The following is a 72,089-nucleotide window of genomic DNA, read 5'->3' as shown; positions in this document are numbered from 1 at the left end:
TGAGAGGCTAATTGAGTAGCTCAAAGTCACACAGCAAGTAAATGGCAGCGGGACTACTGCCTCCTTCAAGAGCAGTCCTTTTCCTGGGTGCCTGGGTGGCTCAGTCGGTGAAGCATCTGACTCTTGATTTTGGCTCAGGTCATGATCTCAGGGTCATGAGATCGAGCCACGCTGGGCATGGAGCCTGCTTAAGATTCTCTCTCACCCTCCTCCCTCCCCCCCCCACCCCTTGCACCCACGCAAGAGTGCACTCTCGTTCTCTAAAAAAGAAAGAAAAGAAAAAGAGCAGTCCTTTTCCATAACCTCCATTTCTTTTTAGCTATTTAATGAGATATCAGATGATCAGCAGTAGCCTCAGCTTCACCTCTTCACCTAACCCATCCTGCCTTCTTGTCACAGTGAGCCAGCTCTGTACAAATAACCCACTGTCAGAAATCTTGGACTATCCAGTTTTTCTTTTTAGTTAAAAACAAATATCCAGAGGTATGGAGAAGGTAGACTAAAAAGAAGGCAACTGCAGAAGACATTGAGGTTTAAAACAGAGCTGTTATCGTGCTGGGTAATTGCTTTGCATAGTTTTTTTTCTTTTTTTTTTTTAAGCAGAAATTATAGATCCATAATATGCTAATGAACATTCACACTCACAGCATGCACTGTAATGACTTTGGTGGAGAAGCACACAGCTCCCATTCGGTTCGGGACAGGCTGTCAAATGAGATCATAACTAGTTTCAAGCAGTCATAGATTAAATAATATCTGTCGCTTACTCTAAAACACACACGCGCGCGCACACACACCACTATCACCACCACCACTGTTAAAATAGCATTTTAAATTGCAATAAAATAGAAATAGAATCGGAGAGGAAAAGGATCTTTCGAGCAAATAGTGAAAATGAGCCAAAAAATCAAGCATTTTTAAAGGCTAAACAAAGCAAAGTAAATTAGGGATCTGATGGAAACTTCATTCTCGTCTGAGCTTACTGTCAGTGAAGAAAAACTGCAGTCCTATTAAACACAGGACGACCACCTTCACGCTTTGCCTAGACCACACGGCTTCTGTCCTCAGCGTGGATGGGCTGGAGTGTGGGTGTGCTTTCCATGGGTGTGAAGAGAGTACTCGGTGCAGCCCCTGCCACCGTCCGTCCACAGTAACAGAGCTGCCAGCATTGCAGATCTGAGCACATCAGACTTAAATAATTTACTAATAGTCTCCCCACATCCTTTTGCCAGCTGATGGGCGAAAATCCAGTGTCAGTAAGTGGCTGCTTATTTTTACATCCCTGTATCTGGTGAGTGACTTTATTTTTGCACAGCCATGGTTTTGGGCAATGCTGGCACTTCTCCGTTCCTCTGTTTTCTCTAAGAACTGAAATAGACTCGACTGCCTGTCATAATTTGAGTGTATATGGTTCGTGCCCTTCCTTAGGGTGAAGTCCATTCTATTCACCTGCTCCCCCTTATGAGGTCCTTCACGGAATGCCGAGATCAGACTCTCTCAGTCCCAAATATATACATTTTACTTATTTCTCCAATGTAAGGCAGCCTTATATCCAAGTGTGTATGGATGTACAAGCAAATGTACAGATGTGTCTTCATTTGGGTTCTTCCAGAAGCCAACCCTGAAATAAGGATTTGAGAGCTATTAGGGTATTTGGAACATTATCCGAGGAAACAGTAGTGAAGGGCAGCACCGATGGGTTGTGTTAATTCTCCTGTACTTTCATACTGCAGTGCAAGAAGGAAGACCTAAAGGGTGCCTGGGTGGCTCAGTTGGTTAAGCGACTGCCTTCGGCTCAGGTCATGATCCCGGAGTCCCGGGATCGAGTCCCGCGTCGGGCTCCCTGCTCAGCGGGGAGTCTGCTTCTCCCTCTGACCCTCCTCCCTCTCATGATCTCTGTCTCTCATTCTCTCTCTCGCAAATAAATAAAATCTTAAAAAAAAAAAAAAAAAAAAAAAAAAAAAAAACAAAAAAAAAAAAAAAAAAAAAGAAAAAAAAAAAAAAAGAAGGAAGACCTAGCTCCAGCTATCAAAAAAGTCATTGGGCAAAGAGAAGCAAAGTGTGGCATTTAGAAGTCAGGAATCCATGCATTGTATGGTAAAACCCTAGAGCATATAGTGGGACACCAGAATCATTTGCAAGAGGATAGATACACCCAAATGGAGTAAGAGTAGAATCCACATCATCAGGGTGCTATGAGGATGAAATGTATACATATGTGTAAACCACATTGGGTCTATGTATGATAAGTATTCAGTAGGCATTATGATGTTATACCTATAATAATTAAGATTGTGATACATATTTTACCTATTTGTTGTATATTCATTTTTATTCTCTTAGTAATCATTCATTTCTGTGTTTTTTATGTATTCCTTATCTATTCCAAAAGTAATTTTCATGACTTACAATAATATATAAAATGTAAAAAAATTAAAATGTAGAAAAGAGAAAGAGAGACATTTGGAATTATAGAATGGATCAGTGAAGATGAAAAACAGCTATCACAGTGACCTGCACATTTGTTGTGACTGGCTAGACAGTTGTTTACAAGCTAGTTAAAAGACAATGTAAAAACAGCAAGATTGCAAGCCAAAACTAGCTTCTTATTTAATCTGAGCAAAAATGCCAGTGTAAGAATTGAGAACCTCTTCTGAATTCAAGGGGCCTGGGTGTTTGAAAATCCAAGACAACATAAGGAAAATTTTGGCCACATTTTCCATAAAGTTCATATTCTGTTACCAGGAGTATAGAACCCATCAACATACGATATGTGTTTGCCATTTATACCGAGATGCAGCGTGTGCATAGTCATGTGAGGTTTCTCCTGCTTCTGAAATCCCGAATAACGTTAGCATGCAGAAGGTATGTCTGTTCTTACAGACCCCTACAGCCCATAGAAAGAAGAGGTAGGTTAGTGGTTCTCAAACTTTCTGGTTCATGACACCCTTAATGTTTAGTAATACTTCTGTGGGTGCTGAAGTCAAAATTAATACCTCACAATTCCATTTATTAAGTAGTTAGGAGTTAAGTCCAAGAAATTGGAAAAGTATTTATGTTCTAGCAATAAGATAACTGTTGAAAATACAGTTGGCCCTTGAACAATGCAGGGGTTGGGGCACTGACCCCCCCCCTCACAGTCGAAACCCTGTGTATAAATTTTGACTCCCCAAAAACTTGACTACTAATAGCCTGCTGTTGACCAGAAGCCTTACCAATACCATAAACAGTCTATTAACACAACATTTTGCAAGTTATATGTACTATATACTGTATTCTTACAATAAACTAAGACAGATAAAAGAAAATGTTATTAAGAAAATCATAAGGAGGGGTGCCTGGGTGGCTTAGTCGTTAGGCGTCTGCCTTTGGCTCGGGTCGTGATCCCGGGGTCCTGGGATCGAGCCCCGCATTGGGCTCCCTGCTCAGTGGGAAGCCTGCTTCTCCTTCTGCCCCTCCCCTCTGCTTGTGTTCCCTCTCTTGCTGTGTCTCTCTCTGTCAAATAAATAAATAAAACCTTTAAAAAAAGAAAATCATAAGGAAGAGAAGATAACATTTATAGTACTGGACTGTCCTTACGGAAAAAAATCTATGCACAAGTGGGCCTGCACAGTTCAAACCATGTTGTTCAAGGGTCAACTGTAATAATAATAATACACACAAATTTAAAGAAAAAATAATAGTTTATTTCTTAAATAAGACTGACAACGGGATGTGTTTTCTGTTGGACTCTGCATGCTAACCCTACTTCCAACACTTGGCATTCCTTCAACTGAAAATAATCTCTGGCCTCAGAGCCCATATTGTATAAAGCAGGTGAGAAGTGCCAGGGAATTAACATGTGCCAAGAGCACTCCCAGCCAACCAGTAGTAAGAGTCAGTGCATGGATACCCTAGCTCCCTTAGCCATAAAAGGCATAACTCTGAGGTGTTTGTATCTGTTCATCTCCCAGAGCTCCCCATTGGGAGTAAGCTCCAGTTACCCACAGTGGGAGTTTCCTTGATAATGTCCCCTTTTATTGGCTGCCTTCCCTTCTCTGTCTAACTTTCCTACCTCCTCCTTCTAGTATTGCCTGGAATTACCTCCTAAGCAATATGCTACTGTACTTGAACCCTTGTGTCAAGGTCTTCTCCTGGAGAAAATCAAGCTAAGACAAATGAAATAATGATTCATCAGCCTTACACCATATACTAGCTATTCTCATAAAGTTTCTCACTTCTTCCCTTTGCTCTTTATTCTAGATGCTAACTTGGAGTGTTATTTATGATAGGCACAGAGCTAATCATTATATTCTTATGGTGCCTAATCACACTACAGTTCATTCAGCTGAAATGCATCAAGCCACCAGGTTTTACACACTGTGTTCAGTGCTAGAAATACCAATATAAATCAATATAAATAAGACATATAATTTTTGCTTTCAGAAGTTCATAGTCTCGAGTAGAAAGATTTATCAACTGGTGACTATTAATATATAGTAAATACTTGAAAGCCCTCAATAAATAGTTCCTGTGTACCTGAATAAATAGGCATCCTTCTAGCTCCCATAATTTTCTTTACTTTTTTCATTGTGTTCTTTATTTCTTTATACAACATTGTCAGAAAAGAGCAAGAGCAGTGAGTACAGGTCATAAGTCACATGTTAGAACAAGTCCCCTTTGTCATGTCTGCAGTAAAAGGAGGGTCTATTTGGTCCATTTGTTTAGAATAATGCATTGTAAGACCAAGACTGTAAGTCTCACCTTGGTGAGACATATGGAAAAGAAAGCAGGAAAGAATTAACACAAATCCATCACCATTGCTAAGGAAAGAGCTTGAAATTGTCACTCATGGTGGGATAATAGCATCATGCTTTTTAGTGAAGGAGATAGATTTATGAAAAGAATCATGTGGAAATCTTCCCCTTCACCCAACTCATTAATAGTAAAGGTCCGTTGGGAATGTCCTCTTCAGCAGTCAGGGATCAGGAGGGTGCTACCTAGTTCATACGCATTAAATTCAGTAGTCCCTTGCCAGATTAGCCATGACTTTCCATACAGAATTAAGTTAAATAACTGGAGAGATGGATGGATACACATAGAGATATCTACTGAAGGATATAATGAACTCATAATTCCTTGCCCACCATCAACAACAACAGCAAAACATGAATCAAATTACTTTAAAATAATTAGGAGTTGTTTCCAGTTTAAATATATTTTCATCAAAGGTTTAGAGCCAGTGTTGTTAGCAGATTAGAAAGAAAACAATTCTACTTTCACACATGATGTCATAAAGTGATTTAGAATGTGAGCACCATCAAGCTAGTAATCACAATTTGAAGACGTTCGCCCTCGGGAGCTGGTGGAAGGAGGCAGCCACGGCGGCCGCCAGTCTGACGGTTTGAAGAGAATGCTATCTTTCCCCTGAACAATTTAGTACTCTGTTGGGCAGGTATAGCCTACAATTTATGCCCGCGGGGTTAAGTGTTGAAGGAAAAGAGATTTAAAACTCACCTGGGGGGTTCCTCAAATGAATCAACTGATAAGGGGATATTGTGTTTATATGGTTATGGTCGCCATGTCGCTGGGGCAGCCCTCTCTAAATGAGCGACATGAAAAACAAAACTCTTCCTTGCTCTCCCATTTCATTCCTTTTCAGACAAAAAGAAAATTGAGTCATCCACACCCATGTGCATGCGTGTGTGTATGCACACACGCATGCACACACACATGCACACGCACACACACATGCACACACATGCACACGCGCACACACACACACAGGCAAGAATATTTTAAACCCCTGTACAAAGTCAGACATGGTAACTTTGCCCCTGAAAATTTCCGCAGCCAGCCACTGGTTAAACAGGGAATCGACAGGGCGCCTGGGTGGCTCAGTTGGTTAAGCGACTATCTTCGGCTCAGGTCATGATCCTGGAGTCCCAGGATCGAGTCCCACATCAGGCTCCCTGCTCAGCGGGGGGTCTGCTTCCCCCTCTGCCCTCTTCCCTCTCGTGCTCTGTCTCTCATTCTCTCTCTCTCAAATAAATAAATAAATAAATCTTTAAAAAAAACCAGGGAATTGATAAGTGGAGATGAAATTTGTATTATAATATATTCAACTCCTGTGCCTGATTGCCAGGGACAAACGAACAGAGATCATTTTAGAAAAGTACACTTCAGGGACGCCTGGGTGGCTCAGTCCTTAAGCATCTGCCTTCCGCTCGGGTCATGATCCCGGGGTCCTGGAGTCGAGCCCCGCATCGGGCTCCCTGCTCTGCGGGAAGCCTGCTTCTCCCTCTCACACTCCCCCTGCTTGTGTTCCCTCTCTCACTGTCTCTCTCTCACTGTCAAATAAAATAAATTTAAAAAAAAAATCTAAAAAAAATAAAAAATAGAAATAGAAAAGTACACTTCATCTTTTTTCTTTATTATTTGTAATGAGCTTTTGGAAAATAACAAAGTAACTGTCCCTCTCACCCCTTTGTTAGATTCAGTATGAGGAACTCACAAACACTAGGAATTTCCGTTTTGTAGTGTTTTCTGATTGTATTTCTAAAAGGAAAGAGGCTTAGGGTTTTATATGTTTGTATTATTTAAGGGATTTTAAATGTGTGTGTTGAAGCACGGGGAAATAAATCCTCGGTTTAGCAAAACTCCCCTATTTTGAACTAACTAAAAGGGAAACCGCCTGAATTAATGACTGTGTTGGAGTCAGTGTCATCTTTTTCCCTCCTGAGTACCTTCAGTACCTCACACCAGGCTAATAAAATGTTGCCTAGAAGCAGTCATTAGAGAAACTACTAAATAAGAATGTAAATAAGAATGAGTCACAATTTGTAGTGTATCAATTGTTTTAAGGGAATATTCCAAAGCACCATTTACATAAACCAATTAAAGACAACCCCAACAAACTTGTTTACGTGATAAAATCAAGCCATGGGCTCCCATAACTAGAAAACTGATAGTCCAAAAGTTTGTAGACATTTACACAGTAAGCTTGCTACAAGTCTTGAGTCGTACCACATATCCACAATTCTGATAGTCACCCATTTTACTTACATTGGACAAAGAAAAGAAACACTGATGATTCTCCATAAACAGATACACACAGATACCCATCCTTTGTGGATGGTTAGCACAGAAGAAATAAAAACCTCATGCCTATTTTGCTCCTGCTATTTGGGGCCTGTAGGAATACCATGAAGGGTGAAAAGTAGAACATCTGGAAAAAAAAAAAAAAGAAATCAGCATACTGATCACAAATAAATGGCTGTTCTGGAACAAAAGAAAGCAAAATATGAACAACAAAAATAGTCTTTTTGGTCTCCCGGGAAATAATTTTAAATACATACTTGTTTTTAGGATGCAAAACTCATGTTATCAGAGATCAAACAAACAAACAAAAAACTGTTGCAATTATAGTTATGGTCAAATGCTGATGAATTGATTCAAGGTAGAGTAGAAATGAGAAGAGAATTAAGACAGCACCTTTAAAAACATGATTCTCCTAATCAAACTAGGAGACCAGACAGCAGGCAAATGCCAAGAAATAAGGGTCTGATGTCTGCCCTTTCCAGGACATTTGTGTTAAAGAGCAATGTAATTTTTAAAATGTGGGAGATAACAGTGCCCAGTCAATGAAAACAGTACATTTAGAGTATGTAATGAAGAATTTTCCTTGACAGGCAGGGATAGCAAACACTGTTGCTGGACTGATTCAGGATAATTTACCACCAATTCTGTAAAAGGTACTCTAAAAATCATAACAAAAAACAATCGTTCTTTGTTTTAGCTTCAGTCAGCCTCTGTTCATCAGTTATCAATAAGGAAAAGAAACGACTTATTTTTGTTATTAAGAAAACACTGAAATTTCCTCCACTGGTCCCTTCATCATTTTAATTTGAATTTCAGAGGCTCTTATACAGCATCTAAGCCAACATCAAAGATGCAGGAGGTGAAATGATTTCCTCATTCTCCTAAATATTTGGAGACCAGACTTCAACTAGAATGGGCTATCCTGACTCTATCTCTAAGACAGCTGAGGGGACTGAATGTTTCTTTGGTGCAGAGATAGAACAATAGCCAAGAAAGACATAGCAGCTCACATTTCCGTTTTTGTTTTTGTTTTGTTTTGTTTTCTCATCAGTGTCACGGAATCATCAACGATTAAGTGTCCTGGTACAAACTGCATGGCAATATTTTTACTAAAATAGGGAGAGTCTGAAGAAAGTGTATTTTAAGACTTTCAGTGTAGTTAGTCCTTGGCTTCTCTGCTAGGATGGTAAAGGAGAGTCAGGCTTCATTAATGTCAACTCTGACAGAATTGCTGGGGACATGGGGACTTCAGTTGTGGAGAGGTGGACTGAGTCTACCAATTCTTTTTAAACCAACATTTAACAAAGCTTTCTGAAAATATTACATATGGCATGTATCAACTTATGACATGTGGCCAATAACAACAGATGTAAATTTAACTTGGGAAATTAGATATGAAAGGCATACTAACTCATTAATAACTTGTATTATTGAACTCTAGAGACAATACACAAGTAATTAGGCATGACACAGTCAGAGGAGAGTTTTGACCACCAGCGCTGTCACCATCAAGGGTGCCGTGTAGGATTTTACAGGAGCGGGGGATTTGGAGGTGTACTTTTTGAATGTTCCCAGAGACTTGATACTGAAAAGAGCCTTATGGCATACATGTCAAGGTTACCTAGGAACAAAGACAGTGGTAGCCAGGAAGAGCTGCATTACTGTTGAGAGATATATTTTCATTGGAAAGGCAAGTCAACAGTGGATAAACAACATAAGGAGTAATAATGTCATCCCCTGGAATTGGTTATCATCAGTGGGCAACAGCCCAGCTGTGGAGGGGATGATAGAAGGAACAATTATAGTCCTTTCATCCAGAAGCCTGTATCCCACCTGAGACATCTACAAACAAAGGAGTCCATAAGAATACACACAGATAGAGTTACCAAAAATAATGTACTGAAGATAATGATCATTATCATTTAGAAGAGATATTTAGCATTAAAAAGAGAGGAGTCAAGAAAGGCTGTTAGAGGAATTACAATAAGGGCCTGGTCAATTGAATTTCAAGGTGAAAAAGGACAGAAGTGCATCTAAGTTGTAAGGTGTAGGTAGAAATGGCCACTCTTTCAAAGGGATTTTGAGTAATAAGACTGGACGGAAGCATTAGGTTCTGGACGGTGAACTTCTTGGTTGCCACACTGAAAATGACATTATTTTCTAGAACAGGGCTGCCCGATAGAACTTTGTGTGATGAGGGAACTGCCTGATATTTGCACTGTCCAATATCGTAGGCATATGTGGCTATGGGGCATTCGAAGTCTGGCTAGTGCAACTGAGAAACTGAATTTTAATTTTATTTAATTCTAATTAATTAAAATTTAAATTTAAGTAGCCGCATGAGGCTAGTGGTGTCAGTGTTAACAGCTTGGCTCTGGGGAGTAGGGAATCGCTGTAGGTTTTAAGCAGGGAATGACAAGATAAAAACCGTATTTTAGGTGAGTTAATTTGGCAGCAGTGTTTAGGAGAGTTAGGTGGAAAATGAGTAGTTCTCTTGAGATTGTACTGAATGTATAAATCAATCTGGAAGAATTGACATCTTTAAAATGTGAGTCTTCTAATCATGAACATGATGTGTTGCTACATTTATTTAGGTTTTCCAATTTTTAAACACCTCTGAACAGGTTTTATAAGCTTATAGCAACATAGTTCATAATAACAAAAATATGGAAACAACCCAAATGTTCATCGGAAATATAATGTCTAAGTAAAATCAGTGGTGTGTTCTATTGCCAGGAAAAGGAGAGAGCTATTACTCTGTGCAGCATTTTGAATATATTAGGTAAATGAAGTAAGACACAAAATGGTATACTTGGTATTACTCCACTCAGAAAAGATACAATAATAGGCAAAACAAAATTGTGTTATTTATATGAATTGTAAAATCATATAGAAAAGCAAAGAAATTATTTATTGCAAAAGTCAGGATAATGATTTCTTCTACATGGAAGGGATGCAGTTGCAACATGGTATATTTCTAGGATTATTGTTAACCTGGTTATTTCTCAAGCTGAGTGGTTTGTGTCGTCAAAGGTTATCCATATTTCGTTTATATGTTGAAAATCATAGGGTTTAAGAAAATTCGCTACTTGTTGGTTATAATTCGTCCTACTTGACAGTCTTTCATTATCTTATTTCACACTTGTGTAATTTCATATTGATGACAAATCTACTCTTATTGGCGAGTGCTAAAATTTCCGGTATTGATAAGATTCTGAAGTTAGGTGAGCTTGCTAAGGCAAGAGTAATGATAATCATAGAGCACCTGACAAGTGATTAGTAAAAGGGACCTCTCACCTCTCTACTCCAAAAATAATAATAATGACCATAAGACTTCAAAATAAGTACACCTATTTGACAAATATAAAAAGCAAAAAAAAAAAAAAAAAAAAAAAGAATGGTAACGTGAGTCAGTATCCAGGGTTCCCTGTATTTTATAAATTTCTAAAGAATATCATCCAAGTGAAACTAACATTGGATATGACAGCTGGATGGTTTAGAAAATAGCATAGGAAAGAAAAGAGAGATGAAGATTTTTAAGAGTTCTAAAATTTGATACAGTAATCTCAGGAGCAGCTAGAAGATTTAAAAGAGAAATCTTGCCTGCATTCTCTAAAGTTTTCCTATACTTCTTATTTAGTCACTCCCTGATTCCTTGAAGTGCTTTTCAGTGACAGAGAGAAGAGTGGAGGATTGTTTGGGGAGGACAAGATGCAGGGGGGCGGGCAGAGCATCTTGGGAGAGAGGAGGAGAGGATCCTGAAGAAAGGGAAAGACAGTTACTAGACCCAGCGATGGAAAGAAACTAAACATATTCTGAAATTCAGAGGCCTGAGCAAAGGAAACCACGGGGGAACTTCTCAGGACCTGAAAAGGGAATACGGCACCAAGAATCCAAAAGGCCTGCGTGCAGTCCCCTGACGTGTGGCGGAATTGCAGTGAGAGCTCACCCAGTAATTAATCCTAAATGCTGAGAAACGGGCACACCAGCAGTACGTGTCTTTGCTTTGTTCTAGATTCTGAATCTGAGTTTTTGTCAACAGCAGTGGCTTTCTCTTCTATCAGTAACACTCAGCACGCGTCTACCACATTTAACTCTTTTCTGTTGATATAGCTATGAATGTGTTACAGACATCTTTGTACAGTCAAAAACAAAAACAAAAAACCTTACCTTTATTTCAAATGATGTTTTCACAAGAATCCACACTGCCTCCTGATTAACTTCTCTACCACCATTAATCATTAATGGAAAAGTACAGTTGTACCTATAAGGACTTCATGGTGTAAAATTTAGGCACCAGAGTGGTAGAGACAGACCTCTTTTGAAAGCTTCTCCTCCCCGCCCCCCTTCCCCTAATGGATTTAACATCCTTAAATTGCAAAGGCAGGACAGATAGGTGATGTTTTGACAAAATGAGCTTGGTTGTTTGGAAGCAGCCCCCAAGGCAAAAGCTCTGAATTGGGGGCCTGATGTGGATTTCTCCATAATGCAGATAAAACTTCATGATATATTTAAATCCTTTTCCGCAAACATTTCCCTGATTTGTTGCCAAGCTGTCACTGAATTTAGTAATCCAGACAGATTACCATAGGGGTTCTATTTTTAGGGTCCTTCTGTTACTGTGGCAGTTGCAGCTGATCGGATTACAGCTATATCCTACCCATGTAAAATGCATTGATGCTTCAAGAGGAACCTGCACTCCACTCCTGTAATTACAATGTCAGACTCATCGCTGGATATTTCTCTCTGAATTTATTTTGTAGCTCCGTTGTGGCCAATCCATTATTAACTCATGAGATGGTGTGTTGTCTTTTAGTTTTGCTCTTTGCCTTTCAATACTAGCTCACTAGTGTGTGTGTGTGTGTGTGTGTGTGTGTGTGTGTGTGTGTGTTGGGGGGTGGGTGATGGAAAATGCATGCTGTGGATTATAGAGGACATATATAATTTCTCTGATTCTGAAGGCAGAAAAATATGCAACGTAGACATCACTCTCCTATAAACGACAATATCTCCATCTAGTGGTGAAAACGAGCATAATAATCATATTACCTTCACTGTCTGATGAGGAAAGAGGCATTTATGAATTTGTCTCAAAACATAATTTGTATTTTACCTACAGAATATAAAAATTTTCCTAAGAGAAATAGATGTTCACATAGCCAAACTGAACTCCTTCCTGCAGGCTTTGCAAGGGAAAAATAAGTCCATTTACTTCAGAGAAAGTTTGGCCTCCGAAGATGACTGCCTCTCAATGTTTAAGTGTGCGAGATTTGTCAATAATCTTTTTCATGATTTTTTTACGAGGCATTGGAAGGAAGACAGTTATAAAGTATAGTGAAATAACAAGTTGAATTAATTTCATTTGGATTTTTGTATTTGGTCTAAGAAGTAAATTTCCCAAGAAATTTCTCATCTCTCATAAAACTACCTTTTCTTAATTTCATAGTGTTTACACCCCTGTGAACTAGTATATATTATACACACATATTCAGGTAAATTACATTTTTTCCTTGAATGAATAAAGGCTAAAGAAGAATGTTGAGGTTTTCCTATTTCATAAATTACTGCAATCTCAATCCAAAAGTCCTTGCCATATAAAACCAGTAATTAAAGGCTGTCTTTCACAAATGCTCTTGATTATGTTCCTGCTTATTTGTTAATGCAAACTCGTGATTGTTTTTAATTAATTTTCCATCCCGTATCAAGTTATATAACTTGTAGTAACAAATGTATTTACGTAAGTATAAATATATAGTCATCAGGCAATGAAGACAAATGAAGACAAACACCGAATTTGCAGCAAAGCCCCACCAGGTGGCAGCACTCATGTGGGCATGTTCAAAATCCTGGTCCTTGGACTGAGAGTACTCAAATCTCCATTTTTTTGGTGTGCCACAAGAATTTAGTCTCTCCAGAAGGACTGAGTCCAGTAACCCAATACAAAAGAGTCCGACCTTTCAAGTCAGAATGCCAACTTATTAATGTAAAATTGAGGATAGTCCTTTCCTGAGACTGTAATATCAGAATACACAGAGAGAGAGATCATAGAGAGATAGGTATAGAAATAAATACAGATGTGTGGGCATATACACATGTCTATTTCCCAGTTCTGTGCTCTGAGCAGCCCTAAAAGCAATCACACCACAGTAGCTATGCACACCTAGTGACCAGATCCTGGTTCCGAAAATTATTCTCCCTTAATGGAGGTAGGGCTCTTCGGAGAAGTGAATGATTCCAGGGCTCCTGTAAGGAAGTACAAGATGACCTTGCAGCTTATTTTTGCTCAGAAAATATGGAAGTTCTCAGAATAGTCTGGACATGTCAAAATGACACAGAGGCCAGACCAAAGAGGCTCCCAGCGTTTAACCTCAGACAATATGCACATCAAAATAAATTATGATATTAATGGGTTATAAGATGTCAGAGTTACAAATGTCAGAGAGAAACTGAGGGACTATTCCAGAGTAAGGAAGATGAAAGAGACATGACAACTAAATGCAACATGTTGATCCTGGATTAAATCTTGGACCAGATATTTTGGGGGGGGTGGTAGTGGTGGCAGGTAGCTCTAAAAAGACATTATTGGGACAACTGTGAAACATAAGGTAGGTCTACAGATAGAAATGGGTAAATCCACCTGAAAATAAATGCATTTTTACTTCTGATGTTTTAAATCAAAAATTCTTATTACAAACCTATACATCTATTTCTTAATTTATGAACGTAAACCTAGCATTTTGTAATATAGAAAGGTGGTAAAATCCTATTGATGGATAATTAGAATAGAAAAAATGACTCAAAACTTGTGCAGGAGAAGGCTGAAAAACAGATGGGTACAATTTCTTTCTGTGGAATCACAAAGTGGCCAAGCACAACATTGGCAAAGATGGGGACAGTGAAGGGTCAGAGGCTGAGCTTCTGTATTTACAGCTGGCTGGGCTATATACCCCCAAATAATGGCCCAAAAGAAGAAGGTAATCAGGTGGATACACCCTTCTCCAGCTCCCTCTTGGGGTGCAATTGAGGGAGCGTGTCAGCGAGAGAGAAGGCTGAGAGATTGCAGGGTTGCAGTCCAGCTGGCTTCTTGGCCAACCCCAGAGACATGCACCTCTAGACCTCCTCTTATGAGCAGGAAATAAATCCTGACTTAAGCCATAATCCTTCAGCTTTTCTTTTATCTGGAGCCAAAATCATTCCAAAACCGACTGAACATTTAAATGTGCAAATGCAATCATTAGAAAAAATAAAAAATAATGATAAAATTAATGAATATTTGTAGGAGCAGGTGGGCCTGGGGAGGGTAAGAAAGATATCTTCATCTTTTGCAGGAGAGATGTTAAGACTTTCTAATGTTCATAAATTAAGAAATAGATGTATAGGTTTGTAATAAGAATTTTTGAGTTAAAACATCAGAAGTAAAAATACATTTTCAAGTGGATTTACCCATTTTCTCAGACAATACAAGAACAGATTAGGAAAAATTATGTAAATGATTTAAATGCCAACATTTTAAATAAAAACAGTACAAATCATATATGTTGGAAATATGAAATGAGATCTCATATAATGTGACATATCATTCTCTTAAAAGCATGTGAATATTTATTTGTGCAGATCAAAAAGTACATTAAAAAGTACATACCAAGATTCCAGGTATTTCTCGAGTCTCTGTTTTGCAGTTTGTTCTCAGGAATGGACAAAAGAAAGTCAAAATATTTTTCTTTTTTCTTTTTTCCTTCTATGCAGCTGAGAAGGAATAAAATGCTCCCAGTGTAAAGAAAATTTATTTAGTCCTTGGAGCAAAGTTTAAAGATCCCTGGAAAGATGTAATTATATAATTACCTGATTTCATATGCTGTCAATGCATGCTTTTTCCCTCTCTAACATTTCCATTTTCAGTACTCTCTTTTCATTTCTCCTCATTGTGTCAGGTACATTTCCTCAGTTTGATACTAATAGTCTTAACCATTTGAAAATCCCCGTTTAGAGTGTGACCTGACTTTGAGCAATCTGCAATAAACCCAGGGGTCTGTTGGCACAGCACCAAGGGCGAGAAGCAAAGAGTATTTAAAAGCAAGAATCATGCATCCAAGGACAGGGATGCTTTCTGCCAGATTGCTGTTTTCAAATTACTGAGTTCTAAATGAAGTTACGCATTCTTATTAATAATTTGCCATCTTAATAACCAGCAAAATGCTCCTGGATAGTCAACATAACTGGGATTTGTTTGTTTGTTTGTTTCTACCCCAGCATGGGCGGCAGTCAGGATCCTCACCACATTTCTGTTTCTTACCAGCACAGTAATGATGAGTCTGGTAAGACGCTGCCGTGCCTTATCCTGTCTCTCATAGATCCATTCACTTCTTCCAACAGGACCAAAATTCACGTTCAGATTAAAAGTGCAGATATGGTGAGCTTTGGTTCCCTGGAGGACATCCAAGCGTTCAACAAAGCTAGAACTCTGGGGAGTCAATGCTTACACATTAGATCGGACAGTCATCAAAATGTGAATGGAAGACAAAGACATATGTGTGGATGATATCATATGACCGTTGGTGAGCCAAGTATACCACCGTGGTTAATGTAGACCGAATGTGTCCTCCCGAAATCCATAGAGTGAAGCCTAATCCCCAAGTTGATGATATTAGGAGATGGGGCCTTTGGGATGTGCTTAGGTTTTAAGGGCCATGAATGAGCGCTCATGAATGAGATTTAGTGCTCTTACTGAAAGCGGCTGCAGAGAGATCCTTCACCCCTCTGCCATGGAAGCTTATGGGAAAAAGACAGCCAGTCGTCTCTGAACTGGGAAGAGGGTTCTCACCAGACACTGAATCTAGACTTCCCAGCCTCAGATCTGTGAGAAACAAATTTCTGTTGTGTCTAAGTCATCCAATTTGTGGTATTCCGTTAGAACAGCCTGAAAGGGCTAAGACAACCACTAACACCTCAAGCGTAGGCAAAGGAAGAGGAACCCATTAAAAAGGAGGAATGGAGAGGACCAGGAAGTCACAGAAGGAGGGGATACATAAAATAGCACATCAAACGCAGCAAAGGAGCCCAGGAAAATAAGTGCTGGCAATGGTTATTGCACTGATAAAGTCACCGTGGGTTGGCCAGGGTCATTTCAACAGAGTAGCCAGGAATCAAGGGGAGTGAGGAAGCAAAGCTTGTCACTGAGGTGAACTCTCTTAGGAAGTATGGACTTGGGAGGACAAGAATGACTTGTGCATTTCCTACAAATCTGCAGTGCAGTAATCAAACGCAGTGTACAACGGAATTAGAGAAAATGGGTAAGTTGGCTTTCTAATGCCTCACTTTGAATAAAAATAATAAATATAATACATAAAACCATTACTCTGTTTTTAGTACACATACAGCTTTTCTCCTTGTTGATCATTTTTATGCCTTTCTATTATTTTAAAAATGTTTTTCTATACTCCTGTCAGCAGTTATGTCTCTGGGCTAGATTGTAAACCGTAGGAGGAAATAGAACGTGCTGGTTCTGGTTCTTTTACGCTTCCTTAAGCAGTTCTTTGTATACATTTAGGAGGTTCTTTTACACTTCCTTCAGCGGTTCTTTGTATACACTTAGGAGGAAGTTCTTAAAGTTTATCACTAGATGGCGGTAAAGGTCAAAAGTTGAAGGAAACCAGGCCAGAAAACTTCCATGAGTAATAAATAATTTTGAAATAAATGATGAAGGTGCACATTTGAAATCAATATAAAAGTTATATTGTCAAATGCTATTGATAATATTTATCTGAAAATAATGCTGACACACTGTTGGTGCTTAAAAAGCAGATTCTCTTGGGGAAAGCAATGGAAATACGAAAGCCAAATGGTTAAAAAACACACCTTAGTAACGATGTGCCTGTTTGTATGACAGCTACACCCTCCACGACTCCTAGAGACAGACTTACCAGCTTTTTAGGCAATACGAGAATCATACCTAAAATATTAAAGTCCAATTCTGTGCCTTCTGTCAGAAAACATGCATTTCCCCAACAAGTAGAGTAGAGCAATTTCTTCACTTAGTATTTTATCATTCTTCATTCTAGCATTCTCTTCATTTTTCAGGAATAATTGGCTAATACAAAAAATAGAAAATAACATTAAGACAATGCATAATAATTCTCACTGTATTTTTTTTATTTAAAATAATTTTACAGTCTCTAATTTTTTTGCCAGCCTTTTATTTTAGAAAGTTATAGGATTCTTTGCTGTTTTTGAGCATATTTATCATTTGATTCTTTGCATAATGTGAATAGTGACCTTTGATGAGAAAGAATCACAAAAACATGATGGTTTAGTGAATAGCCTGGTGGATCGGATGTTCTTCCCCTCAGTCTGTTTTGATGTAATTTTTCACTAAACAGCCCCTGCGATGGTTCACCCGTTAATTCATTGAAGTGGGTAGCTTATGCTTACAGTGGTATCAGACACCAGGGGCGTATACTGAACGAGACAGTATTTCTGTTTTTATTTTGTATTGTCTTTTAAGGTGGAGAATCCTTGAATCTTTTCAATGAAAATAGGAAAGAACCAGTAAAGGGACAGATTTAAAATAACAAAAAAGCAATAATGAGTCCCATGAAGTATAATGCTTCCCTAGGAGATGCATTTATGTATCTGTTCTACATAATCCACCCAAACACAGAGAAACTAGGAAGCACAAGGGGCCAACTGTATCCACTTAAAAAAAAAACAAAAAAAACCCTTCATATAATAAATGATTTTACTTCAGTGTTCCTTTACATAAGAAGTAAAATTTGTAATTTTACATGAAAGTGGGGATTTTCTTGTTTGATATTTTGTTTCAGGAAAAAGATATAAAACTCACCCAAAACAAAATATCAATATTTACTTGTAAGTTTGTTTTTTTTTTTTTAAATCTTGGAAAAACTATCATACATGACTAGGTCCTAAACTTCACATGAGTCGTAGCTCAGATGTAGAGTCAATGTACGAACTCTTATTTTGTCTTCGGTTAATCAGGTCTTTCCCCGAAGTTCCCAAACTCTGGAAGAAAGAATGATCTTTGAATCCTCTCTAGTTAAGGACAGTGCCTCTGGGAACATATGGCCAGTCTCTCACATCCCAAGTTCACCTCCAGTGTTAGGTGTCCTCCAGGTAGACCAGAGACGTGAGCCAGCAAACAGAAAGGCCAGCGGACACTGAGCAGAGACCTCAGCCTTTTCCTCCACAATGACACCCTGCCATCGAGCATACTCCAGAACATCCTGGAGAGTAGCCGTGGGGAAGAAAAATGGAAGAAAAACAGAAACGAAGCTCTTTTTTTTCTGGACAGGTAGAGGAGTATCTAAAAGATGATTAAATCAGACCAAAATTCACACCAGGTGGCACTAAAAGTTCATGTTTCCCCTCCTTAAACTGAGTATGAGGGTTTCTGACGAAGAATAGATTATTTTTAGACAACATAAAAGAGTTACATTCTGGGTCGGCTTCATGAGTACACCACCTGTACAGTGGCCGAGGTTCAGAAATTGTCCCTTCAGAAGAGCCCCACACTTGGTTTAATGGTCTGCTCCTACCATCTTGAAATTGTTAAGCTTTGGATAAGGACCCTCACATTTTTATTTTGCCGCACAGCCATGCTTGGCTATATTTTCTCTGCTTCTTTATATTATGCTATGACTTCAATTTTTTAATCCCACTAGAGATAAGCGATGAAGTTGTTTTTTTGTTTGTTTGGTTTTTTTTTCCTTTTCCTTTTGAGAATTACTGTAGCAGTTGGTTTTTCTAGGACTAGAGGGAGAAGTTTCGTGTGTGCTTCTATGATGTTTTACTTCTATGGCAATAGATTTAGAAAGATTAAAGTAGAGGACTGAACGTGGAGGATATAAAAGGAAAATGCACAGGATAAAGATATTAAAGTATAAAAGTTGAGACAGTTGAAATCAATAACCGGTTTGCATTCTGACAACACGAACTTTCCAGTCGTTACAGTCTTTGTGAAAAATGGAATAGCAATAATTATTTCCAGTTAGAAGCAAGAGGCTATTTCCATTAGGTCCAAACAAAAACAGCCAGATGGGTTGTTTGGTAGATGACTCAGCCTGGGACTAAGCTTGAATTTCTGAGGATTCCTGTGGTAGGGCCTAAAACACACACACAGACACACACAGTGAACTTCTTGATGTGCACATATATTCAAGTCATTTTTGTTTCCTTTTCTCTCATACCTATTTTTTGCATTCTGCTCTGCTCCTTTTCACAGATACTTCCCCTACCTTTACATCGGATCCATGCGTGGTTCCATATTCAAAGAAAAAGATACTCAATAAGTAAGCTTTCCACTCCTTTAAAAGCTGACGCTATTGAATGTAATAATCTACAGTGACAGGAGAATATACAGGATATAATCCGCAACTAATTTACTCCATGAAACCATTTATTTTTGCAGTAGCTAGGAATGATCTGACATTTCTGATACTCTAGGTCATATTGTAACACACAGCCATAATAAAGGAAGGTTTTATTGGTAGAAACTCATTCCTAGCCCCTTCATACTAGCAGCTGTTACTATATATTAATATTTCCTGAGTTTTTTAAATGGTGCTAGAAGCTGATTATCTCACTTAATTTTCATCACAACTCATCATTACAGATGAGTAAACTGAGGCACAGAGAAGGTAAGAAACTTGGCCAAGCCCCACAGTCAGTGAGTGGTAGGACTGGGTTTTGCGTCAAGCAGCCTAATTCTTTTTTTTTTTTTTTTAAAGATTTTATTTATTTGACAGAGAGAGAGACAGCGAGAGCAGGAACACAAGCAGGGGGAGTGGGAGAGGGAGAAGCAGGCTTCCTGCCGAGCAGGGAGCCCGATGTGGGACTCGATCCCAGGACCCTGGGATCACGACCTGAGCTGAAGGCAGACGCTTAACGACTGAGGCAGCCAGGCGCCCAAGCAGCCTAATTCTTAGTTATGGTTGTGAAAACGCTGACTTGTGAGTCAAAAAGTAAACAGTGGTGACAATTGTAGGAAGGCGCGTTGTTTACACATCAACACTAAAGAAAGGATTTGGAAGATGGGTCAGTTTGGTTAGTGAGTCAATATCTAAGTTTCGACATGACTGCATTTTAGGTTTCCAGATACCAACAAGCTCTTCTTTTCCTATATTTCTGGCTCAGCCTGAAGGAGGTACGCAAACTCCAGGACAAGGATTTCTTTTCAGACCCTTCAATATTTTTTTTAAGTCATTTTAGTTTGAAGCTAAGAATGAGCTTCATCTAATTTAATCACCACAAGATTTATAGCAAGAGATGGATGGAAAATAAAAATTCATTCAATCGTATTGACTATTTGGCCTATCATTGCTAATCATCTTAGTGTTTGGAGGCACTGATTTTTTTTTTCACTTTCTCTCGGGTGGTTTAATGTTAGCTGTCCCTCCAATTTCTTATGCGCCTATTAAATGTCACTTGAACTCCATTAGGTCAATCCTTACAGCAACTCTGTAAGGCAGGTTTTAGTCCCAACAGTACTAGAAGTAGCAGTAGTAATGATAATCTTACTGATGAAGAAGAGTAGTTTAGAAAAGGTCGTTATTGGGCGCCTGGGTGGCTCAGTTGGTTGAGCGACTGCCTTTGGCTCAGGTCATGATCCTGGAGTCCCGGGATCGAGTCCTGCGTCGGGCTCCCTGCTCGGCAGGGAGTCTGCTTCTCCCTCTGACCCTCCTCCCTCTCATGCTCTCTGTCTCTCATTCTCTCTCTCTCAAATAAATAAATAAAATCAAAAAAAAAAAAAAGAAAGAAAGAAAAGGTCGTTATTATCCTCAGTCATTGAATAAGCGCTGGAGGTTTGGTTAGAACTCAGATCTCCCTGCTCCCAAGTCACTGCCCTCTGTACCACTCCACTCCCATGTGATAATGAACCCTTAGAAAGTATCCACATATGTCTTTTCTTCTCCCTTTTCTTTGCTAGCAATGTTCCATGATTTTCACAAAGGAAAAAAAAAGCATAATTAATCTCAACCCTCATTTACTAAGCGTGATCTTTTGAACTATAAAGTAGTTATGCCATAAATTGAACATGCCTAAGGAGAATCCCCACAAATATTTTTCCCAAGGTAAGGTTATCTAATTCTTGTATCACAGTGACCAGAATAGGAGACTCATGACTTTTTTTTTACGTTGTCAATCCCCATACGTTCCATCATTAGTTTTAGGTGAAGTGTTCCATGATTCATTGTTTGCGTATAACACCCAGTGCTCCATGCAGAACGTGCCCTCCTCAATACCCATCACCAGGCTAACCCATCCTCCCACCCCCCTCCCCTCTAGAACCCTCCGTTTGTTTCTCAGAGTCCATCGTCTCTCAGACTCATGACTTTTTTAAAGCAATGCCAATTTGTGAACTTCCATAGCCACTCCATGGACGATGTTGCAAGCAGCAGTCCACGGAAGGTCACGACATGCTATCCCCCTGCACATGGCGTATAACCTTTTTACAGCAATGGCTCTCGCAGTATCACTGTTCTTCCCCAAATCATCCAGGACCCTGCTACTTTCTCTTTAAGGGCAAAATGTAATTATCCTCCCCTTTGAATGTGGGCAGGATTGTGACTTGCTTAAAACTAAAATGGTGTGTCAGAAGTGACAGTGGGACTCCTGAGGCTAGGTTGTAGGAGGTGACGGAGCTTCTGCGTTGGTAGCCAGGACACTTCTGCTGGAGTCCCGAACTGCAGAGTCAGCGGGCTTACCTCCCCGAGGACACGATGCTGTAAGGAAGCTCAGTCTAGCCTACTGGGAGAAGACATACGTATTACCATATAAAAAGAGAGATGCCTGGCCAGCCCTTATTTTTCTAGCTCCAGGGAACTACAATTGTAGGAGATTGCTCTAGCCAAAACTGCCCAGCCAGGAAGAGAGAGGATTGGCAGTGACTCCCCACAGAGGTCTTGGTGACAGCAAAGTAAGAAGCATGCTATGCTTTTTTACTCCTGCTTCTCATCCCGTCACAGCTCCCAAGGTTCTTGCCTATTTCTAAACCTGGACTCCTGGTCTTCTACTCATTCTCAGTCCCTTACCCCAACACACCCATATCTGTAAATCCCTCCTTTGTAAGTTAGCCAGTCAGTTTCAGTTGCTTGCAACCAAAGACCAGACTGGTTGTCCTGATTTTTAAGCTTATAGATGCCTATTGCTTTGTATCAGCACATACACATATACTCATCCAGCTTCATGTTTAAGTAAAAGGATGAGTTTAGGGAACCTGAGTAGTTCCCAGACACAGTGAACCCAGACATGAGTGAACCCAGAACCCTGAAACTCTAGGCAGCCACCTTAAGACCATGAGATAATCAACATAAGGCAAATGCCAGATAATTGTGAGATTTCCTGATATCATTCAACCTCAGTGCAAGCAGTGGTCTTCCCCTGGATTTCTTGTAGAAAAAAAATTTTTTTTTATTTAGGCACTATTAGTCATCTTTTTCTGTTAATTACAGAGGACCACAAAATTAAGTGATAAATACACAGAAACAATCCTTGTGCATTCCACAGGAGGTCTGTACGAACAAGGACAAAAGAGGAAGAAAAGTCAAAAGGGAGTCATTCTCAAAGTATTTAACCTTGGCATTCTGGTGACAGAGGTTTCACTTGAGGTGCCACATAGGATATAAAGAGCAGAGGTGGGTCACTGTGATGGATATTCTTATTTAATCATAAGAAAAAAACAAACAAATGAGGATAGATAAAACTATAGAAGCAAGGAGCAACTACCTTAGGAGACATTTTAGCCATAGATGAAGAATGCAGAGCATATGTGTGTTGAGCCTAGATAGAAAGGGATGAAAGACCAATGAGTAATATATGGGGTATGGATGGTTTTGCAGTGTTAAATATTCTCTCTTTTGTATTGTTCCTGTGTTTATGCTGATTGTTGAAAATATTATCACTATTTTGTTTGAGAAACTTATCATTGGTAATACATAGTTTCTACTCCTCCATGCCAGAATCAACAAGTATTCTGTGTGTGTGTGTGTGTGTGTGTTAACAAAATCACCATAGGTTTACAAAAATTCACGTATCAGGCAACAAGGGATAACGGAAGGTTTTTTGGCAAATGCAAAATACTGGCTACCTGTTTTATGTGTTTGTTCACTTATTTGCATATTTAAAAATTTAAGTGTATGTTATCTACTAGGGACTGGGTAGGGTACGAGAAAAACAGAAGTGAATAAAACAAACACAGTCCCTACCCTTAAGAAACCTGGAGAAGCGAAAGGACAGCTGAGCCAGCAATTGTAATACGATATAATGGAAGCATCGAGGTGGAAGATTTTGAGTTTCAAGGAAGACTTTGTGGAAGAACTGCTGTCTTGACAGAGAGCTGAAGACTTAGTGTGAGTTAGAAACACAAATAGAGGGAATGGGGAGTTTTCCTAGAGTTTAACCGTTTTATGCATAATAGCGTCAGAGGTTTAACCTATACCGCAGTTTACCAAGAGGAATATCTTGTCCACATGGAAAAACTGATTTCTTAGCATTGTGTGTAATTTCAGTATCTGATCATGGAGACTGAGACTTTTTTTTTTTTTAAAGATTTTATTTATTTATTTGAGAGAGAGAATGAGATAGAGAGAGCATGAGGGGGGGGGGTCAGAGGGAGAAGCAGACTCCCCCCCTGGAAGGGAGCCCGACGCAGGACTCGATCCCGGGACTCCAGGATCATGACCTGAGCCGAAGGCAGTCGCTTAACCGATTGAGCCACCCAGGCGCCCCTGTGGAAGATATCTTAAGTTGTAATTTGATTTTCTTATTTTTGTTTAAACATATCTTACATATCCCAGATTTAAAAAAAAAAGTATGCTATTTTTTAAGGCTTTTGTTTGTTTGCTGTTTTTTGTTTTGTTTTTTAAAGTACCCTCCGTGCCCAGTGTGGTGCTTGAACTCATGACCCTGAGATCAAGAGTCACATGCTCCATGAACTGAGCAGGCACCCCTGTTTGATATTTATTTATTTATTTAAAGATTTTATTTATTTATTTGAGAGAGAGAGAGAATGAGAGGCAGAGAGCACGAGAGGGAGGAGGGTCAGAGGGAGAAGCAGACTCCCTGCCGAGCAGGGAGCCCGATGCTGGACTCGATCCCGGGACTCCAGGATCATGACCTGAGCAGAAGGCAGTCGCTTAACCGACTGAGCCACTCAGGTGCCCGGAGACTGAGACTTTTTGTCATCTTTTCCTTTCTCTTTGTCAGTTAAATCCTGATAATAAATACAGTTACAACTAATAGTTGACATTTATATCTCCAGTCATTTTTTCCTTTAAACGTAGCCATTAAAGGGAAATGAGCTATCAAAAAAGAAAATTGACAGTGAATAAACTGCTTTTCATGGCCTTGTGAAGTAGATTCACGTGCGCGCGCACACACACACACACACACACAAATCTCACTGTAAGCAGAGGAGGACATTTTTATTTTTACTTATTATTAAAATAACATCTTTGTCAGAAAACGTGGCTTCTGAAGTAGCTTCTCATTCAGTCTCACTCCTTCTTTGGCCTTCCTTCCCATATATAACTTCAGTGAGATGGATCTGGGGTCAGGAGACCTGTGTTCAAATTTACGTTCATTCATTCACATACTGTGTGAACTTGTGCAAGTCAAGTGACCTTTGGGAACTTTAGATTTCTCATCTATAAAAAGCAGGTAACACCCCCCTCACAGATTTGTCTGAAGACTAAATAAAAGAAAATTAAGCATCTAAAAATAGTTTTTAACAATGAAAGGTTCTTGATAAACTTATTTAATCTTCCAACAAAATGAAATACCACTCATTTTTCAGGCATTCCCCATTTTGTAGCTTTTTCCCCAATTCTGTTACCTACTTCCTGTTTTGCTAAAATATTTCATGTTTCTGTATTAATAATCATCATTACATTATCCTGTCATCTTTTGCACAATTCTTTGCCTCTGGATTTATTTTGAGCTTCAAAAGTTGAGAACTGGTTTTTAATACACTTTATTTTTTTAGGACACTTTCAGGTTTACAGCAGAATTGTGCAGAGTTCCAAACCCCCTATCTCTCTCTGTCTCACAGTTTTCCTTGTTATTAATGTTACTAATGTCTTGCATTAGCTGGTAACTCATTGTTACAATTGCTGAACCAACACGGATACATTATTATTAACTAAAATCCATGATTTACATGGTCTATGATGTTTTGGGCATTTCTGGAGGTTGTATACGTCTCTAGGTTTTAACATAGAGCATAATGTCATAGATCCACCATTACAGTATGGTACAGAATAGTTTACCCTAAGAATGTCCTGTGATTGACCTCTTCGTCCCTCCCTTCCTCACCCGAATCCCTTGGCAACCACTCATCTTTCTACTGTCCCTGTAGTTTGGCGTTTTCATCACATCATATAGATGGAATGATACAGTGTGCAGCCTTTTCCAACTGGCTTCTTTCACTGAGCAATATGTGCTTAAGATTCCTCCATGTCCTTTCCTCCATGTCTTGATAGATAATTTTTTTTTTATGGGTGAATAATATTTAGGTGTGTGAATGTACCACAGTTGTTTGTTTGTTTTTTTATCATTAATCTTTTGAAAGACATCTTGATTGCTTCCAAGTTGAGGAAATTATGAACAGACTGCTATAAACACCTGTGTGCAGATTCCTGTGTGGACATAAGTTTTCAATTCATTTGAGTAAATATAAAGCAGTGTCATTGCTGAATTGTACAATAGCACAGTCTTTTAATTTTGAAAGGAACTGCCAAACTGTCTTCCAGAATGGCAGTATCATTTTGCATTCCTATTAGCAATGAATGAAAGTTCCCATTGCTCCACGTGGAATGGATTTTGGGCAATTCTAATAGGTGTATACCACTATGTCATTGTTTTATTTTGCAATTCCCTGATGACACGTTAAGTATCTTCATATGCTTATTTGCCATCTTTATATCTTCTTTGATGAGGTGCATCTTCAGGTCTTTTGCTCATTTTAAAATTAGATTGTCTGTTTTTTTATTGTTGAGTTTTAAGAGTCCTTTGGAAATTAGTCCTCTATCAGATATTTGTGTTGCAAAGATTTTCTCCCATTCCAGGGCTTGTCTTTTCATTCTCTTAGCAGTGTCTTTTGTGGAGCAGAAGTTCTCCATTTTAACGAAGCTGACTTTTTTTTTTTCCTTGCATGGATCATGGAGAGCTATATATTTTTATCTTCTAAAAATTGTCTTTTTTTTTTAAATTTAATTTATTTATTTGAGAGAGAGAATGAGATAGAGAGCACGAGAGGGGGGAGGGTCAGAGGGAGAAGCAGACTCCCTGCTGAGCAGGGAGCCCGATGCGGGACTCGATCCTGGGGCTCCAGGATCATGACCTGAGCCGAAGGCAGTCGCTTAACCAACTGAGCCACCCAGGCGCCCCACTAAAAATTGTCTTTATATCACTACTTACTTACTACTCTTCTATGCAATTGTGTGTCCACTTACCTACCTATCCTACTGTATGGAATATAGTCAGGAGCCCCTCGATTAGTTTTTGATAATACAAGTAGTTTAGCACTTTGGGAAAGCATTATCAATGGGGTCCTAGCAGGAGACAGGTGGCACATCGAGCTGCGAGTTTTAATGAGAGTCTTAATTAAGGAACTATTTTCAGAGGTGTGAGCAGATTAAAGGACCCCACATGGAATGTTGCAACCCCCAGGAACAACAGCAGGAATCCCTGGGCCCAAGAGGCCAGGAGAGGAAAGTGTTGAGAGCTGGAGCCGTTGACAAGAAATTGTAATTGTAGAAAAACAGAAATTCTAATAAATCTGTGTAGAATCAGGGAGGGAGCAGAAGGAACACCTCCTCCTGATCTCCCATCTTCTACCACTAACTTCAGCCAGAAGCCGGAAGGCAAGAGAGCCGGCATGATAAAGTCTACAGAATCACCTTCTAGAGGAGAGCAGAAAGGAGCAGACAATGGACAGGGACGGAAAGGCAGGCAAAGAGATAGTAACTCACTTAGTCACTTTCTGTCAAATTAATTAGGAAGAAGAAGAGGTGTGGATACTGTTTTGACTAGCAGAAATATTCATACCACCTTGACCCTATTTTTTAGAATAGTGCTGATAAAAAATACCTTGATAATTTCATCCTGCCTCGATGTACCAGCCCCAGGTTCCCTCTGATTTCCCATTTAGGTACTTCTCCAACCAAACAAGCACACAAAGGAGGTATCTTACGTAATAACAAATGAACTAAAAAATTCAGAGGCTATAATAAGCAGCATATCTGCCAGCCTCAGTTTGGCTGATATACTATGGCCCAAGTCATCGTGATTGTTCTACAGGATGCACAGGACCAGGTATAGATGAAAGAGAGTGAAGGGCGGGGATCAAGGCAAATAAAGCTACAATTAGGTGAATGCAGCTTGGATGGTCAGAAACAAATACCCAACTCAATTCGTTTGGTGATGAATAAATTAAATTAAGTTAAATTAAATTATTGCCTATATGGTAAGAATACTCTCAGGGAAGAAAGGGGAACCCTCCTGCACTGTTGGTGGGAATGCAAGCTGGTGCAGCCACTCTGGAAAACTGTATGGAGGTTCCTCAAAAAGTTGAAAATAGAGCTACCATATGATCCACCAATTGCACTACTGGGTATTTACCCCAAAGATACAAAAGTAGGGATCCGAAAGGGTACGTGCACCCCGATGTTTATAGCAGCAATGTCCACAATAGCCAGACTGTGGAAAGAGCCAAGATGTCCATCGACAGATGAATGGATAAAGAAGATGTGGTAAATATATACAATGGAATACTATGCAGCCATCAAAAGGAATGAGATCTTGCCATTTGCAACGACGTGGATGGAACTGGAGGGTATTATGTTGAGCGAAATAAGTCAAACAGAGAAAGACGTGTATCATATGATCTCACTGATATGAGGAATTCTTAATGGCAGGAAACAAACTGAGGGTTGCTGGAGTGGGGGGTGGGGTGGGAGGGATGGGGTGACTGGGTGATAGACACTGGGGAGGGTATGTGCTCTGGTAAGCGCTGTGAATTGTGCAAGACTGTTGAATCTCAGATTTGTACCTCTGAAACAAATAATGCAATATATGTTAAGAAAAAAAAAAGAAGAAGAAGAAGGTAGCAGGAGGGGAAGAATGAAGCGGGGGAAATCGGAGGGGTAGACGAACCATGAGAGACGATGGACTCTGAAAAACATACAGGGTTCTAGAGGGGTGGGGGGTGGGAGGATGGGTTAGACTGGTGATGGGTATTGAGGAGGGCATGTTCTGCACTGGGTGTTATGCACAAACAATGAATCATGGAACACTTCATCTAAAACTAATGATGTAATGTATGGGGATTAACATAAGAATAAAAAAAAAAGAATACTCTCAGGGAAAATAACTGATTTCTTTTACAAAAGTGCAAGAACAATTCAATAGAGAAAGGATACCCTTTCCAACAAATGGTGTGGGAGCCATTGGACATCCATAAGAAAAGAGAAGAGAGAGCTTTGACCTAAGTTTCACACTTTACACAAAAATTAGTTCAATATGGATCACAAACTTTAAATGTTAAACGGAAAACTATAAATCTTATTTTAAGAAAAAACAGAGGAGAAAATTTTCAAGGACTAAGGTCTATAAAAAGTCTGTAGATGTGACACCAAAAGCACAGTCAATAAAAGAAAAAATTGAAAAACTGAACCACATTAAAATTTAAAGTGTTTGCTCTGAGAGAGATCTAGTAAGAGAGTAAAAAGCCAAGCTGCAAACTGAGAAGAAACATTTGAAAACCATATACTTGACAAAGGAGTATATGAAGAATTCTCAAAACTCAACAATAAAAAATAAAAAATAAACAGTGTCAAAATGCAAAATAGTGGCAATATCAAATGCTGGCAAGCTTGTGGAGAAACTAGATTGTTTATACATTTATTATAGAAAAGTGAAGTGATACAGCTACTCTGGAAATAGCTTGACAGTTTTCTTTGAAAACTCAACATGCAACTACCATTTTTTTAAAAAATGAGAAATTTTCATTGCTGTTATCATTTCATCTTCACACTGGTTTGTGAAACATAGTAGAATGTTCAATTGTTACAATGCTGATGCAATAAATCCATTATTACTCAGACATGCTTTCAATTATCTGCACCCAGATGATAAAATGTAAGGAGTCCATTTTCCAACTCTGTGAATATTTTTTAATTTATTAATAATTTTAATATGCAAAATCTGTTTCATTAAATGACTATAATTTAGGATTCAAGCTCCTTTCCCTTGATACAGTTAAACCACTGCATTGCACACACACACACACACACACACAATCAGAACAGAAGAACCAATGACGCACAATTGTCCTGCAAAATCATTTTATTTTCTACTGCACCAACATCCTTCTCAGGTAATGTTACTAGAACAGCCTGTTTTTGTTTTTTTTTTTTAAGATTTTATTTATTTATTTGACAGAGAGAGACACAGCGAGAGGGAACACAAGCAGGGGGAGTGGGAGAGGGAGAAGCTTCCCACTGAGCAGGGAGCCTGATGCGGGGCTCGATCCCAGGACCCCGGGATCATGACCTGAGCCGAAGGCAGACGCTTAACGACTGAACCACCCAGGCGCCCCGAGAACAGCCTGTTTATGAGGCTTTTATAGTTTGGGATAAATAATAGTTTTAAAAAAACTTCTATTTTATGGAGTTGTGATATAAAAATGATTTATAGGCTATATTTTTCAAAAAGCATTTAGCTAGACTGTACTCCTGCTGAGAAAACTTTCCTGTTTAAGTCTATGATATGGAATGAAAAGATATGATTAAAAGTCTTCTGATCAAGAAACTTGCAATCATCAAAGGAATGTTAGTCTCCACAGAGAGCCACCAGGATTTTTTCATAATCTCCCTTGGTTTCGTCCTGTTGGTTAAGAAATAGAGTATGCTTAATGCTACCTGAAACCATAATCAACATAAGGTATTTTTAATTATAGAAGAATTATGTATTTGTAGATTAACGGGTGTAGAACATATATCAGAGTATGTAAACTCTAGGATCTTTTATAATAATATCATTTATTTAAATAATACAATTAATATAGCAGATAACTGATATTTGTTAATCGATTATTATATAAAAAGCAAGAGCTTTCAAGATTCAGATTATATTGATTATGTTATATATTAGAACTATTATTTTCCAAGAACTAAATGTCACACAGAATTGAGTGAACTTAACACAGTATGATTTCATATCATAGTGAGGGCTATCTGACTCACTCACCAGGGAGAAAGTGATAAGCCTGTGATTTTCTCACCTTTTCTTGGTAGATTTAGTTATCCAATATAAGTGACAACTTAACTTGAATTAGTCCTCTATCTTTCAGTCTTTCAATAAGTTTAAAACCCTTGTCTTTTTATTTTTAACATTATAATGAAAATTTAAACATGCATGTTTTACATTTTACATATAACAAAATTAAGAAAGCTTAGAATAATAAGTTTCTAATCTCTGATCAATATTCATTGCAAAATAAATCACTATATCTCCCTACTAAAATATTTTGGTTGCTAACTTTATGTATGGGAAACTAAATATTTCCATGGCTACTGAAAAATTTGTGTTGTTTTTCAGTAGAGAACTCACTAGTCCAGTGAAAGTTCAATTTACTTATAAATTACGGGTCCTAATATAACAAATTAATCTTACATCTAAAATCTACAGGTACATAAGTCAGATTTTCTCTTTGGAGAAGTTGCAAAAAGACTGCCATTTGTGGAGGTGGCATTATCAAAATCACAACATACCAGGATGGCTTGGCAGAGAGAGACACCATACAACTTCTGGTAGCATGCTTTGATGTCATTCATGTCAATTTCAGAACGGGAAACCATAATTCTGATCAATGTCTTATGACGAGTTCCAGAACCCTGTTTAAAGCAAATGATGGTAAATGTCATATTCAGAGCATACTCTTAATAAAGCAGGTATAGGTTTGAATGTGAAGCTCTTTTGTTCATTCATTAAAACACACACACATGCACTTGACACATGCACTTGACACAGGTGGAAATAAAATGGCAGGAACCCAACTGCTGCATCAGCTGTATGGAAGAGCTTTTACCAACTCCTCATTGGTCTTCCACCATCCAGTCTTTCCTAGGTCTAAACTATTCAAAAATTACAAAGAACGTGAACCTTCTAAATTGCAAATCTGATCACTGAATTCATCTATTTAAAACCCTCCATGGTCTTTGGTTGCTTTTAGGAAGAAAATGAATCATTTTATCAGGGTTTACAATGTCTGTCTAATTCCACACCCTCTTCTTCCACTCTGCACCATCCCTCTCATGACATTTATTATCTTGAAAGAGTCATGCTAACTCTTTCCCTGGACCAACTTTATCCCTCCAACTCTGCTCTCACCTGGCTAATTCCTCTTCAAGTATCTTAGTCTTAGTTTAGCAGACCGCAAGTCTACATTGATTCCTCCTGCTTTTCTACCATACTAGGTATTCATCTTTACCCACCCAGATAATTACCCCCTAGATAGCCCCAAGCATGAGGTCTGGTACTCTACCGCCTACCACATGGTGGCGCAATGCCTATCATTTTATCATTTCAGAAGGACTCTTCCTATTAATTGAAGGGTTAGATCTCTCTCCCTCCCCCACCCTTTTCTCTTGAGACCTCCTTATTTTGGAGTTGCAAAGGAAAAAAAAATACAACCTAATAACTTTTCACAATACCTGTATACAGGCGGCATCCTGATGCATGCTAGAGAATAAAGTTCAAGTGAAGTGGCTAAAGTGGGATTGCAAATCTATCTCCATAACACCTTCCACTTCGTATTAAAATGACATTTTAAAATCTTAGAATGAAATATGAATCCAGGGCATGGATGACAGAATAATAAAAAAGGTAAGTGAAACTTAGAAAGGAGGAAATTATAAAACCCACAACCTTAGCGGAAGTAGGTTACTAAAATCACGCATTAAAAGAAAAAGTACAGAACCTTTCTCTGCTGACTCAGGTTTTATGCAAACAATGAGTAAACCACAAATTACTGACAAGCTCACCTGACTACCTTACCTGTAAAAAAACTACAACAAATCTGACAGAATTTTATTCCAATAAGTATGTGTATTGCCTCTTGCATTGCATGGAACAGTGGTTCTTTTTAATGGGAAGATATGAAAATGAGTGTGGCTTGCAAACAATACGAAGTTTTCTGTTTTTCTCTCCACAAACAATAATTTCACCCCTCAGCAAAGCATAAAAGTAGAATGTTACCTTCATGGCCTGATGAAGCTTCTCGGCAAAGAACATCGGTTTGCTTGTGGCACATTTCACTGCAAGACAGGCACACTTTAGCGGACATATTTACCATACGAGAAGAAAGACGCATGTGAAAGTTTTACCATAAAGACTCCTTTCTCCAATGCTGTTCCTCATCTCCCACTTAATAGGGGATATTTGGCCTATAAAAAGCTTTCTGTAGATGGTGGTCTTGAGGAATCTTTTCCCTAACAACATCACTATCTCCTCTGTCTTAAATCCACTCAACAGCAACTTCAGTTCATGGTATTCTAGAGTTTCCTCTTCTTGGAAATGGGGAAACTGGCAGGTGTTAAAGGTCATGTGGGCATACAGTAAATACTTTTCTTCGTGTCATAGTAAGAATTTTTTTTTCAAAGGAAATAGGACTTGCCTTCGATATAAGGCAACTGCCAGATAAAACACTAATAGACGCAGCCGTTAGTAATATTCTCTGCCTTGCTCCTCAAAGTGTGATCGATGGACCAAACGTATTGGCACAAACTTGGAGCTTGTTAGGAATGCAGAATCCAAAGGCCGCACTACAGACCTGCTGAATCAGAATCTGCATTTTCACGAGATTTCCAGGGGCTTTATGAGCACAGTCACTGCTTTAGAACATAGGTTCCCAGGCTCTTGGAATAGCATGGGAGACCTTTAAAGGCTTTTTCTTCTAAAGACCTTTCCAGAAGCCCCTGGAGACCTACTGAGCTAATTCCTCTGGACTTGTCTAAGATGACTCAATCAGCAAGTGACAGACCAGGATCTGACTCTGCATTTATTTATTTCCAAACCCCACGTTCTTAATGATCACTCTGACTTTCCCCCAAGCCATGCCCAGCCTGGTGCATCACTTGGCATAAGTAAATGCTCAGAAAGTATTTCCCATCTGTCCATCTTTTTGAAGAATTGTTATTTTATTATAATATTATAAATATCATACTGCATATTCAAATATGATATTAAACATATTATTTAATATAATATTTTAATGTAATTATTAAGATGGCCATTATATACCTTTAGCTAAATATTTATAGTCATTATCTTCCACGTTGCCTCTATATAAAACATAAGTTTATTATATCTTAGTTTTTTGGGTCTTTTTCATTTTTATTTTATTTATTTATTTATTTTTAAGGAGGCTTCACACCCAGCATGGAGCCCAACCCAGGGCTTGAACTCACGACCCTGAGACTAAGACCTGAGGTGAGATCAAGAGTCAGAAGCTTATCCAACTGAGCCACCCAGGTGCCCCTGTTCTTTGTTGTTGCTGTTGTTTTTAACTGTGGGACAGCATCGACCGTTTCAAGTTAGAAAAGCCTTCCCCTTCCATGACTACATACCGATAGCCGTGAGGCATTTCTCAATGTCACCTTTCATCTCCAGGTCCAGAACTTTGTTCATGTCGTGCTTACTGTACTTGCTGTACTTCTGAAACACTGAACATTAAATTTAAACTAAGAGAGGTACAAAGCATCCTATTCTTTAGCAAACTAGCAAAAGCAGGGGAACTGACGCAAAGCATTCTTTTGAATGACTGGATTTTAAAACACACATTTTAAAGCTAATTATTCAACTGGGCATATTTTGGATACTTCCTCTTCTCCTAGGAATGTAACTCATGTGGCTATTTCAGTGCTCCTGTATATTTCGGGGAAGTTTTCACAAGTGTTGACATTTATTAGAACTGGCATGTGATTGACAGCCGTGACACTTACTACATCAGAGCTAAATGCCATACCGAATGGATCTTCCCTTATATAAAGATCTGTGGAGTAGATGTCTCTTATTTTTATCCTTAAAAATCAGAAGGTGCTATTATAAGATAATGAACTTCAAGTAATCATTAGGACTTCCCCCTTTGCCTTGGCTTCCAAAAGGTTCAGAGCCAAATCTAGGGCTCAAAGGACAGAACTCTTGTTTCTTTTGGTTTGGGAGCATCTCTATGCTTTTTTTTCCACTTAGTCCTGAGTTTAATGTTTTTCTTCAGTGTAATTTCATTCTGTTGTATGTGTGTATTTTGTCACACCTATTCCAAATATCTTGGGGGAGTAGAAATCATCAAGATAATTAAGTAGTGTTCTGCCTGCCAAAGTCACAAAGGGTGTTTCAAATATGATAAAATGGTGGCTGTACAAAGTTGGACAAATGCACAAATAGCAGTAAAGGGTCAGGAGCACTATATTCACTTGGTATGAGAGTGACACTGATTAAGGCTTCTCTCTTTCCTTTCTTTTATTTGTCCTCAAAAAAAGTGCGTCTACTATAAACAGTTTTCAGGAATTTTTTTTCCTTACCTTGGCGAAGATGGGGATAGGTTCTGGTGGTAAGGATGGTAATGAACACATTCACATCTGTCCCTTTTCTCCTTTCTCCTGCTTCATATAAAGCCTGTCAAGAAACACAAACATAGGGGCGCCTGGGTGGCTGAGTGTCTGCCTTTGGCTCAGGTCATGAATCCAGGGTCCTGGGATGGAGCCCTGCATCAATCCCCGCTGCTCACTGAGCCCCCTGCTTCTCCCTCTCCCTCTGCCAGTCCCCCTGCTTGTGCTATCTTCTCTCTCAAATAAATAGATAAATGAAACCGCTGAAAAAAAGAAACATAAACATTTGACTGTCTGCTGATTTGATACTTGCACAAGAATGTTAGATCTCTTCAAAGATTTTCTAGGCATCTGCTTTGTGTCCAATTCAATCATAGTAGGCAATGCTAAGAATGCAAGTTCCTTAAAGATAGGGACCTTAGTTTGTCAAGTATCTTCCACAGTATGTCTCAAGGCACCTTGCAAACAGTAAACTGAATATATTTTTGCAGAGTAAATATTTGCTGGATTAAATTGCTTTCAGATTATGCTCTATATCATGGCAACTCCATGGAACTCTCTAAAAACTTTTTTTTTACTCTTAATTGTTCAAAGTAACTATCGGCAAGTGGTACTAATACATCGATAATACAAACATAACCTAGATCTTGAATTTTGATATTAAAATTTCTGGATTCAGAATTCTGACTCTGCAACTTAGCTGCTCTATACTCTTAGATAAACAATTTAACCTTATGAAACTGCCAACTTTCCTCTTTTGTAACTAGAAAAGGTAATCCTTGCCTTATTATCACAAGCATGCTCTGTTAACTTTGAAATGTTAATTGCCATCATCCTCCTGGGCCACACTAATCCATGTAGCTGCCATAAATATACATCTGACAGCCCTGATAGTCTTAAAATAGAAAGCAAATTCAGAAATGTCACAAGCAAATAAGAATCATTTTTTATTATGGGCAATTAGTCAAATACTAACTTTTTTTTTATATGCTTACACAATTTCTATTAAAATGGCCAAACTTCTGATGGACATAAGTTATTTTGGACTTTTCAAGCAAACATCTGGTGTATATGCATTTTTTCAACAAAAAGTTAATGAGTACCTTTTATGTGAAAGATAATGCACTGGTATTATGAAGGGAGTGGGTATGGACACATAAGCTTCTCTCCTATTAACTCACTGTGATGAATTTATAGACGTAATACTATCCCGTGAGGAAAGCATATGCAAATAATAGTCAGTTTTTGTTTTTTTTTTTTAACAAATTCCAGGCCCTAAAATGGCACAATTTTTCTAATGTTGCCAAGGGACTGGTGTATAAATAACCAACAACCTCACTGAAACTGTGTGTCAATATACTTGAAAGTATATAAAAACGTTATTATAATTTTTATAATTATAATATCATTACTATAATGGCTTTACAATATAAACTTACGGCTATAAACCACTCCATTGTTCACTGTTAAACGAATGTTTGATGCGCTTACTCTTTCCACTTAACTTAAAAAATTATTTTTCCCTTTCTTATACATAATAAGATAAAAATTCAGAGTTTTCTCAACAAAACAATTCTTAAGAATGACAAATCAAATTCTCATTCTTTTCTTTCCATCCTTTCCCACTTTGTAAATAATGAAATCTTTTAAAAACATAAAGACCACGTTTTTCTCTCTTGAGCTATTCAAGTACAGGACGGGTGTGCATCATTCAGGGAATGAACGTTAGGGGCCATTGGTCTCTCAGAGGATCTTAGATTTGCTTTCACATAAAGGCATCAAGTGGTAACCCCACCTAACACAGGACCTATCTCACATAGGAAAGTCAACTCCAGGAGTATTTGCTTACCCTAGCATCTGAATCAGCCAAGTCGTCATTCAAGCCAAAATCCTCAGATCGGTCACCCTGAAAAAAATCCCATTCTGTGATAAGTTGTTTTCTAGCATGTAATCACACGATTTGCTTAATTCCCTTAAAATCAGATAAATAATACTTTTTTGAGAAAAAGAGAATCAAGTGCTTATTTCAAGAGAGAGGGAATCTCATTTTACTCTTCATAAAGGACGAGGTATGTCCTGAACTAGATGAGGTATACCTTAGCCAGGGAAAGCAGAGCGTTCCGATAATCTCCAGATGTGTCTGAGGTGATATCTTTAGCTAGATCTCTCTTCAGTTCTGAGAAACGAGAAAAGTGTATTTTACAGTAAACTGGTGATAAATGGGCACCCTAGCAACTGGGGTGCTGTCTGGTAATAGCATGCATGCACCAGACACGTGCCAAACAATGAAGAAATATTTTACTATGCAGACTTTCCAAAGCCCCGTCATTAACATCAACATTCAGTTTTAAGAAATGCGTATTAGATGTAGTTTCCAACTAAGGTAACTTGGACTGTTGGGTATTAAAACGTACCCTCTCTGTAGACTCTGTTAATTTCTCTGATTTCTTTGTTAGTTCTCGATACCAAAATTTCATCCAGAGTGTCTTCATCAGTTCCAAGGCCCTGAATTAAAAAATAAATGGAAGAAGAACTTTGTTCAAGAGCGTCTGCTAGTTTTTGGGTCCCAGAATTCATCTGAATCTAGCATTTAGTAAATTTCCCACAGTATTTAGTAAATATCCACAATATTTAATAATTACAATAAACTCTATTATATTGCTCTAAAAACAAAATGGGTTTAAAGCCATTATTTTGCACAAAGATATAAAAAGTGAGGTATAGGATACATGCAGTGACAGATAATATGAGGAGAATGGAAATAATACAGCTGCTAACATCAACATTTCATTCATTCATTCATTTATTTTATGCCCACTGATTGGCATAGCCCATACTAGGTGTGAGGATATAACAAGACGCATAAGCAGACTTGACCTATACAGTCTGTGGAGGAAAGGAATTCTGCTTAAATCAGGTTACTTACCTTCATGGCAGCACGAAGTTCATCAGCATCAAACTGGGCTGGAGTTTTTAATAGAGCCAAAACCACCTCCTCGAGGTGACCAGAAAGGGCTTTCTTCAGAGCTTCATCCAGGGGCTATAACGAAGAGATGAGAGTCAGGGCTTCTAGTAAGTAACATGCTGAGCAATATAGCAATGTGGGGTTATCTAACCTTTAGGTAATCTTACTACTGATTTTTAAATCCAGCCATCTTTTAGAGCTCCTTTCATTCAGATACAAAATACGAGATTTAGAATGTTACCTTCATTTTTTAGATATAGAGTGATTACAATGCAACGTACTGCATTCACTGATAACTTCTGAAAGGATTTCTTTAAGGGTTCTCTTGATCTTTTACAGGGGGAAGAAATCACAAAGCTCAAAACATAGGGGTTTGTATATGGATAGAAAGAGAAGTTAGAATGCTTTAAAAATAATGCATTAATAATTTTTCAGCCTTTGGAGTTTGCAGTGCTCAAATAAGCACCGTAATCAGGCATTGGCATTAGATCATTTTCTAACTGCACGCCTTAAGAAAATTACCCATTTTTGGTATAAAAAATACAAAGCTTACTTTTAAAGTTGAAATATGTATAAACTTTACATTTAGACATGAAATTGCTGTTTAAATTTCAGCAGAAGACACATGTCAATCAGAACATATTCCTTATTGCCAATAGTACCCTTGATATTCGTTATATTCAAATTAAAGACTGGTCTCCATTAGAGAAGTCATCTGCAAAGAACCAAGACAGCTAATGTCTGAAACCAGAAATTTGCTAGTATTGATTACAGTGCAACCAAATGGATAAACACTGTAATCCTAGTCTTAGTTGTAAAGGGAACACAGTGTTAGAGACTGAAAAAACTAGGTAACTGTGCCTCAAAATCTGTGTTTAGACATAAGTGTAATTGAAATTGAATATGTAAATTTCCCACTCCAACCTACCTTCCCTTTTTCCTGGAGATAGGCCGCTTTGATCTGCTGACGCTGTGCATTGTTCCTCTTAGTTAGAATGTCAATGATGGTTGCTTCATCCACACCTGGAAATAAAAGGCCACGAGGCTTTAAAATCAATTTTCTTCATCATCAGTAATGGACATAAAATAATTAATTACCAAGATGTCCCAAATGAAGTTCTAGGAAGCTAAGAAATATAAAATGACAGAAGCCTAGGACATGGAGGCGACATTAAAGGGAAGCACTTCAGATGGCACTCTATCCATTTGAAGGAGAAAGAAAGGGGAAATTGATCCCGGCCCTCTCTGCTGCAGTGTTTGATCCTCCTGATTGAAACCCTAAATGTGAGCAGAGGTGTTGATTTCAGCATTGAGTTTCTGCTAGAAATGAACTGGTAAAAATATCAGTCGTCTCAACAAAGATTCTACTGATTTGCCCAAAATTTCCTCTAAGTGTTGAGAAAGGAAATATATCTTTGTTTGATAAAGAAATCTTTTTTATCTTCAAAATGAAACAGACTTTTTCCACCGCATATGTCCCTTTTTTGACAGCCATTCAAATGGCCATTGTGAAATGTCCTGGAGGGTTCTGTTTTGGGAAGACGTTATTACCTTTAACTGTTATAGCGTTATGCAAGGCAGCAACATCCGAGGATGGATTGAAGCTAGGATAGGGGCTCACTGCTGACCCAGGACCGCCTTTGGATCCTTTCACAGTTTTCTGTGGATAAGAGAGAAATAGAGTCATGTCCACTCACTCTCATTAGTTTTCCGCTATTTAACTAAGTTATTGTATGGTCACTTGACTTACAATGTATTCCTGCTCTTCATTTTCAATAAACCAGGCCTGTTTGAGGAATTCTGATACCATTGCCATTTTTAAAGAAGTATCTGGAAAGAAAACAGGTAGATGCTATTACAAAACACAAACCTACCACACATTTATATCACTCTACTCTCTCGCATACACAAGACACAGAGTAGCCTTGACCTTACTTTTGGATTAATTTTAGGAGCATAACAAAATGCTAGATGTAAGCTTTTTACAAGGAGAGTCTTACCCTTGAACAGAAACCTATAGCCTCCACTCAGACACTTGGCTCTTTCTTGGCATATTCAGTCCTAACCTTTAGGGGTCAGATGATTCTACAAGTAAGCATATAGGCTGAAGAGAGGGGTTGGTGATTTATTTTACTGATCTAAATTTATACACCATTCACCATATGCCAAGCACTGAGGGTTCAGAAAATATTGAAACATCATCCGTGCCTCAGCTAGTGTGTGCTTCCTGTGGGAAAAGACGAAAGCTAAGGGGTCGCGCTGGCTGATCTGAGCCTCTCTTGAAATGAGTCAAGATTAACCTGACAAAAAAGTTAAAGAGAACAAAACAGAGAGAAGGTTGTCATATTTGGGACACGGAAGGAAGTCTACTGAAGCAAAAAATGTTGACAGAAGCCCAATCAAAGAAGTCTAAATGTATCTCCAAAGCTTTAGGAAAACATGAATGGATTTCTAAAAAGAGAGCAGCATGATTCCTTTTATATTTCAGAAAGATCACTCATCCTATATCATAGAGAATGGCTAAGAGATGGGCAAGATGAAAGATTAGAGACTGCTTAGTAGGCCTTTAGAGAATCTGCGTAGGATTGGTGAGGGCTTAGAGAAAAGTAATGGCTAGAGAAACAGCATAAAGTTTTACATTTATAAGGTAAAACCATCTGTGGCAGTCTGCTGTCTGTCTCAAAATTCAGATTCAGACTCAAAACGCTAAAGAAGTTTGATAAAGATTCAGAAATACCATCTGAATATGGTATTTCTCCCTCAAATAATTCAGTTTCTTTTTCCATTCCTTAGTATAAAATTATTTCAGCATTTGGAGTAATTGCTATACTCACATTTCTTCCTAGTTGAGCCATCCTAAATACTAGTCCTGCGTGTTCTTCACCCAACACAAAAACCCAGATTTTCTAAAGGGTTCTTTGTTCTGACAGGAAGCCTCAGGGTGAAATTGCAACATAAGTGCCCCTTTTGGCAAATCCTATCTTGAAATTTTTTGAATTGCTATCATGGTTCAGCAGTATTTTTATTTGATCAACCATGTATATTTTTAAAACCTGAAGCACGTTTAAAACCTCATGCGTTCCCTGCTTTGTCCACAAAAGAAGCTATCAGCGATCCTTTTTGTCTGGGGATTTGTTTTTAGGAGTCCATACTCAAGGTCAATGTAGCTCTCCATACCCTTCGTTTATCCCTCTGGAGACTATGACCGTGAATACATCTGAAAGAGTTTGGAAGGGTAATCTCAGTAGTTTTAAATTCTTGATACGAAGCTAAATGAATCATGAGGAGTAAAACCCATAACCTGATTCTTCAACAGCATGTTCAGACAAAGTATTTCAGCCACACCTGCTGAAAAATAACCTCAGTTTCGAGTAATGAGATTAAATACGTGAGGGAAATCATATCTAGAGCAGAAACTATCTCCACTTAATTATCATGGGGATTGTTCAAATTACTATTCTGTCATCTGTGAGAAGAACCATTATATTGTGCATTCATTTAAAGTAATCTCTTCCCCACCCCCCAGCAACTGATAAATTTGAAGTTATTTCCTGGGGTAAAGTCATGATGTACAATTCTGCACGAGGTTTTAGTTCCCATTACAGTCGTAATCTGGTGCAATTGCTGTTGGCATGGGGAGTTTCATTTTCCAATTATTTAATTGGCGCATCCAGAGCTTCTAGCAATTTCTGGCAAGGTTTCAGGTATTTGAAATTTCCATTTTTATAATCTCATCTATGCCCTTCATAAAGTAGAAGCCTCAAAATGACTGATGTGATTGGTCACTTAGCGAAGTACTTTTCCATCAGTGAAAGAGGCATTCCAGTATTTCCACTCTTTTGAGTTGGAAACAAAACAAAACAAAAAAACTTCAAGAGAGACCAGAGACTAAGGATATTGTCAAACAGTTTTAAAAATGAATCTCACAACTTAAAAATAAATTTTATGAAAACTTTACTGTGCTTCATTTTTTCACTTCTAAAAAATGCTCACATAATGCATCAATTTCTTTACATAACACAAAACAACAAAAATAAGGGGGTTGAATAATTTATGTGACACAACAGAGTCTATAGAGGAGACAGCTTTGGAACATATCTTCTGAGTTTTTAGATCTTATAGTCTGAAATAATTTGGATGTTCTAAAAGCACAGTCTGGAAAAGAAAATTAGTCTGAATAGACTATCTCAGAAAAGCAATGAGAGGAAAATAGCATCTCAGTCCAGCCAAATAATATCTACTAGCTCTTAGCTTCAAGACACAGGGATAGTGGCAGGATATAAGAAATTGCCCTGAAACAAAGAGATTTTATCAGGTACTAATAGTTAATTGTTTAATGTCAACTGCATATATTAGTAGAAATCTTTAACAGTTGCAACATACCTTACAAATACCACAGCTAAAGTACTTTGGCCAAAACAAAGGGGGGGAGTGGGGCACCTGGGTGGCTTAATCGGTTAAGCCTCCAACTCTTGATTTCTGCTCCTGTGGCGATTTCAGGGTCAGATCGAGCCCCCATCATGCTTCACGCCCAATGTGGATTCTCTCTCTCTCTCTCCGCCTCTGTCCCCCCCCCATACACTTCTACCCTTCTGTCCCCCCCCCCCCCCCACACCCACAGTGCACACACTCTCTCTCTTCTCAAAAAAAAAAAAAAAAATTTTTTTTTTTGGCCAAATTGAATTGCTAAACCATTCTGTCTCTTCAGTAATTACCCTCTGCATGAAAACTAGCATTTTGTACTTGATAAAACCTATTCAATAACTGGACGGTAACACTTGGCTTAATTATAGATAAATAATGCATATAAAGATATTCTATAGACTGCTACATGTTATACAAATGTCAGATACTATTATTCTTCAGAGAATAATTTGGTCTAGAAAATAGAACTGTACAGTTAAAAAAAATAAAGTAGGTAACCCTATGAGTTTACAAAAGATTTTCTTTTTTCTGTTTTTTTTAATTTTTTTATTTTTTTTATTTTTTTTTTTAAAGATTTTATTTATTTATTTGACAGAGAGAGACACAGCGAGAGAGAGAGCACAAGCAGGGGGAGTGGGAGAGGGAGAAGCAGGCTTCCCGCGGAGCAGGGAGCCCGATGCGGGGCTCGATCCCAGGACCCTGGGATCATGACCTGAGCCGAAGGCAGACGCTTAACGACTGAGCCACCCAGGCGCCCCATCTGGTTTTTTTTTTTAGTTGCAACATTTATAGTAGGTACTTAAGAGTTTATTTTATTAATATACCTTGGCTCACTATATATCTAATCTGGCTGCTAATGAGCTCTGAAACCAAGTTTATCTCAGTTCTTAACATCATCTAATTTGAAGATGAAATTGGTCATTTATGGGTTGACCTATATGGAAATTAAGAATATTTCAGAGTTTCATCTAATAAATGATCTGTTTCTGAACATGCACTGCCAACCAATCTCATTTATCCGTGCATAAATATGTAACTTTCTAGAGATGGGTATTTTTTTGTATATTGTGTTTCAGAAGAGAGCTTTCTTCATCTCAGTCAGCAAGGAATTAAAGAGGGCAAATACGCATAAAAAGTATGCCCAGGATGTTATTAAGTACAATGCAGGAGCCATGCTTGCTGAACTATAAGATAAAGGTATTCCAGAAATGGTACATTAGTAATTGCACCAGCTCAAAATTTGAGAAACTAAGGCTTGTATCAAAGTTAGTTTCCTGATTTTTCAAAAACTGCACTATTGTTGTGTCCTTGTTTTTTAATATATACAGACAGAAGTAAGCTAGAGGCATAGGGACATCATATCTGTAGTGTTCCCTCAAATGTTCCAGAAAAAATATAGTGAGAGGGCGGAAGGGGTAAGAGGACAAAACAAATGTGGCATATGAGCAATTGGGGGATCTGGGTATAAAGGATATGGTAATTCTGTGCAATATTCTCGCAACTCTTCTGAAGGATTGAAATTATTACAAAAGTTGGTTGTTGTTTTGTTGTTCATCACAATTTCTATCTCTTGGCCTCATGAAAGACTACTTCTAAGATCTGTGACAGAAGCTGAGTTTTGTGGTGTCTCATGCCTTCCTAGAATGATCTAGAATGATCAGTTACACAGTGATACCAGCAGCAGCCAATCCTTGCAAAGGACAACACCCTTATTCCCATTCTCTACCTGGGAAGAACAGTGTGACTTCCTGGCCGTGTTGTAGACAGAAGTGGCAAGCATCAAGTCATACATAAATCCATGCCTTCCGATTGCATATTCTTTTAAACTAATGACCAAAAGACAGTGAGTGGCAGGGGTGTTACTTTTAATAGCTCACACTTGAGAATCAAATTCATTAACAGTGAACCCATGGAGACTGGGGCAAGGTTTGCCCAAGTCCTCGGATGTTTCTTTTTCAGTGATTTAGCTTGTGCTCTCTTTTCCCTTGAATATCTATTTCACAAGTCCTTCCCACAGCTACCCGTGTGAGAGAAGGCAATTAGACTATACAACGGCATGACTTATGAAGAACCACCTTATGAAAGGTAGTCTCATGAATGTTTTGCTTCTGGGTTTTTGGACAGGGTGTTTCCTTTGCCTGGAATGATGTTTCTTCCTCCGTATTCACTCTCCTATGCCAAACTGTTGCTTCTAAAAGGACTCAGCATAGACCTCTTCATATCCTCTAGAAAACTTTCACTGGTTCAACACTCAGCTGGCTGCTCTCCCAAGGCATCCTCCTTTTCCCCTACGCTAGCCCCTACCATTCTGGATCATCACTTTCTGTTGACCTGTCTATATTCCCTGGCAGCATTACCCGGAGAGCAGTGCTAGTCCACGTTCCTTACGTACCTCCAGTCCCTAGTATTTGCTATGGTAATAAGTGTTATCGAATGGCTAAACAGTGTATCAGTGCTAATTAATTGGGAAACATATCTATACACTTAACGAATATTTCCCCCTAACTATAAGATGTAAAAATAAGAATTGAGGAGTGCTGAGGCCTATTTTGATTCTCTTTAACTGACTGTATGGCCTCCAGAAAACATTTAACTTCTCCAGGGGTCTTCGTTTGTAAAAACAAGCATGTTGGAATAAACAGTATCTAAAATGCATGAGAGTTCTGAAATGCCTGTCTCAAACTTCACCTCACGTGGATGGAGGTGGAGAAAATTAGCATAATTGAGGAAGATATTATATATATTTTATCTGTTCTGATCTTCCTGATAAAATTTTATCCTGTGTTAAAGAAAAATGAACTCATTTACTCCAGAAACCACTTTGTGTGTATCACTGAAAAATAATAGATCCATTGGTTTAGCTATTTAGCTCTGATTTTAAATACCACTCTAGGGTATTTAAATACCACTCTAGGGAAGATGAAGAACAACCAACTCAGCAAACTAACATCATACACAGAAATGAACCTTTGCAGATCTTTTGATCGAGAAAGCACTTAATAAGCATGAAACTCTTGAATAATGTTATTATGAACTGTTTTGTCCACACCAATCTGATGCTGGGTGGCTGCCTCATGTGGTTGAGCCGGGGGCCAGTGTGGTAACACAACTTCTGGAGAGGAGACCATTTCAGCATTATGAAACCAGCCCTTTACCACATTTGCATCATTTTACGATGTGCCTTCTCTTCCAGCTACCAAAATACATTCCCGGGTGCAGAGGGCAATATTACTTTTTCAAAGTCCACGTGTAATTTTAGACACAAACAGAGCAAGAAAAAGTACACCTTTCTTCATCAAGCTAGCATTAAAAGTGAGACATCAGGACATTTAATTTAACATTCAAAATGGGCTAAGAGAAAAATTCTTGCTATGAACAATAGCCGGATATATTATGATTCACATTCTCTCACTTTTGCAAATATATCCAACACCAGTAAAAACTGCTTTAGATTTGCTTTGTGCTTTTCTAAGGAATTTTATGGCCATTAGTTCTCATTCACAATCTAGATGCTACTAAGTAGAATAATTTTTGGAGGACCCAACTGGCATCCACAAGAACTCATCGGGCACCACCCAGAAAATATTTCCCTTCCCCTTAAGTTTTCAAAGCAGCACTGGAAAAGCCTGCCTATGACACAGACCACAGGAATAAGAATGTGGCCACACCCTCTTTAAATGAAATGATTAATAAGCGGATCCTCTTATTTATTTATGCTTCATGAATAAACATAATGTAATTTCAGTTGTTAATTACAAAGGGCATGATTATCACTATGATGTCTGAATCTATTTGATTTTTACCAAAAAAGAAAATAAAATAGTCCTATTTTGAAACAGTTTCCTGAAACCCACCTCTGGCACTTCTGTTCTTCTGTGCTAGCTGCCCACAAGTATCCACCCTCCATCATGATTTCCATGTAAGACACACACAGCTCTTGGAAATGTCTGACTCGGTAGGAGGAAAGCACATTCTTTCCTTTTTTTTTCCATGGTAACTCACCAACAGTACAATAAGCCAGTATTAAGCAAGCTGTCCATATGTGTAAAACTCTATTTCTTAACTAAGTAAAATAAAACATTACGATTTTGTGGTTTCCAAACTATAAATACCCAATGTGATTTTACAGAAAGATTTATCAAAACATATGAAATGCAGCCCCCCATAAACCCTGGAGAAGCAGTAACATGTAACATCAGGATGGGAAAAGTTTTGCAAACAATCAAAACTAACTAAAAAGAAAACTAAGACTTACCCTTTTTCCCCCTTCCAAGCACTAAAGAGAGGTTCTCTTCTGAACGTTTCGCACTAGAAGTGAAGCATTGTGCTTCTGATTTTATAGTTTGAAAGGGGGCCACACCTAGCAACCAGAAGTTAGTAATTGGCTGCCCTTTGTTTGAAATACGTGGCTCAGCCTTGTCCGAAACAAAGTGAAACAAGTCTTGTAAAACTACTCACTAAATCAAGTCCTAGCTGACAGCACAAAGGGGGAAAAAAAAAACCCGGAAGGACAGACTTTTTTTTTTTTCTTTTTTCTCTTTAGTTTGCATTGCTTTTTCCAGAAAAAGTAAAATGCAAAAGATTTTCAAGTATGCAGTACTGTTTACCCCATTCCTGCTACAATGATTAGCACCCTTCTTTAAACAGATTGTAAAATGAAAAATGTATAAACTTCAAAATAAACCCAAGAAAACCCTTTCAGTTTGAATCCAAGCTCCGTCACCTATTACTGTGTGACTTTGGGGACATATTTAATTTCCCTGAACCTGTTTCTACTTTTGTAAAATAGGATAATAAAATCCAAGCTGTCTATAAACACTAGAATTCTTGTGACAATTGAGAAATAGTGTATTTTTGTAAATTTTAACATCATGCAGTTCTGATTAAGTTTTATTTATATTTTACCAGCATTTTTCCTGCCTTAAAATAAAAGACTTCTTGGGGCACCCAGGTGGCTCAGTTGGTTGAGCCTCTGACTCTTGATCTCAGCTCAGGTCCTTGATCTCAGGATTGTGAGTTCAAGCTCTGCATTGGGCTCCTCACTGGGCATGGAGCCTACTTAAAAAAATAAAATAAATAAAATAAGAAAATAAGATAAAATAAAATAAAATATAAAATAATAAAATAAAAAATACTTCTTGTGCCTGCATATAGCTTGTGGATATAAATAAGAAATATAAAAGAAATAAAGCTCCAGATCGTCCCCAAATTGTAAACGAAGTCAATGCTAGAAATATGATTATTATGACGTTCAAAAAAGGCATTGGCATTCGAAGAAGGCCTATTTACAGTAATTCCTTTATATAGAATCAGTTTTACAGATAGAGATGCATAAATCCTTGACATTCTAGAGTAGTTGAACAATAAACCAAACCACTAGAACTGTAAAGTGAAAGGATGAGTGAAGCTATTACAAAACAGGTACCTTAAGGAATTTCCTACTTAACATGAGGAACGGAAATTTGTTTTGGTAGCCTCGATGGTAATTAAATTTTGTTCTTCACAAAATTTTACAAAAATTTATATTATATTTCAATTAAACTATGCAGAGGTATAAACTCATAGTGTGTGTGTCAATTTACGGGACATTTTAGTGCTTTGTTCTTTTGCTTCTTTTCCTTGTAGATATTTCAGGTAATTATATATATATTATTATATATATGTATGTCAGCTTTACAAAAATCAATGAAAATGCTTTCTTAAGATTGTCAGTTTTTATAACACATTCTATAAATTCTCAATGCTAATTTCAATGAAGTCAACATATCCCCTGACGTAGGATGATCAGCTAATTTAAATATTTGAGAAAATGCCAATCTATACATTTGGCACTCACCATTAAGTATGTGTTGAACGAATTAATTAGCTACTAACTAATTAATTGTTTCATATTATTGTATTACATTTTGACAGATATAGACGAGCTTTCTAATACTGCATTTATTTTGTCAGGTGCAAAGGGAAAAGATAATGAACAAAATTTGTTTCTCTGTGTATATTTGTAGTCCTTACTCTGGTAATGGAAAAGTTGGAATCTTTCTGCACAGAGACACTCTTGTGAAATGAAGAAGAAAGTCCATGTACCTTTTATAAAATATAACAATGTAAAAGGAACGTATAGGTTCATTTTATTTTGGTTTTGTGGTTACCAGTAGCATAAGTCCAGAGGAATTGCTGTATCTACTCGGATTTGTAAGGCGCTGGCTAACCTTTATAGCAACAGTAAATGTGGTCCTTGTGGAAGAACTGAGGAAAAAAGTTAGAAGAAAATTTTTTTTTCAGAATTAACTTTCAGCTATAACTCTCAAAGCAAATGAAACTCCCAAATATAAAAAGTAAAGAAACTCACTAATCATATAGGAATATTGATGTGAATAATCTGTTGGAAACTTTCTGCACCCCGCCAACCAAGTAGATTTGTGGAAATAAAAGAAAGCATAGCATATGTTATCATTAACAGCTGAGGGATAATCAGGAGTTAAATGTTTTATGTATTTGAAATGCCACATACTGCAGCCTTGGAGACATGACTCACTACTCTTGCGGCTTCTAGAAGATAATGAGTCATCAGCTCCAGTTACTTTACGGAGAGAGAGAACAAAAAGTGAAGGAAGAGAAGAAAAGAGAAAAAAGATCATTAAAAGCAACCACTATGTGTTATATTTTTCACAGCATATTTATTTCTACTCCTTTAGTGTAGGCCTGATAGTGAAGAGGAAGCAAAGCAATGAGACAACATACAGTGTCTCTCACACACATTATGTGTTCACAGAGCAAAAGTATGTGCCTAAGACTCCAGCAAAAGATCTGATTTACTAAGGGATGTCCCCACACCCCTTTAAAAAATCAATGAAAATACTTTCTTAAGATTGTCAGTTTTTATAACACATTCTATAAATTCTCAATGCTAATTTCAATGAAGTCAACATATCCTGACGTAGGATGATCAGCTAATCTAAATATTAGATTATGCTGATCTGTCTTAAGCATTACTCTTCATATGGAGAAAGAGGGATATTCAGAATCACCAAGAACAGCATTTCACTGAAATCCCAAACTTTCTCCACACCCAGACTTCCTCACACGCGCTATCCACAGGCCATGGAAACATTGCCTTAGTTGGCATTTAAAATGTGTTCACAGGTTAAAACATTTTGAGAAATAGTGTTCTAAATGGTTTTCCCTTCACCTCTAGATATGTCAGTAGTCAAATAATTATCACATGTGCGTGCGTGCACGTGCGCACACACGCACTGAGTTACTGGGATGATGATGATGATTAATACTCAGTTATTCCCAACATCACATGCAATAGAAAAAAACTATATATATATATTTTTTTTTTTTTTAATTTTACCTGCTCAAGTCAATGAGGTAGTCAAATGGATAGTTGAAGTTCAAATGAGTGCATCTTCATTGGACCTCACTTGAGGAAAAATAGACAAAACTATCTGTATAGAACAAGTGGAGGGAACTTTGTTTTCTTAACACATCACTGTAGGGAGGTGATTGACTGAGAATGTGATGGATTAATATTTGATAAGTTATCTTGCTCTCTTGCTATGGATTCAACAAGAAAAAATGAAAAGAATCACCCTACCCTCCCCCGCAAAGTAAACCATGATTGGAATTCCTGAGATTGGAATTTCCTTGTCCCCGTGGACTTTGGAAAGAAAAAAGAAGTTTCTCATTAGGTCAGGTCCCAGCAAGACAACTTTTTGGAGTTTTGAATATCCAGGCCCATCTGTAGCAGTGTGTTTCAGTGTTTAGGTCAAAATCATTAGTAGAGTATGAATTCAATTTACTATGTACTGACCAACATTTAAAAAAAAAAGAGAGAATAAAATAAAAAGGAAGATCATGGAAACTACCAGAGTGTTTCACATATTATAAAGTAAATATTCTTTTATGAAATCTTGGCTTATAGTGATATGTGTATATACTTATGAGCGCCTGGTATAAAGATACGAACGTATTCCAACTGAATGTTGTGTTTAAAAAAGCTTGAAAAAGATTGAAGATGAGGAGTAAAGTACATGTACCCAAGAAAAGTAGAAAATGTTGTGTCTTCCTAGTTATATAACCCAGAGAATATAATTATATCATAAGGAGTCATATATACATATGAAGATTGAAATATTGTTTGTATTATCCCAAAAAATGAAAACAACCCAGTTATCTATCAGTAGAGGAATGGATTAAAAAAATGACATAATATGAACAAACTAGATTCATAAACTTGAATCTATGCTGAAAATGTAATGGTAATCAAAAAGAGCAGTATCAAAGGATGATACCTCTGAAGAAAAACATTTAAACATCAAAACAATAGTATATATTTTAGAAATGTTCACATATGAAATATTACACAGTATGATTGAGAAGGATGATTACAGACTCTGGGTAAAGGTTAACCCTGAGGAGAAAGGGTTTTGCACCATACCTAAAGCTCTCTTTTTTTTTTGTAAAACATTCTAAAATAAGTAGCATTTGTTAAACTTAAATGTTGGATACAAAGGTGGTTATTAGGGCCTTCTTTGTTACTTTCTATATGTTTAAAATTTTTTAAATTGTATGTTTAAAGGAATCAGACATTGTGTCTTGAGTTTTTCATCCAATATCATATTTATGAGATTCATCCATATTATCACATATATTGTTATTGTATATATAAATTCTTTTCATTATTCTCATTGTCCTATGGTATTCCATTGTATAAATATATCACAATTTTTTATGCATTTTTTTTCTACTCAAATATTGGCTGTTTCTAATTTCTGGCTCCTACAAACTATGACGCTGTAAGAATTTTATATGCATCTTCCGATACTTTTGCTAGTTTCATGGGGTATGCATACATTCAACTTTAGTCAGTACTGCCACATAGTTTCCCAGAGTTGTGCCAAGGTACACTCCAAAAGAGCAGTAAAGGAGAAATCCAGTCATTCTTTAGCCTTCTCAATATTTGGTACTGTCTTTTTTCATTTCAGCAGTTCTGGTGTTGTGAAGTAGTATTACCTTAGAATTTTAATTTACCTTTCTCCAGTGACTTAACGAAATTGAGCATTTTTTTTTTTTACATATATGTTGGTTATTAGATACTGTCTTTTTTGGACTGCCTGTGCAAGTTTTTGGTCCATTTTTCTAATGGACCATCTGCCTATTCCTTATTGATTTGTAGAAGTTATTTATATTTTCTTCATTCTTTGTACAATGTTCAAAAACAGGCAAAACTCATCTACTTCAGTTTTTTAATACTTTAAATAAATTTACTTACACACACTCCCCATATGCACAATGTAATTGGTCTAATCTAAAGGAGTAATTGCAGAATTCTTGATTATGAGAGAAACAAGGTCTTCGACTTCTCTAGAGAAGATAGTCTACTTGAATCTGCTCAAATACCCTTGTAACATGTTAGCATGGCCACAGAAGGGGTTAATGCTGGGGCATTAATGCAGGTCCCCACTACTGAGCTGGTCATCAACAGGTGAGATCATTGGGAAAAAGAACAAGGTGGTCCCATTTCCCATTTCACTAGATTTTCTGAAACTTTGTATTCTGGTACAACCTAAGGATAAAAGAAAAGGTGCTGAAAACTCATTTATGTTGGACTTACTACTATTCTCCTGGTGTGAGTTTGGAGGTAAAGGCTAATTTTATTTATAACTTAGATGAATGCTACATTTTTTTCCATTTTAGTGTGATAATTCTGATGTCCACCAAACAAAAACAGCTCACATACTTGGCCTAAGGTCTCTCTGCCTTTCTATATTTTCTTTTGTAGTTGAGAAATCTTAGAGAAGACAGAAACTCAGATTCAGTGGTAGCTTAGTATCTATTCCTGTGTGACTGAGGAAAAGTCAGTGAATGATTTGGTGAGTCAGTTCTGACACTTCCGTCTGCAGGATCATGCTAGAATTAGTGATTTCATGTTGCATAAGTCTGTTTTATCTTTGAATATGATATCCGCCTTCCTCTCTTTTTATCCTAAAAAAATAAAAGAGAGAGTATAACACGATCACATTGGCTGTTTTAACTAATTTTATTCCAATAAATTTTCAAGAAGTTTTGGAGGAGGAAAATTAAGATGTATGTTAAGATCAGGAGGTCAAACTCTGTTTTCTAGGCTCAAGGAGAGCAGTGGAGCTATTTAAATCCAAAGTTGTGAAATTTCAGGTTTCCTAAAGCCAGTTTAACTATCACACATTTTGTACACATATTCTTCTACAACTCTTGGTAATTTGTGCCATCACAGTGATTTTTCCTTCTATGTCAACACACTTGGAGCAAAACCTTTTGGTGGGAAAAGAAAAAAATAGGAACTCATTGCATAACAATATTTGTATGAGCAATAGATATTACTTATTCAAAAGCCCAATTGACAAGAACACTCATTCATTGCTGGTAGGAATATAAAATGGCACAGCCTTTAGGAGATAGCCTGTCAGTGTCTTACAAAATTAAACAAAATCTTATGATATAACCCAGCAATTGCACTCCTAGATATTTATTCAAATGACTTGGGAAATTTATGTCCACACAGAAACCTGCACAAAAATGATTATAGCAGTTTTATTCACAATTGCCAAAAATTAGAAGCAACTGAGATATCCTTCAAGTGGTGAATGGATGAACAAACTGTTGTACATCCACACAACGGAATTTTATTCAATAATAAAAGGAAATGAGGTATTAAGCCTGGAGAAGACATGGAAAAATCTTAAATACATATTGCTAAATGATACAAGAGGTATGAGAAGGCTCTATACTGTATGATTCCGACGACATGACATTCTGGAAAAGCAAACTCTAGAGACAGTAGAGAGGTTCATGACTGCCAGGGGTAAGGAGGAGGAGAGAGGGAACAAGTAGGTGGATTTTTAGGGCAGGGAAACTCTTTTGCGTTATACTATAATGTTATATGCATGACATTTTGCACTTGGCAAAATCTACAGAAATGTACCGCATGAAAAGTAAACCCTGATGTAAAACTAGGGCATTAGTCAATAATAATGTATCAATATTGGTTCACCAGTTATAACAAATACACCAGACCAATGCAAGATAGTCATAATAGAGGACACCAAGGGGCTCCTGGGTGGCTCCGTCGGTTAAGTGTCTGCCTTCGGCTCAGGTCATGATCTCAGGGTCCTGGGATCGAGCCCCACGTTGGGCTCCCCTCTCAGCGGGAAGTCTGCTTCTCCCTCTGCCCGTCCCCCCACTTGTGCGCTCTCTCTCTCTCTCTCTAATAAATAAATTTAAAAATCTTTAAAAAAAATAATAGAGGACACCGAGGCCAGTGGAAGAGGGAACACGCGGGGACTCTCCATACTTTCCTACTCCATTATTCTGTAAACCTCAAATTTCTCTAAACACGACATTCTAAGAATAAGAGTTTTGGAAACATCATGGAGAGAAAGTGGTTTGAGAAGAACATAGGAGCTGAGAATGTGCGGGAAAGTGTAGGCAGCTCTCAGACATACGCATATACTTGCATAACATGTTGGGAAAATGGCAACAAGAGGGGCGCCTGGGTGGCTCAGTTGGTTGAGCGACTGCCTTCAGCTCAGGTCATGATCCTGGAGTCCCGGGATCGAGTCCCACATCGGGCTCCCTGCTCAGCAGGGAGTCTGCTTCTCCCTCTGACCCTCACCCCTCTCATGCTCTCTCTCTCTCTCATTCTCTCTCAAATAAATAAATAAAATCTTTAACAAAAAATGACAACGAGGTATTAATTGTGATGTAGGATTAGAAAATCTGAATATATTTTTAATTGAAAAATATATAAAATCATTAAAGGAAGAGAGTTGAAGGTACAGGAGAAACAGGATAGTTAACAGAACAAGCTTCCAGACGCTTTTGGGAGGACAGAGATCTGGTATGGAACAAGACTTACTACCTTTTAGGATGAGGGTATCCCTTCCATGGAGAAACTTCTCACAGCCTCCTTTTCTGGTTGACTATTTGATGGGAGATAAAAGAGGAACACCTCATCCTTGGGTAGAACAAATGTAATCCTGCAGAGGGGCAGAGACAGAAAAGTGGTGGCAAGAAACCTCACCTATGTTCAAAGGGAAGACAATGTGAAGACACAGGGAGAAGGTGGCCATCTACAAAGAACATTTTGGAACAAGTCCATCCCTCACAGCCCTCAGAAAGAACCAACCCTGCCAATACCTTGATCTCGAATTTCTAGCCTCCAAAACTGTGAGAAATTAAATTTTTGTCGGTTAAGCCTCCCAGTCCATGTTATTTTGTGATGGCAGCCCTAGCAACTATTACAGACTTCTTATTTAACCAAGGACATGCTTGATTAAATGCCCCCGTATAGACTTAAAGCCCCACTAACATATGATTAATAATGTCTCCTTGTAGAAAATTCAGTTAATTAGCAAATTGTGTGTTCAGTATTGTTTTTTGTAATTCCTGCTAAATCTATGAGCCCAGTGTCCAGAGATAAATTATAAATATATTATAATGGAGAGAAGATGGAATGTATAATGGATTTCTGTGAGAAATTTCTCTTCTTTTGAAAGATATTGCTACTTGCCTCTTACTTAATCCTTTCCAGTGACCCTACCTCCATGATGTAATGGAATTGAGACTAGAGATTCTTGTGGTCTTAGGAGAGGCAACGGATGGGTCAGAATGCTTCCCTCAGGAAGCCATTGCCCTGTCATGCCTACAGAATTATAGCTAAAGATCAACAAATCACTTAGTGTGCATCCCCAAGAATGTGAGGTCCAGAAACTTCTTACAGTTGAAAAGAAATTTATCTCACTGATGAAGAATAAAGATAAATTTTGTTTGCACTATTTCATATAAAAAAAATAGCTGGACAGTAAGATAAACTTTTGACTGATCTTTATCTCCTGGTGTCCTGAAGCATTGATACTACAAAAATATTAAAAATATTTTGTATGCAGTAAATGGTTATCTCTAATTTTGACAAAGCCCTAAAGCAACCTCTTTCACTCCCCTATTGCAAGACAGATGTAACTTAGTTTAACGGTAACAGATGATGCTTGGGTTTTGCAACAACACACTACCTTTTTTTCTCCATGCATGATGGCATGAAATTTAAGACCAGTTTTAATAACGGAATGATTTGAGATGTCTTGCAATGCCATAATTGTAAAAAAAAAAAACAAAACAACTATTGGATGTGACTTCTGTATAGCTAGCTAGTATATAAAAATCATCTTTGAATTTTTTTTAGATATTTTATATTTTTTATACATCCATGCAAATATGGAAGATCATGAAACTGTCATAAAATAAGCATCAAAATATAAGATAAAAAAGGGGGGGAAATGCTGCACACATTTTATAACCAAGATCATCTTTAAGCTCAAAGCCAAACATGCAAATTCTAACATTTTCCCTAAATCTGCTACATAACCAGGAGTCTTTTGGAAAGACTAAAAATAAGCAAAATGTGAAAAAGAAACAATTCTAAATTCCTCATATGATAGCCAGATTCAGAAGAACCCCAAGAAATTTAAATTCAGCTAATGAGTGTACAGTGGACAACCCAGAAGATTAAAGATCCTTAATGCTTCACTGGTAGCTCTTCTTCCTATTTGAAACTATATCCCTGTTGCCTGGTTAAAGTCTTGCATTTTTAAGAGGCTGTGGCAGGTGCTTGCAATATGCACATTGCAGTTTAATTTCCATCTGGGTGAACAAGAAGTCAGCTGCCTGGAGCTGAGGCATATTTGCTGTGAACACAGGTAAATTTGTTTAAAGTACTCTAAGTGTAAAGAAAATAAGGGCTTAGTTGGGTGAAGAGGGAGCACAAAAAAACTCACCAGGATTAGAAATGATGGGTTAAGCAAATACTCTTTACAGCATTTGATATTTGCAATATGGAAATGAAATGAAGATCAGAAGAACTGCCTCATGGACTTCTTAAAATTCAGTATTTCCTAAACTTCCTTTAAACCAAAACATCTAAGTTACATTTCTATGTAGCTTGAGTGTACGAAGTTTCATATCACTATGAGATATTTTTAAAAACTCGATAGATGGAGTTTTGTGAAAACAAGTACTGCTTTGAAGAGAGCTATTGTATAGTGAATGTCACTACTATAAAAGAGACTTTCTGAGAAAATGAGTGAGGAGTCCATTTTGTGAACAAACCTGTTTTGCTGAAGGAGTTACAAAAGTTCAGGATGTGTAACTGTGGTTTGATGAGTCACGACTTTAAAATTTGCCCCAAAATGGGGAAGAAGGGGAGGGAGATTTGCAGGGGATAGCATAGTCCTGTCAGAAGCTAAGTAATGGCAATTTAATATCATTCCTTTGCTTGAAATACCTGTATTTTTCTTTAATAGGTAGTTCAATGTTAACATGGCAGATGCTTAAAACGGAAGCCTGAACTCTTAAAAAAAAAAAGAAGAAGAAATGTATTTTTCAAATGACTCATTTCTCTTTAAGGAGAAGTGGTAAAAAAGTCACATTTTTCCCCTTGGGAGGGCACTCAGAACTGCTTAAAGTACTTGTGTCTTGAAGAGACCAAAGTGCTTAATAAATTACAGTGAAGTTTTTCAGCTATCTGAACACATTATGTTTTATTTCTGCTGGTCTCGTGGAGACTTAGAAAAGACATTAAGACTGATATCTAGGACAAGGCATTCTCTGACTTTGAGCTTCTCTCTGTTGAAATCCTGTTCATATTTTCAGACCCAGTTCAACAGCCAGTCTTCTACAGCATAACTTCAAATCTCTATAGAAAGGAGTGGTGGCTTCTCTGGAAAGCAAACAGCACATTGGTTGGATCTTGAATACAGAATCATTTCATTTGAATTTTCAGTATGCCTGTTTTTAATATAGTCTCTCTCCTCTACTAGACTAAGTTTCTTCAAGATGAATTTTTATTCATACCCAAATTGTCCACAGGGCTTTGCACATTTTAGGAGCACACACACAAAACTTAAAACATGTATTCAATCATTTGGCAAAATGATCTGGATCTATCCAGTCATATGTAAGCTCTCCAAAAAAATGTTAGCAATCACATATACTAGCTGCTCTTTCAGGCATGGGGAGAACTTGGTTAAAAACAATACAAAAATTTACCACCCTCACAGAACTTACAGGCTAAACACACAAGTTGCCCTGTGTTAGAGAATCTCTCCTGGAAAGGAAGCTTACCATTCTTTGCTCTATGGAATTTCCAAATAGTCTACTCACAAATAGTGCAGATTTTGAAATTGTACTTTTGACTCATGAGGTGATTTCAGCCAGCAGATTATAAATGGAAGATTGTCTGATGGCTTAGGTAATACTCTTGTGGGCATAGCCAATATCTTCCATAGACAAACAAACAAACAAGCAAAAAGAAGAAAAAAAAAACAAGAGAAGATTGATAACATAGGCAATAATAGTTAAACCTTTGAAGGCATCAAAATTCAATTCTCTGCCCCTTGTGGACATGCTCTGAAGAAATCACATCTACCCCTCTATAACGTCAGTCACAAAAAGGTCCTGAGAAAAGGAGACTTTGAAAAAAACCATTATTAGCATTGTGTCTAAGGGTGAAAGTCACATTCTGGAGGAGTAGCTTGTCCTACATGGGCCAATAAAAGCAGGAGCAGGGTGCCTGGGGGGCTCAGATGGTTAAGCATCTGCCTTCGGCTCAGGTCGTGATCTCCAGGTCCTGGGATCCAGGCCCGTGTCGGGCTCCCAGCTCAGCGGGGAGCCTGCTTCTCCCTCTCTCTCGGTTCCTCCCCCTGCACTCTCTCTCTCCCTCTCTCTCTCAAATAAATATATAAAATCTTAAAAATAATAAAAGCAGGAGCAATACAAGAGGAGGATCAGAAGACAAATCAACAAAAGCCAGCTGTAGTAGCTCTCAATAGAGGAGAGGCAAGAGACCAAACTGTTCCAATTCCGTGTAAAGGGCCAGAGAGATAGTAATAAGGAATTACTAATACTTACTGAGCTCTTGCGGTGAGCCAGGTAATGGCACCTAGCCTTTGCTAGGGAGGAGGGTTCAAGACAGAGAGGGAAGAGCTTAGCAAGGTAAGCATTGCGGGATCCTCAGCAACTCACCAGAGAAAATAGCATTAGGAGCAAGGGAAGCTTTTCAACTAGCTTGTATCATTTTGCTATTTAATTAACCTCTCCTTAATATCAGAATAACCTCTTCATATATAATAACCTCTCCTTAATATAACTGGTATTGTCGATTTGTGTTTGGGGATTAGTTAGGATTGCTAGTGCAGAAGCTGAACTCCAGCAAGTTTAGTCAGAAAGAGGGATGTGTACAAGAAAGATACTAGGGTGTCTTTGTAACTCGAGCATAGATCTGGCCCTCAGACTCTTAGAAGTAGGAATTAGAATGCAATTAGAAGTTTCTTTCTTTCTCTTATCTCCATATTAATCAGAGTAGCTTTTCTCCTAATAGAAGGAAACTTGACAGCCAACGTTCTTGTCGTTCACACTTCTGGATGTTTCTAGAAGCATTGTTTCTTCTCCTGTTTAGGAAGAAAAATCCTAGAAAAGTGTTCCAGTTGACCTAGCTTGGATAAGTTGCCTATAGTAAATTGTCCACTGTGGACAGAGAGTTGATGTACTATAATTGGAAGACCCTACTAGAGCTTGTTGGTTGGTTTTTATCCAAAAGAAGATACGGTTGTTCTTAGCATCAGGAGGAATGCTTCTTAGACAAAATAACAAATGTTCACAACATTTTTTCAGCATTGGAATCCACCATCTTGTCCTCAATACCTCCTTTTATTCTGTGGAAAGGCTTAAATCCATAAACTTCAGTCTAAAATTGATTGCCTTTATTTCCCCCTTAGTATAGATGAAAAAAGTCTTCTGTAGTCTCTATAGTGATTTGTGGATAATAGGGAATTATAAAATAAGTAAACTTTTTCCACATTGCTCCCATCACATAGCAATAGGCACAGAACAGATTCTTCTTCTGGTACTGACTTAATCTGAAAAAAAAAAGTCAAATCCCACTTTCAGTATAAATATCATCTCATTATTAGTTGGGCACCAAGGTTAATTGGTTTAATGTGTATGCATTTGATGTTTTTGCGAAAGTGGTTCTGTAACCACTTGTCACAACTATAATATGACAAAATTTGAAAATTCACGTAATGAAAGCCTTTTTTTTTCTTCATAGAATCTCATTTCCTTTATTCTTTGGCTTAGTGAAATATTGTGAAGATGGGGCAAATACGGTCCATATCCCTGCACAACCACCAACATGATCCTTTTGTTGTTCTTTTGACTTTGTTGCTCTAATCACAATCCTTTCCATTTTATAGTACAGCACTGTTTGCAAAGTCCCATCATTTTACCAGGTTGTCTATAATGTACTTTTTTAGCTCAGCCTCAGTCCAACATAACATAGCCTTTGGGTTAGAGATTTGTTGACTATGAATAAGGTATGCTTTATTGTATAGATATAGACAGAGATAAAAAAAGATTAGAACTGAATTTTCATGACCTTCCTTAAGATGTATAGGTGGAGAGCCCTTAAAGCTACCAAATTTGAGAGAATTAGAGCTTATTAAAAGCATGCTTTTTGTGAGAAGTTTCGTGACTGGTTTGTAATGCCTTTAATCTCTGCCAATTTACTGCTTAGTTTGGTGGTCCATTTGTAGTCAGAGGGGATGAGAAGTATTCAATTAAGATTTATAATCTACCCGAAATTCTGGTATCCATCCCTGATAATAGAGACGTAGAATGTCCATCATTTTACACTTAGGAAGAGCACCACTTTTCATATGGAATCTGGGACTTATGTTCAGATGAGTTCTTAGAATTCACACGTAAGTCAACAGTGCATTTACCAGGGGTGCCTGCCTGACTCAGTCAGTAGAGCATGCAACTCTTGTTCTCAGGGTTGTAAGTTCGAGCCCCACATTGGGTGTAGAGATTACTTAAAAATAAAATCTTAAAAAAATAGTGTATTTACCAAAGGTACTGATTCAAGTCATTTTGTAGTTATAACTCTAAATAATATATATGTCATTGATAGCTCCAGAAGAAGGTTTGATCCAGGTTCTGGAGACTAGAAAACAATTGCTCAAAGCCTGGGAAGCTTCATGTGCAATATTACATTTAGATCTCCTTTAAAAGAAAACCAAAATATGACTCAAAATATTTTTTTTGTTTTAAGAAATAAAGAAGATATTCTTCCCTTAAAAAAGAAAGCAATCTTTATATAGAGATCGGTACTGTGAGATTATTAACCAATATCCCTTATTTTAAAATTTCCTTTCTCTCCCAATGGTTGATCTTGTCATGTTGCTTTATTGATGCCTGAAGTAATGACCCTTTTTCACACACACATTCATAGATGGTAATTTCACTATTATAAAGGAAAATGATGGTTTCAGGTAGAAGTCTATAGAAGAAAATTGGTGAAGGTGGGTATATAAATATATATATTCCATCAATGTCAAGAATATATGTATATATATATGTATACACATATATACATAACATATATACATACAGTGAAATAGTGAAATCATTCCTATTTCCAATAGACCCTCTTAAGCAACCTCCATGTTCATTAAGAGCCTGTTGTCCTGGTTCTGTTCCTATCCTTCAAATGAAAGCTTGTTTTGCAGTTTCAGGGAGAAACTCTTTCCCTCACTATCATTTCTGAGGAAAAACACAGAACACATTTTTACAAAGTAAAAAAATAAGAGTTTCGTCTCTTGCCTTGATGAAAAAAACCCTAAAACTGGGAAGATAAAGCAATGATTAAATATTATTTTTGTTTGTTTTATTTTGTTTTTCTCATCCCATAGTTAAGAGCTAAGACCCTGATGAATTGTCTGTTCCTCTCCCATTCTATGTACTTAGTGCCACATGCATCCTGAGCCTAACAAGACCAAATTTGCTGCCATTTTTCAAATAATCTTGAATCCCACTTGTGTATATGTGCTCATCATGCTCCTAGTAAAGATGCTTCCTCTTTTCCTCCCCATGTTTTTATATTCTTTCAAGTCCAGCTGCAATGTACACTATATACTCCTTAACTTTCTAATTCAGTCCTTTGAATAATCAATCATATTCTTGTTTATATTAGGACTTAGCCATTCCATAATCTTAGAAACTTCTTTAGAGCATCCACTCCTTTTTAATGTCCCTTTAATTTAAACCTTAAAAAAATCCTATTAGAAATCATTACCATCTCCATCTTTCTATTGATATGAGATGAGGCTCACAGAATTTCAGACATTATTTTTCCTAAAGGAAGAGTGAATTAAGTGATAACAGTTGAACTCAGTTCAGTTTGTTGTTTAGGACTACCTATCTACCTACCACATAGAACTGGGCTCAAAATGAAGTTGATGTTTGAATTAATTGTTATTCACACATTATCATTTAGAATTAGAAGAAAAAAATTAGAAAACTATAATTAAGTCTTAAGAAGAAGATTGCACTGGGACACCTGGGTGGCTCAGTCGGTTAAGCGTCCAACTCTTGATTTCGGCGCAGGTCATGATTTCAGGGTCCCGAGGTCAAGTCCTACTTCAGGCTCTGCACTGGGCATGGAGCGTGCTTGGGATTCTCTCTCCCTCTGCCTCTGCCCACCCCCACCCCCCCAACCCTTGCAGACTCTTTCTCCCTCTCAAAAAAAAAAAAAAAGAGTGTGCTGAACTTCTTTTTAATGAATTTGGTGTGAATATATAGTTATGTGTGTGGTTATCTATGTAATTACATGTTTGATATCTATCTCCCCCAACAGACTGTAAGTTCCTTGATTTATTTCTTATTAGTTTCCTTTCCTGGCACAAGGCCTGGCACATAGGAGGCATTAATAAATACTTCTTAAATAAGTTATGAACACTGATACCTCTATATTAAAATGAGTTCCTTTGTCCAAAGAGTTCTTTAATAGTAAGTAATCAGACAGGATGATCTGGTTTACTCTCCGTGATTGGGAAGCTGATAACGTTCTCTGACAGTAGCCCAGAGGAAATCTCCTGGGAGTGCTTATACAGGATAAAGGTGAGCAACATAATATAATACAGGTTCTGGGACTGAACAACAGATATGGAAAATTGATCTCTTGAAATCAATTCTAGTTTCGGCTTCTGCATTCTAACATTTGTCTCCCTTTCTTCATCTTAAAATGAAATCCTTCCCTGTTAATGATACGATGACAATAATGAAGAATGGCTTTCTTGTTTAATAACCCATTGTAGACCTGTTGTTAACTAAAACAATTTCTAGTGATCAGAACGGGAGTTAGAATGATTTCATTGCTACAAGCGCCTGGGTGTCTCAGTCGATTAAGCATCTGCCTTCGGCTCAGGTCATGATCCCAGGGTCCTGGGATCGAGTCCCATGTCAGGCTCCCTGCTCAGTTGGGAGTCTGCTTCTCCCTCTCCTTCTGTCTCTTCTTCTGCTCTCTCTCTCTCTCTCTCAAATAAATAAATAAGATCTTTAAAAAAAGAATGATTTCATTGCTAGGGAAAATAAATATTTAGGTATATAAAAACAAACAAAAAACCAGCACTGGGAGGTAGGGGAGGGTGGAGAGGAACACACTAAGGGTGAAGCTAACAAAGAAAATAAAAGATAAAGGAAGCACCGTTAATACCTGCGTGACTTGAATAAGTTCGTGAGTAAATAAATACTTCACATGGGGCTAGTGCAGAGAGATTTGAAATTGAATGAGTAAAGAGGAAATTTAATCATTATAAACCTGAAATAACCCTCTTTATTTTTTTAATGCTCTGGGTTACTGATGATAGAAGGAACATCTATAGGGCGCCTAGGTGGCTCAGTCGGTTAAGCGACTGCCTTCGGCTCAGGTCGTGATCCTGGAGTCCCGGGATCGAGTCCCCGCATCGGGCTCCCTGCTCGGCAGGGAGTCTGCTTCTCCCTCTGACCCTCCCCCCTCTCATGCTCTCTCTCTCTCATTCTCTCTGTCTCAAATAAATAAATAAAATCTTTAAAAAAAAAAAAAAAAGAAGGAACATCTATAATCAATCAGTGTTTTTTTATCCACCCATGACTCTGAAACTCTGAAACCTAAATCTTGCTGAGCATCTGCCTAGGTGGGGCTGGTGGCAAGGCAATGGTGTGATTGTTTTTATTTATACGGCTGACTAGCTGACTCCTTGTGGCTTAAGACTGAAACTCAACAGATTCCACCCTCTAGTGTACACTTGGCACCAACAGATCTCTGAGGCATGCTTGAACTTTCCTCAAAAGGGCAAAAGGAAACCAAGGAGGGTAGGAAGGGACACCAGCAGCCCCATGTCTGTCTCTGGCAACTTTCAGAGAATAAGCAGCTCTCATTCCCCCAAGGTTCTTACACTGAGTGGTCCACACTGCTGTAGTATAAGTATTTTACCTCCCATAACAAGGTTTGATCATTTCAGTTGTAAAACTGAGTTGGTTTCGTTCTGCTGCAGGACAGATGTGTGTGTGTAACATCTACTCAATGTCAAGGTTCCTAGATAGCAGTTAACTTACATCTTCCCTTTATTTTTATAAGAGAGTCTTTTTTTATTTTATTTTATTTATTTACTTATTTGACAGAGAGACAGGGAGAGCACACAAGCAGGCAAAACGGCAGGTGGAGGGAGAGGGAGAAGCAGTCTCCCCGCCCCAGGAACTTACATTTTCTTATTATTTTGGACCAAATGATAATCGACAGCACTGCATTCGGAAAAGTTTAAACACATTGGGACAGTAGACTCAGCTACTGGATCTGGATCAAAAGGGACCACAGTTATCACATTGTGTTCATTTTACTTTGACTTCTGCATACAGTATACAGTACTGTATAGGTTTTTCGAAGAACAGTAAGGCAAATAACGATTCAAAAAGGTAGGTCTAATCATGGTCACTATTCAATTTAAGGCCATTTTATTTAGAAAGTACATTAGAACTATACTTACTAAAACTAGGAACAATTATTTATTAATAATTTGCTACATTTATAAGACATCTCAAACAAGGCTTCAAACTACTTTGTTGAATGGAATACATATGCATATATATTTATATGTATATCTATCTATTCACTTATTTTTGAGTGTAGATGGTAAAGTTGTCTTCATGCTAAGAATTATGTCACTATGCCAATTAAGTATATCATTGATTTTCTGGAACTTTATCTTCTGACTACCTGATTCTTAAACTGAGACGAAACCACCCTAAGAGCAGGGATATTACAAAGCGCCTAGGGGCACCTGGGTGGCTCAGTCAGTTAAGTGGCTGACTCCTGATTTCAGCTCAGGGTCCTGGGATCGAGCCCCACATCGGGCTCCATGTTCAGTGGGAAATCCGCTTGAGAATTCTCTCTCTCCCTCTCTTTCTGCCCCTCCCCCTGCACATGCTCGCACATGTGCGCTCTCTGTCTCTTAAATAAATAAATAAATAAATAGTTCGTAGCATTTTTGTCTCAAATATGTAACTGTGAAGTCTTTTAAATCAAAGAGATAGAAGTGAAATCCTATCTGCTACAATGTCATTGAGACACGTTCCAGGAAATACCCCCTCCTATTTCACATGCTACACATCTGGTGTGAGGATTGCATAACTCCTCTCTGAGCATATGGCAGGACATATGCAGAAATACAGGGAGTACCAGTCAACGAGTACTTCTTGAAAGTGTCTGGATTGTAGACAGTTTCCTCAGGTGTCACCAAACAGAAAACTGCTCTGATGAATGAGTATAAATGCCGGGACTTGCTGCAACCAGCTGGTCAGGGTGGGGCCATCATCATCAGCCAAGGCAAGAACTACATCACACACCAATTGCAGACATCATGCCGGTTCTTGGCCAGAGTCCTGAATAGAGTCCTTAATAAGATTATTAAGAGATAAATCTCTTCATTCACTGTAGAGTGTACAGTGTGAATCACAAACGTTCATCAGGGTAGCTGATCCTTAGGAGCATTACGAGACTCTTACATATTACCAATAGGGTTGTTAAGTGTAAAGGCTGTTCTGCTCCTTGACTCTTTTGATTATGGGACTGGACACAAAGAAAAACTCATAGTTAGGAATGAATTTACCTGAACTTTACCAATGTTTAATGAAACATTGAGTTATGAAGTCTTTTTATTAAATTATTTTTTATTTAAGCTATAATTCAAAATGTTAGATGAAAACTAGAAGTAGTGCGGAAAACAAAAAGAACCGAAAAAATAGAGATCATAATCCAATTTTGTAGAATCAGTCATTATAAAGTATATATATAAGTTATAGAATAAAGCAATGACAGGTAAAGATTTAAAGCTAAAATTAGAACTAAACCACTTCCAATCATACCTGTTTCTCTTGTTCCCCACACTTCTTTTTTTTAAAGATTTATTTATTTGCGAGAGAGAGAGAGCGTGTGAGAGGGGAGGGGCAGAAGGAGCGGGAAAGAGAGAATCTCAAGCTGACTCCCCGCTGAGCCAGGACCCCGAGATAGTGACCTGAGCAAGAACCAAGAGTCAGACACTTAACCGACTGCGCCACCCAGGTGCCCCTCTATTTCCCACCCCTTCTAATGTAGAAGCTGAACATTATCCACAGAGAAATGCTGTCATCCATTCAAAATCAGCTTTCATATTTTCTGTCTTCTAATTTTGCTTCAGGCCCACCTTAAGTAATAAAGGCAAAAGATAACATTTACTGCTTACATACACACTGTCTAGCATTATGCAGAAAGTTTGTAACATATATTCCTGGAGGTAATCCTCCTAACAATCTGTAAATGGATACCACTATTATCCTTACCTTATAGGAGGCCTCATATTGATTGGTTAAATAACTTGCTGAAAGTCTCCCAGTCCGTAAATGGAAGAATTAGAACTTAAACTCTGGGCAATTATTCCCTAAAGACCATGCTTTGAAAAACTATGCCATAAGCTATCCAAGAGCAAGCTTCTTTCTTATAGAATTTGAATCTGAATTTGAATACAATTTAGTGTTAAGTGAGCTTCAAAATTTATGAGAAAATCAATTAAGCTAGGGGAGTAAAACTATGTTTCACACACACACACACACACACACACACACACACACACTGGTTTTTTTTCTTTTTTTTTTTTTTAGCCATTTATTATAGAGGTCCTTAGACAAGTGACTTTACATCAGTTCCCTCATCTATGAAACAGAGATGGTGTCATTTACTTTCATTTGTCCATGTAAATGATGTAGAAAACGATGATATATATTTTAAGAATGATGAGATGATGAGGCGCAAAATAAGATAAGAGCTAACAGCAGAGATTCTGGAATCCAATTGCTGGACAACAAATCTGATTTGTTACTTACTAGCTATGTAACCTTTAATAAGTTTTATAATCTCTCTGTGCCTCAGTTTGCCATCTGTAAAATATACATAGCAGTTAGTATTCCATATGGTTGTTAGTGGATTATAGGAGAAAATCTGTCTAGAAAGTTTAGTGTAGTATCTGGTATGTAGACATTTCTCGACGAAGATTCATTTTTGTTTCCTCACATCAAATGGACTAAAAACTACATTCCAAAAATAAGAACAAAACTGGTTCCTAATTAGACCATATTAAGGAAAATAATTTATATAGCTTTGAAACAGGACAAGTAAAGATTTTCATTCAGAAATGGTTATTTTACCATTTTGCATTTTTTTTCATAGTGAAAATGGAGTCATGTTGGGGAGTAGATTCACTTTTTGTACTTCTTTGCTGTTCTCTGAACTTCTTCCTATTTTTAAAGACACATAAGAGTTTGACCCTTAAGGAAAATAGGGTAGAAAAGATCTTAAGAACCGGAAAGAAAATAAGTTCTTTCTTCTCCTAGTCGTGATTATAGGTTGCCATTCAGAACAAGCAAGATGTCTATAATATTATCAGAAGACTATATGTCGGGCGCCTGGGTGGCTCAGTTGGTTAAGCGACTGCCTTCGGCTCAGGTCATGATCCTGGAGTCCCTGGATCGAGTCCCGCGTCGGGCTCCCTGCTCGGCAGGGAGTCTGCTTTGCCCTCTGACCCTGTCCCCTCTCATGTGTTCTCTCTCATTCTCTCGGTCTCAAATAAATAAATAAAATCTTTAAAAAAAAAAAAAAGAAGACTCTATGTCAAAAAACCAGGAAAGAGGGGGAGTACCGTAAGTGATTCTATGGAAAACACTGAAGAGGAGGAAGCATAATATTAGGGAAAATGGCCGATGGTGCTGCAGTAATGGGACTCCTCCTGGGAGCCAGGGAGGAGGGAAAGACCACAGCAAGAGCTTCTGCAGATGCCCTGTTGAACACTGGAAACTGGAGGGGATACGAGCCCTACGGCTGAGCTCTGAGCCTGTCACAGCATGTTTTCCTTTGGAATTCTTGTGCTGTGAAGGCACTTCCTCAGCTGGTTGCTATAGGAATAATTATACTACAGAACTTCGAGACTCCAAAGCAGATGGGTGGTGAAGTAAAGATGTGTTGGCTCTAACATCCTCAGGATTCAAAAGGAGAGGAAAAATAAAACGCCTCCTTATCTGAACTGCAAATTTAGAAATGCGGGCTTCCTAGTTTAACCAGGTAGCTCACTTCAGCCCAAGGAGACAGTCAAGTGAGGGCCATTTCCGAGGCCCTCACAGTAACCCAGCGAATGCCAAAGAAAACAGGAAGTAGGGGCCCCTATCAAGTGAAGGGATGTTTGATTTTAATCAAGAAACTGAAGATAAGTATATCTTTGAAGAGATTATATCAGCTTGTAAATGATCTCTTTTAAGTTTGTGGTATATGCTGAGCTGGCCCTACCTTGGAAAAAAAATACTCAAAAAAAAAAAATCAAGCTTTTTTTTTTTTTTTTTGCTAACACCATAATCACTTTGATTGTTTTTAAATTCTTTTCCTGTGAGATTTATCATATACAGAGAAGATTTTATAAGCCATATACTTATGTGTGCATGTGTATATATGGGTAGGTAGATATTCTAGTCTGTCCCATCTATATTTTGATCTTTTTCTTAACCAGTACCATAGAATCTTAAATTCTGAAGTTGTCTAATGTATTTTGATATCAGCTAAGGCAGTTCCAACATCTTCAAGTCTCTCTGGACCAAGACGCTTTGATAGTTTTCGGCAGTTAGGAAACAGCTAGTCACATTTCCCACATTGGCATGATACGTTACGAAAGGATTCTGTAATAGGTATTTTAGGGTTTTAGTCATTATGAAAAATTAGATGACAGAATTACAAAAGGACCTAATTGTAATACTGTGTATCTGTTCTGTTGTGGCTCTTAACTTTCCTATGACTCATCTGATACTGAAAACTTATAATTCCAGTTTAAAAAATAAACAGCCCTGAATTTAATCTCTCTCTCTCTCTCTGTCTCTCATGAATAAATAAATAAAATCTTTAAAAAAAATTATATTACAGAAATATAGACAAGATATACTTGTGGTATCGTAGGGGCCTTCTGTGGGTCTAGGGACTAGCTCAGGTTTGTAAACTGGATGAGGAAGTAATGTTCCATGGGCAATAAGGGTATCAGGCTTCTGCTCATCCAATTTTAATACTTTTTTATTATGTATATCAAACCATGCTCTTGTTGGCTGTCCAACTGTTTTTCCTTAGAAACACCTTGGTATATTAGCCATCACCATAGATCTCTAATGTTTCAGTACTGTCCTTGCCGTCTGCTATTCTGGAATCCCATCGTTCCCACTGACGACAACGGTTCTTGAACAATATTGTCTGTCATCAAACCTGCTGCAGCCACCACTGAGCTGCTCAGACATGGCAATACCTCTATCACTAGCATATTCCTTATGAGGAATTCCTGATGACAGCGTTCTCTGGCCCTTCCAAGAGCATTCTCTGGTTTCCAAAGAACCCAGCCAGTTGGTGGGCTCTCAAGGGTTATTCAATAGACTCGTTCTAGCATGTTCACTCCGGTGAGCCTTTTGATCCCCTTCCTCAAAACTCTGCCAGGGTAGTTCTGTCATTTGCACTTAATTTAATATGATCCTTTTGTTCCCCACAAGCTTCTAGTAACAATCCCAGCAGTATATTAGGACCCTTTCCAGGTGCTCTTGTCAGTCATGGGAGAACGCTCCCTTATTGGCCAATTCTCCTTTATTGAGATTATCTTTAACCACCCCCAGCCCCTACCCGAGTCCAGTACTATCAAGATCTACTTCCTGGCATGTTCTCCCAACTCCTGCTTTCTTTTGCTGCAGTTAATCATGTCCTGAAGTTTCTTTGGTGAATAATTCCTTTCTTCCTCTAGCAAGAAAGTAGTTCCCTAGCTGGCCGTGCTGAGACTTGATCCTAGTTACAGAACTAGAAGATGGGAGAGGAAGTGGGTCAGATTTTGAAAAGAACAATTATTATCTTCCAACCCATCCATCTCAGTTGATGTTTTGGCATGGTCTTCGGGCAAGAGAAGGCTGCTATTCAGCAAAACAAAGTAGGGCATACCTGCAGGCCCAGAGGTTCAGAGGAATCTGAGGGTCCCCTGTTTTTGAGTATATCCATGTCCCCATCCAGCGCCTTAGGGCCCTACTCCTTTCCTATCAGGGTTTGATTTTAGCATTAAAGACTTGCCAAAGCTGTGAATTCAGTCTTCATTATAGTTTCTACTATTTTTACAATAAAGTGCATGTTAAATAATAGAAAAATATGTATATATTATATTAATTAATAATTTATACATGGATATATATAAATATATTTAAACCATATATATATGGTTTCTGTCCTGGGTTCCTGACACAGAACTCCTAAAACTTTGTGATTTCCTGAGTGATAAGAGCACTAGGAGCATATTTTGTTCCAATATTTGGTCTTTGAAATTGGTTCCTGACACAGGGCTCCTAAATCCCTTGGAATTCACTAGATGATAGCAGTATCTTTTGTTCGAATGAGGTGATTCTTGGTGGGCTCCTAGATGGCGTTGGTCACCAGAAAGACTCAGCCATGCTTAGAAGTTCGGTAAAATGAGGCCATCTGGGTGATCCTTAGTCCAATATGACTGGTGCCCTTATGAGAAGAGATTAGTACACAGATGGCACACAGACAGATGGATGGCCATGTGAGGACACAGCAAAAAAGTGACCATCTACCAGCCAAGGAGAAAGGCCTCAGAAACTTGCCACCAGACTTGCTGACAACTTGATCTTGGACTTCCAGCCTCCAGAACTGTGAGAAAACAAATTTCTCTTGTTTAAGCCACCTAGTCTGTGACGTTTTGTTAATGCAACCCCAGCAGACTCACATTGATAGATATATAGGTGCCAGCTCATGGAAGTGAGAGCACACTGGGGGCAACTCTGCATGGAGTGGAAGACAAATTAGAGGGCATGTAGAAAGAGCCCCATGGTGTCTGCTCTGGCCTGGGACCCTTAATTCCCAGTAAAGCATTTCTAGAATGCGTGCTTCTTGTCTCTGCAACATTGGTCTTTGCTCCATTAGACATTCCTGGTTTCCAGAAAGGACATAATGAAGGTTCTACTGGAACCTGAAGCTGTGACTCATACTTTGTCAGAGGGGGCTTTGAGGCATTGACTAAGGCTTGCTCTTATATAACGAAGGAGGAAACATATCTGGACCATGGGAGATTCATTTGGATGCACCTTTTAGTTCTACACCTGAAGATCACAATGAACGGGTTGATACAGCAATGGCCATAGGATGAGGGCAAGGTATCAAGCACACAGGCCCTTCAAAGTTGAGGAAATGGGTCGCCCCACAAAGTGATCAACCTAGACCAGGTGCAGTTTAACCATCAATGAGGAAAATCTGGGATACTTAACGGAGGAGTGAGGAGAACCCTTAGTTGATTGGTTACTACTGAAAACTCGTTGCTTCGTTCAGTATATTTTAAATTCTATTTTTGTATTTGCACAGACAAGGGATTTACATCACAGTTCTAAAAAATAAAAGGTATAGCCATATTTGAGGCATTGTGGTCTATAGATGGGAAAATACGCTAAATTATCACACAAGACTAATCTCTTTGCTTCTATAAAGGACTCGTTGTAAGACTCACATATAGCCTATTAGGTTAATTCTGATTTTATATGTTTTTGTTTCCAAATCTAAGTAGTGTCTGTCACTGAAAGGGTGTTCTATGTAATACAATATTGACAGTGCAAAGTTGATCTTACTTTAGTCATTTCTTTATAATTTTTTTTTAAAGATTTTATTTATTTATTTGAGACAGAGAGAATGAGAGAGAGCACATGAGAGGGGGGAGGGTCAGAGGGAGAAGCAGACTCCCCGCCGAGCAGGGAGCCCGATGCGGGACTCGATCCAGGGACTCCAGGATCATGACCCGAGCCTAAGGCAGTCGCTTAACCGACTGAGCCACCCAGGCGCCCCTACTTTAGTCATTTCTAATCATAGCTCTATTGCTGGCACAATTTTAACTTTACTTGAGAATATAATTGTATATATTCATTCTACAAAAAAAATTTACTATGGATCTGTAACTCAAAAATTAAATTTTATTTTAAGTATCTTACACATTTAAGGAAAATTGTCACAATAGTGGTAATTCAGCTCTCAAACTTTTAAGAATAAAATATAGAAGTTGAGGCGCGCCTGGGTGGCTCAGTCCTTAAGCGTCTGTCTTCGGCTCAGGTCATGGTCCCAGGGTCCTGGGATCGAGCCCCGCGTCGGGCTCCCTGCTCAGCGGGAAGCCTGCTTCTCCCTCTCCCACTCCCCCTGCTTGTGTTCCCTCTCTCGCTGTCTCTCTCTCTATCAAATAAATAAATAAAATCTTTAAAAAAAAATGAAATAAAATATAGAAGTTGAGTTCCTATTTTAGAAAAAGGAACAAAATGGTAAATGCAATATTACAATGTTGTTCTTTTTCAAATTGGGAATACTTTGGGTAAATATATACAAAAGCAGACAATTATGTTTTTGATTTTGTGAAGCATAACAATGAATGTGAAATCACTTGGTATAATTTTTAATAATAGAAACTGAAATTTTTGCTTGTGTGACTCTATAAGTGATTTAAGAAAATTATAGCTTATTGCAGGGATGAATTCATTTAGAGACATTGTTTATAGCCATAGAA

The 72,089-nt window shown here is 38.0% G+C and overlaps 1 protein-coding gene across 1 annotated transcript; it reads right to left on the bottom strand.

The window, feature by feature from the left end:
• Positions 1–29,622: 29,622 nt before the first annotated feature.
• On the bottom strand, positions 29,623–46,514 carry ANXA1 (annexin A1). The gene is made up of 13 exons (XM_021694324.2): positions 46,349–46,514; positions 39,419–39,498; positions 39,220–39,328; positions 38,597–38,691; positions 37,630–37,743; positions 37,118–37,208; positions 36,800–36,879; positions 36,553–36,609; positions 34,677–34,770; positions 33,723–33,818; positions 32,353–32,411; positions 30,867–30,989; positions 29,623–29,979 (listed from the first exon to the last, which is right to left on the bottom strand). Exons 2-13 carry the CDS (start codon positions 39,482–39,484, stop codon positions 29,926–29,928), a joined length of 1,038 nt encoding a protein of 345 aa, XP_021549999.1. The 5' UTR covers positions 39,485–39,498; positions 46,349–46,514; the 3' UTR covers positions 29,623–29,925.
• Between the last annotated feature and the right edge of the window lie 25,575 nt (positions 46,515–72,089).

This window comes from Neomonachus schauinslandi, chromosome 13 (assembly GCF_002201575.2).
Source record: "Neomonachus schauinslandi chromosome 13, ASM220157v2, whole genome shotgun sequence".
Lineage (NCBI taxonomy): Eukaryota > Metazoa > Chordata > Mammalia > Carnivora > Phocidae > Neomonachus > Neomonachus schauinslandi.
The sequence above is the reverse complement of the archived record's forward strand: the minus strand, read 5'-3'. Positions and strand labels throughout refer to the sequence as shown.

Bases quoted from the DNA above. Each gene is read 5' to 3' on its own strand.
- ANXA1 (XM_021694324.2), bottom strand. From the start codon at position 39,484: ATGGCAATGGTATCAGAATTCCTCAAACAGGCCTGGTTTATTGAAAAT. The intron at 32,412-33,722 runs GTATGTAGTCAT...CCTGTCTTGCAG, and splicing joins GAAATGCCTCACGGCTATCG to TGAAATGTGCCACAAGCAAA. The intron at 29,980-30,866 runs GTATGTTGTGAT...CTTAACCAACAG, and splicing joins CTCTCTGCCAAGCCATCCTG to GACGAAACCAAGGGAGATTA.